The sequence below is a fragment of the Salvelinus alpinus genome, chromosome 22 (assembly GCF_045679555.1).
Source record: "Salvelinus alpinus chromosome 22, SLU_Salpinus.1, whole genome shotgun sequence".
Taxonomy (NCBI): Eukaryota; Metazoa; Chordata; class Actinopteri; order Salmoniformes; family Salmonidae; genus Salvelinus; species Salvelinus alpinus.
Genome location: NC_092107.1, coordinates 36,769,510 through 36,830,457, shown reverse-complemented (window position 1 = coordinate 36,830,457; position 60,948 = coordinate 36,769,510). Strand labels below are relative to the sequence as shown.

The following is a 60,948-nucleotide window of genomic DNA, read 5'->3' as shown; positions in this document are numbered from 1 at the left end:
CCCAGGTGTTTGTAGGAAGCCAAACCAATTGTTCTGTAAACACCAGCCCAGAGGTTCGTAGGAAGCCAAACCAAATGTTCTGTAAACACCGGCCCCAGAGGTTTGTAGGAAGCCAAACCAACATTTCTGTAAACACCATCCCCAGTGGTTTGTAGGAAGCCAAACCAAATGTACTGTAAACACCAGCCCCATAGGTTTGTAGGAAGCCAAACCAAATATTCTGTAAACACCAGCCCCAGAGGTTTGTAGGAAGCCAAACCAAATGTTCTGTAAACACCGGCCCCAGAGGTTTGGAGGAAGCCAAACCAAATGTTCTGTAAACAGTAGCCCCAGAGGTTTGTAGGAAGCCAAACCAAAAGTTCTGTAAACACCGGCCCCAGAGGTTTGTAGGAAGCCAAACCAAATGTTCTGTAAACACCAGCCCCAGTGGTTTGTAGGAAGCCAAACCAAAAGTGGCTCAGTTGGTAGAGCATGGCGCTTGCAACGCCAGGGTTGTGGGTTCAATTCCCACGGGGGGACCAGGATGAATATGTATGAACTTTCCAATTTGTAAGTCGCTCTGGATAAGAGCGTCTGCTAAATGTAAATGTACAATGTACAAAAAAGTTCTGTAAACACCAGCCCCAGTGGTTTGTAGGAAGCCAAACCAAATGTTCTGTAAACACCAGCCCCAGTGGTTTGTAGGAAGCCAAACCAAATGTTCTGTAAAAAACAGCCCCAGAGGTTTGTAGGAAGCCACACCAAATGTTCTGTAAACACCAGCACCAGAGGTTTGTAGGAAGCCAAACCAAATGTTCTGTAAACAGCAGCACCAGAGGTTTGTAGGAAGCCAAACCAAATGTTCTGTAAACACCAGCCCCAGAGGTTTGTTGGAAGCCAAACCACACGTTCTGTAAACACCAGCCCCAGAGGTTTGTAGAAGGCCAAACCAAATGTTCTGTAAACACCAGCCCCAGGTGTTTGTAGGAAGCCAAACCAATTGTTCTGTAAACACCAGCCCAGAGGTTTGTAGGAAGCCAAACCAAATGTTCTGTAAACACCAGCCCCAGGTGTTTGTAGGAAGCCAAACCAATTGTTCTGTAAACACCAGCCCAGAGGTTCGTAGGAAGCCAAACCAAATGTTCTGTAAACACCGGCCCCAGAGGTTTGTAGGAAGCCAAACCAAATGTTCTGTAAACACCAGCACCAGAGGTTTGTAGAAGGCCAAACCAAATGTTCTGTAAACACCAGCCCCAGGTGTTTGTAGGAAGCCAAACCAATTGTTCTGTAAACACCAGCCCAGAGGTTCGTAGGAAGCCAAACCAAATGTTCTGTAAACACCGGCCCCAGAGGTTTGTAGGAAGCCAAACCAAATGTTCTGTAAACACCGGCCCCAGAGGTTTGTAGGAAGCCAAACCAACATTTCTGTAAACACCATCCCCAGTGGTTTGTAGGAAGCCAAACCAAATGTACTGTAAACACCAGCCCCATAGGTTTGTAGGAAGCCAAACCAAATATTCTGTAAACACCAGCCCCAGAGGTTTGTAGGAAGCCAAACCAAATGTTCTGTAAACACCGGCCCCAGAGGTTTGTAGGAAGCCAAACCAAATGTTCTGTAAACACTAGCCCCAGAGGTTTGTAGGAAGCCAAACCAAAAGTTCTGTAAACACCGGCCCCAGAGGTTTGTAGGAAGCCAAACCAAATGTTCTGTAAACACCAGCCCCAGAGGTTTGTAGGAAGCCAAACCAAAAGTTCTGTAAACACCAGCCCCAGTGGTTTGTAGGAAGCCAAACCAAATGTTCTGTAAACACCAGCCCCAGTGGTTTGTAGGAAGCCAAACCAAATGTTCTGTAAAAAACAGCCCCAGAGGTTTGTAGGAAGCCACACCAAATGTTCTGTAAACACCAGCACCAGAGGTTTGTAGGAAGCCAAACCAAATGTTCTGTAAACAGCAGCACCAGAGGTTTGTAGGAAGCCAAACCAAATGTTCTGTAAACACCAGCCCCAGAGGTTTGTTGGAAGCCAAACCACACGTTCTGTAAACACCAGCCCCAGAGGTTTGTAGAAGGCCAAACCAAATGTTCTGTAAACACCAGCCCCAGGTGTTTGTAGGAAGCCAAACCAATTGTTCTGTAAACACCAGCCCAGAGGTTTGTAGGAAGCCAAACCAAATGTTCTGTAAACACCAGCCCCAGAGGTTTGTAGGAAGCCAAACCAAATGTTCTGTAAACACCAGCCCCAGAGGTTTGTAGGAAGCCAAAACAAATGTTCTGTAAACACCGGCCCCAGAGGTTTGTAGGAAGCCAAACCAAATGTTCTGTAAACACCAGCCCCAGAGGTTTGTAGGAAGCCAAACCAAAATTTCTGTAAACACCAGCCCCAGTGTTTTGTAGGAAGCCAAACCAAATGTTCTGTAAACAGCAGCCCCATAGGTTTGTAGGAAGCCAAACCAAATATTCTGTAAACACCAGCCCCAGAGGTTTGTAGGAAGCCAAACCAAATGTTCTGTAAACACCGGCCCCAGAGGTTTGTAGGAAGCCAAACCAAATGTTCTGTAAACACCAGCCCCAGAGGTTTGTAGGAAGCCAAACCAAAGGTTCTGTAAACACCAGCCCCAGTGGTTTGTAGGAAGCCAAACCAAATGTTCTGTAAACACCAGCCCCAGTGGTTTGTAGGAAGCCAAACCAAATGTTCTGTAAAAAACAGCCCCAGAGGTTTGTAGGAAGCCACACCAAATGTTCTGTAAACACCAGCACCAGAGGTTTGTAGGAAGCCGAACCAAATGTTCTGTAAACAGCAGCACCAGAGGTTTGTAGGAAGCCAAACCAAATGTTCTGTAAACACCAGCCCCAGAGGTTTGTTGGAAGCCAAACCACACGTTCTGTAAACACCAGCCCCAGAGGTTTGTAGAAGGCCAAACCAAATGTTCTGTAAACACCAGCCCCAGGTGTTTGTAGGAAGCCAAACCAATTGTTCTGTAAACACCAGCCCAGAGGTTTGTAGGAAGCCAAACCAAATGTTCTGTAAACACCGGCCCCAGAGGTTTGTAGGAAGCCAAACCAAATGTTCTGTAAACACCAGCCCCAGAGGTTTTTAGGAAGCCAAACCAAATGTTCTGTAAACACCAGCCCCAGAGGTTTGTAGGAAGCCAAACCAAAATTTCTGTAAACACCAGCCCCAGTGTTTTGTAGGAAGCCAAACCAAATGTTCTGTAAACAGCAGCACCAGAGGTTTGTCAGAAGCCAAACCAAATGTTCTGTAAACACCAGCCCCAGAGGTTTGTAGAAGGCCAAACCAAATGTTCTGTAAACACCAGCCCCAGGTGTTTGTAGAAGGCCAAACCAAATGTTCTGTAAACACCAGCCCCAGGTGTTTGTAGGAAGCCAAACCAATTGTTCTGTAAACACCAGCCCAGAGGTTTGTAGGAAGCCAAACCAAATGTTCTGTAAACACCGGCCCCAGAGGTTTGTAGGAAGCCAAACCAAATGTTCTGTAAACACCAGCCCCAGAGGTTTGTAGGAAGCCAAACCAACATTTCTGTAAACACCATCCCCAGTGGTTTGTAGGAAGCCAAACCAAATGTTCTGTAAACACCAGCCCCATAGGTTTGTAGGAAGCCAAACCAAATATTCTGTAAACACCAGCCCCAGAGGTTTGTAGGAAGCCAAACCAAATGTTCTGTAAACACCAGCCCCAGAGGTTTGTAGGAAGCCAAACCAAATGTTCTGTAAACACCAGCCCCAGGGGTTTGTAGGAAGCCAAACCAAATGTTCTGTAAACACCAGCCCCAGAGGTTTGTAGAAGGCCAAACCAAATGTTCTGTAAACACCAGCCCCAGGTGTTTGTAGGAAGCCAAACCAATTGTTCTGTAAACACCAGCCCAGAGGTTTGTAGGAAGCCAAACCAAATGTTCTGTAAACACCGGACCCAGAGGTTTGTAGGAAGCCAAACCAAATGTTCTGTAAACACCAGCTCCAGTGTTTTGTAGGAAGCCAAACCAAAATTTCTGTAAACACCAGCCCCAGTGTTTTGTAGGAAGCCAAACCAAATGTTCTGTAAACACCAGCACCAGGGGTTTGTAGGAAGCCAAACCAAATATTCTGTAAACACCAGCCCCAGAGGTTTGTAGGAAGCCAAACCAAATGTTCTGTAAACACCAGCACCAGAGGTTTGTAGGAAGCCAAACCAAATGTTCTGTAAACACCAGCACCATAGGTTTATAGGAAACCAAACAAAATGTTCTGTAAACACCAGCCCCAGCGGTTTGTAGGAAGCTAAACCAAATGTTCTGTAAACACCAGCCCCAGGGGTTTGTAGGAAGCCAAACCAAATATTATGTAAACACCAGCCCCAGAGGTTTGTAGGAAGCCACACCAAATGTTCTGTAAACACCAGCACCAGAGGTTTGTAGGAAGCCAAACCAAATGTTCTGTAAACACCAGCCCCAGGTGTTTGTAGGAAGCCAAACCAATTGTTCTGTAAACACCAGCCCAGAGGTTCGTAGGAAGCCAAACCAAATGTTCTGTAAACACCGGCCCCAGAGGTTTGTAGGAAGCCAAACCAAATGTTCTGTAAACACCAGCACCAGAGGTTTGTAGAAGGCCAAACCAAATGTTCTGTAAACACCAGCCCCAGGTGTTTGTAGGAAGCCAAACCAATTGTTCTGTAAACACCAGCCCAGAGGTTCGTAGGAAGCCAAACCAAATGTTCTGTAAACACCGGCCCCAGAGGTTTGTAGGAAGCCAAACCAAATGTTCTGTAAACACCGGCCCCAGAGGTTTGTAGGAAGCCAAACCAACATTTCTGTAAACACCATCCCCAGTGGTTTGTAGGAAGCCAAACCAAATGTACTGTAAACACCAGCCCCATAGGTTTGTAGGAAGCCAAACCAAATATTCTGTAAACACCAGCCCCAGAGGTTTGTAAGAAGCCAAACCAAATGTTCTGTAAACACCGGCCCCAGAGGTTTGTAGGAAGCCAAACCAAATGTTCTGTAAACAGTAGCCCCAGAGGTTTGTAGGAAGCCAAACCAAAAGTTCTGTAAACACCGGCCCCAGAGGTTTGTAGGAAGCCAAACCAAATGTTCTGTAAACACCAGCCCCAGAGGTTTGTAGGAAGCCAAACCAAAAGTTCTGTAAACACCAGCCCCAGTGGTTTGTAGAAAGCCAAACCAAATGTTCTGTAAACACCAGCCCCAGTGGTTTGTAGGAAGCCAAACCAAATGTTCTGTAAAAAACAGCCCCAGAGGTTTGTAGGAAGCCACACCAAATGTTCTGTAAACACCAGCACCAGAGGTTTGTAGGAAGCCAAACCAAATGTTCTGTAAACAGCAGCACCAGAGGTTTGTAGGAAGCCAAACCAAATGTTCTGTAAACACCAGCCCCAGAGGTTTGTTGGAAGCCAAACCACACGTTCTGTAAACACCAGCCCCAGAGGTTTGTAGAAGGCCAAACCAAATGTTCTGTAAACACCAGCCCCAGGTGTTTGTAGGAAGCCAAACCAATTGTTCTGTAAACACCAGCCCAGAGGTTTGTAGGAAGCCAAACCAAATGTTCTGTAAACACCAGCCCCAGGTGTTTGTAGGAAGCCAAACCAATTGTTCTGTAAACACCAGCCCAGAGGTTCGTAGGAAGCCAAACCAAATGTTCTGTAAACACCGGCCCCAGAGGTTTGTAGGAAGCCAAACCAAATGTTCTGTAAACACCAGCACCAGAGGTTTGTAGAAGGCCAAACCAAATGTTCTGTAAACACCAGCCCCAGGTGTTTGTAGGAAGCCAAACCAATTGTTCTGTAAACACCAGCCCAGAGGTTCGTAGGAAGCCAAACCAAATGTTCTGTAAACACCGGCCCCAGAGGTTTGTAGGAAGCCAAACCAAATGTTCTGTAAACACCGGCCCCAGAGGTTTGTAGGAAGCCAAACCAACATTTCTGTAAACACCATCCCCAGTGGTTTGTAGGAAGCCAAACCAAATGTACTGTAAACACCAGCCCCATAGGTTTGTAGGAAGCCAAACCAAATATTCTGTAAACACCAGCCCCAGAGGTTTGTAGGAAGCCAAACCAAATGTTCTGTAAACACCGGCCCCAGAGGTTTGTAGGAAGCCAAACCAAATGTTCTGTAAACACTAGCCACAGAGGTTTGTAGGAAGCCAAACCAAAAGTTCTGTAAACACCGGCCCCAGAGGTTTGTAGGAAGCCAAACCAAATGTTCTGTAAACACCAGCCCCAGAGGTTTGTAGGAAGCCAAACCAAAAGTTCTGTAAACACCAGCCCCAGTGGTTTGTAGGAAGCCAAACCAAATGTTCTGTAAACACCAGCCCCAGTGGTTTGTAGGAAGCCAAACCAAATGTTCTGTAAAAAACAGCCCCAGAGGTTTGTAGGAAGCCACACCAAATGTTCTGTAAACACCAGCACCAGAGGTTTGTAGGAAGCCAAACCAAATGTTCTGTAAACAGCAGCACCAGAGGTTTATAGGAAGCCAAACCAAATGTTCTGTAAACACCAGCCCCAGAGGTTTGTTGGAAGCCAAACCACAAGTTCTGTAAACACCAGCCCCAGAGGATTGTAGAAGGCCAAACCAAATGTTCTGTAAACACCAGCCCCAGGTGTTTGTAGGAAGCCAAACCAATTGTTCTGTAAACACCAGCCCAGAGGTTCGTAGGAAGCCAAACCAAATGTTCTGTAAACACCGGCCCCAGAGGTTTGTAGGAAGCCAAACCAAATGTTCTGTAAACACCGGCCCCAGAGGTTTGTAGGAAGCCAAACCAACATTTCTGTAAACACATTCCCCAGTGGTTTGTAGGAAGCCAAACCAAATGTACTGTAAACACCAGCCCCAGAGGTTTGTAGGAAGCCAAACCAAATGTTCTGTAAACACCAGCCCCAGAGGTTTGTAGGAAGCCAAAACAAATGTTCTGTAAACACCGGCCCCAGAGGTTTGTAGGAAGCCAAACCAAATGTTCTGTAAACACCAGCCCCAGAGGTTTGTAGGAAGCCAAACCAAGATTTCTGTAAACACCAGCCCCAGTGTTTTGTAGGAAGCCAAACCAAATGTTCTGTAAACAGCAGCCCCATAGGTTTGTAGGAAGCCAAACCAAATATTCTGTAAACACCAGCCCCAGAGGTTTGTAGGAAGCCAAACCAAATGTTTTGTAAACACCGGCCCCAGAGGTTTGTAGGAAGCCAAACCAAATGTTCTGTAAACACCAGCCCCAGAGGTTTGTAGGAAGCCAAACCAAAAGTTCTGTAAACACCAGCCCCAGTGGTTTGTAGGAAGCCAAACCAAATGTTCTGTAAACACCAGCCCCAGTGGTTTGTAGGAAGCCAAACCAAATGTTCTGTAAAAAACAGCCCCAGAGGTTTGTAGGAAGCCACACCAAATGTTCTGTAAACACCAGCACCAGAGGTTTGTAGGAAGCCAAACCAAATGTTCTGTAAACAGCAGCACCAGAGGTTTGTAGGAAGCCAAACCAAATGTTCTGTAAACACCAGCCCCAGAGGTTTGTTGGAAGCCAAACCACACGTTCTGTAAACACCAGCCCCAGAGGTTTGTAGAAGGCCAAACCAAATGTTCTGTAAACACCAGCCCCAGGTGTTTGTAGGAAGCCAAACCAATTGTTCTGTAAACACCAGCCCAGAGGTTTGTAGGAAGCCAAACCAAATGTTCTGTAAACACCGGCCCCAGAGGTTTGTAGGAAGCCAAACCAAATGTTCTGTAAACACCAGCCCCAGAGGTTTTTAGGAAGCCAAACCAAATGTTCTGTAAACACCAGCCCCAGAGGTTTGTAGGAAGCCAAACCAAAATTTCTGTAAACACCAGCCCCAGTGTTTTGTAGGAAGCCAAACCAAATGTTCTGTAAACAGCAGCACCAGAGGTTTGTCAGAAGCCAAACCAAATGTTCTGTAAACACCAGCCCCAGAGGTTTGTAGAAGGCCAAACCAAATGTTCTGTAAACACCAGCCCCAGGTGTTTGTAGAAGGCCAAACCAAATGTTCTGTAAACACCAGCCCCAGGTGTTTGTAGGAAGCCAAACCAATTGTTCTGTAAACACCAGCCCAGAGGTTTGTAGGAAGCCAAACCAAATGTTCTGTAAACACCGGCCCCAGAGGTTTGTAGGAAGCCAAACCAAATGTTCTGTAAACACCAGCCCCAGAGGTTTGTAGGAAGCCAAACCAACATTTCTGTAAACACCATCCCCAGTGGTTTGTAGGAAGCCAAACCAAATGTTCTGTAAACACCAGCCCCATAGGTTTGTAGGAAGCCAAACCAAATATTCTGTAAACACCAGCCCCAGAGGTTTGTAGGAAGCCAAACCAAATGTTCTGTAAACACCGGCCCCAGAGGTTTGTAGGAAGCCAAACCAAATGTTCTGTAAACACCAGCCCCAGAGGTTTGTAGGAAGCCAAACCAAAAGTTCTGTAAACACCAGCCCCAGTGGTTTGTAGGAAGCCAAACCAAATGTTCTGTAAACACCAGCCCCAGAGGTTTGTAGGAAGCCAAACCAAATGTTCTGTAAACACCAGCCCCAGGGGTTTGTAGGAAGCCAAACCAAATGTTCTGTAAACACCAGCCCCAGAGGTTTGTAGAAGGCCAAACCAAATGTTCTGTAAACACCAGCCCCAGGTGTTTGTAGGAAGCCAAACCAATTGTTCTGTAAACACCAGCCCAGAGGTTTGTAGGAAGCCAAACCAAATGTTCTGTAAACACCGGCCCCAGAGGTTTGTAGGAAGCCAAACCAAATGTTCTGTAAACACCAGCTCCAGTGTTTTGTAGGAAGCCAAACCAAAATTTCTGTAAACACCAGCCCCAGTGTTTTGTAGGAAGCCAAACCAAATGTTCTGTAAACACCAGCACCAGGGGTTTGTAGGAAGCCAAACCAAATATTCTGTAAACACTAGCCCCAGAGGTTTGTAGGAAGCCAAACCAAATGTTCTGTAAACACCAGCACCAGAGGTTTGTAGGAAGCCAAACCAAATGTTCTGTAAACACCAGCACCATGGGTTTATAGGAAACCAAACAAAATTTTCTGTAAACACCAGCCCCAGCGGTTTGTAGGAAGCTAAACCAAATGTTCTGTAAACACCAGTCCCAGAGGTTTGTAGGAAACCAAACCAAATGTTCTGTAAACACCAGCCCCAGAGGTTTGTTGGAAGCCAAACCAAATGTTCTGTAAACACCAGCCCCAGTGGTTTGTAGGAAGCCAAACCAAATGTTCTGTAAACACCAGCCCCAGTGGTTTGTAGGAAGCCAAACCAAATGTTCTGTAAACAGCAGCACCAGAGGTTTGTAGGAAGCCAAACCAAATGTTCTGGAAACACCAGCCCCAGAGGTTTGTTGGAAGCCAAACCACATGTTCTGTAAACACCAGCCCCAGAGGTTTGTAGGAAGCCAAACCAAATGTCAGCCAAACCCACAAATGTCAGCCAAACCCACGCACCGAATAAAATACATAGGGTACTGTGTTTCCGATGCATTTTCAACTCCACCAACGGTTTAGTCACAAAGACTGTTGCGATAAATAGCAGACTTACCCTATCTGGTTTACACCCGTGCTCTCTAGACAAGAGTTCGCTGATAAAGTGGACAGGGGGATGAGATATGGATAAGAGCAATAACCAATAATCCTGTCACCAGCTTTCAAATAATACTCTATCCTCAATATTTAGTCTATTGGAGACCTGCATGTGAAGTTTTTTATGTCATCTGCCTATAAACTTTTCATGTTATTCCACATCGTGTTGGTAACTGCCTACAACGTAACATATCATCATGTGACTACACGTTTACTTCGATATGATGGTTATTTTGTTTTATCTATATTTGCGCATAAAGGCAGTTTCCACCAACATTTCTCGCTGTAAGTACCGAAGCTGGAGTCTAGAAGCAGGTATGGGGAGTCAAACATTTAATGCTGAACAGACAAGGAACAAGACAGGAACAGCGTTAGCTGTCAGGGTAACAAAAACAACATACGACCGTTAATGTGGAAGCGGGGAACAGAGCTGGGCGACAGATAGATATAGGGAAGGAAATAACAGGTGATTGAGTATAGGTGAGTCCAAATGATCGCTGATGCGGGTGACGAGGGAAGCAGGTGTGAATAACGATGGTGGCAGGAGTGCGTAAAGCTGAGGAAATTGGTGCTCTTGAGCGCCAGGGGGGAAGAGCGGGAGCAGATGTGACAGTACCCTCCGGCGTCCCACCTGGGTGAGCCTGACGGGCCAGGTTGAGGCACAGGCGCTGGACAAGCTGACTGGGCGTAAAATCCCGACAAACTGGCAGAGGCGTCAGAGCCTGGCGAGCCGGCAGAGGCATAGGAGCCTGACGATCCGGCTGAGGCGTGAAAGCCTGCTGATCACGCCGGAACAATGGAGCCTGATGAGCCGGCTGAAGCGCAGATGCCTGGCGAGACGGCTGAGGCGTAAAACCCTGGCGATCCGGCTGAGGCCTGATGTAGGATGGGCGCCTGCCTAGCCAACCGGGGCAAGGAAACATCTCGAGCCAGCTAGGGCGTGGAATCCCAACGAACTGGCTTAGGCACCCCCGGTTCAATCTGCGGCGGCCCCCGGACCCGACTTCACCACCAACTGAAATGCCAGCAGTCCCCGATGCTTCATTTGATGGCTTCCGCAATCTGTAAGGACTGACGCTGGAGTCTAGAGTCTACGGGGAGTCAAACATTTAATAATGAACAATCAAGAAACAAGACAGGAACAGCGTCAGAACACAGGTAAAAAAAACAGCATACGAATGTTAATGCAGAAGCGGGGAACAGAGCTGGACGACAGACAGATATAGGGAAGGAAATAACAGGTGATTGAATCCAGGTGAGTCCACATGATCACTGATGCTCGTGATGAGGGAAGCAGGTGTGCGTAATGATAGTGGCAGGAGTGAGTAATGCTGGTGAGCCCGGCGCCCTCGAGCGTCAGGGGGGAAGAGCGGGAGCAGGCGTGACACTCGCATAATTCATTTTACCGACACAAAAACACCCCACCATGTCCAACGAAGAAATTGTCTGTTCAACATTCATGAAATTGTTCTGGGATTTCGTGTTTCCAGCAGCCATGTCATGTGTAAGTTATCTGCATGAAATGGTTGGATGGAAACCTGGTTAGATGGAAACCTTGTACCTCCAGTCTGGCATCAATCACTATCAACAGACATGAGAATAACCCATAACATTCAGCACTAGTGACAACAACTCAGACAATAACCCGCACCTTGAACGTCACAATCACTATCAATAGACATGAGAATAACCCATAACATTCAGCACTAGTGACAACAACTCAGACAACTGTCACGTTCCTGACCTTATTTCCTTTGTTTAGTCTTTGTTTAGTTGGTCAGGACGTGAGCTGGGTGGGCATTCTATGTTATGTGTTTCTATGTTGGGTTCATTGTCAATCTAGCCTGATATGGTTCTCAATCAGGGGCAGGTGTTTTACGTTTCCTCTGATTGAGAACCATATTAAGGTAGGCTGTTCTCACTGTTTGTTTGTGGGTGATTGTTCCTGTTTCAGTGTATCAGTGTTAAGTGTTCACGTTACGGGACTGTATCGTCTTCGTTCCTTTGTTTGTCGGTTTGTTGTTTTTTGTTCGTGTTAAAATAAGTATTCCAATAAATATGGAAACATACCACGCTGCGCTTTGGTCCTCCTCACTTTCACCTGAAGACGAGCGTGACAACAACATTCAGCACTAGTGACAACAACCCACACCTTGAGCATCACAATCACAATCAACAGACATGAGAATATCAAAAGTTTATTTGTCATGTGTGCCGAATACAACAGGTGTAGGTAGACATTACAGTGAAATGCTTACTTACAGGCTCTAACCAATAGTGCAAAAAAGGTGTTAGGTGAACAATAGGTAAGTAAAGAAATAAAACAACAGTAAAAAGACAGGCTATATACAGTAGCGAGGCTATAAAAGTAGCGAGGCTACATACAGACACCGGTTAGTTGGGCTGATTGAGTTAGTATGTACATGAATGTATAGTTAAAATGACTATGCATATTTGATAAACAGAGAGTAGCAGCAGTGTAAAAAGAGGGTTCGGGGGGGGTTGGGGGAGGGCACACAATGCAAATTGTCCGGGAAGCCATTTCAGGAGTCTTATGGCTTGGGGGTAAAAACTGTTGAGAATACTTTTTGTCCTAGACTTGGTACTCCGGTACCGCTTGCAGTGCGGTAGTAGAGAGAACAGTCTATGACTGGGGTGGCTGGGGTGTTTGACAATTTTTAGGGCCTTCCTCTGACACCGCCTGGTGTAGAGGTCCCATAACATGATAGCACTTCTTGCCCTGTGACAGAGATGGGGATCTGAGAGATACGAATCTAATATATGAAAGGTGAGAGAGAGAGAGAGAGAGAGAGAGAGAGAGAGAGAGAGAGAGAGAGAGAGAGAGAGAGAGAGGTGAATCATATGATAGTCATGTTCTTTGTGGATATGGGGTTCTTTCAGACTGTGTTGTAACACTGTACATTCACTTCAGTAAAATACACTGTACATATACAGCTGTATACTTTAGCTCTAGAGTACAGGTAGTCAAACAGGCCCCAACTTATTTTATGGACGAGCTATTATTCTTTTTAATGTTCAACCCCCCCCCTACTGTTTAATGAAAAGCATGTGGGTGTTTTCTCTCCCTGAGCTCCCATAGTTTCAGCTGAGGTGCCTCGAAGTGGAAAACATCACTAACTGTAGCAGACTGGCGAAGAAAAACAATTACACAGAGACTTCCCCGGAGAGAGACGGGGAGGGTTGTTGTGAACTTAGAGCACCGGAAAATCACCTGCGCAACGTCCCAGCCTTGCCTGGAGCTCTTTTTTAACGAGCCATCTTAGACCAGATGTAACGAAGCATGACAAAGACTCGCTGAACCGGTTTAACGTGGCGCTTAGGGATGGGCAACGGTGAGGAAACCTTGCCCCAGACCTGCCAATTTACGGTAAGCCCTGGGGACGCAGGAGGAACGGAGAGGCCGGGCGGGCAGGCGGGGGCAGGTAGGTCTTTCATACACAGGTGATGACATCAGGACCCGGGGGCGATGAGGCGAGAGTTCACCAGGTGTGGCGTGGAAACATAATTAGTCTCCAGGTCTGGCAGAGGGATAAGGGGACGTGATTAGGAGATGCATTAGGAGATGCAACAGGCTGGCAAGGTGCACTCAGAGGGGTAACTGTGGCTCTGTCCAATGATCAAAAAACACTTATTATCTATGGGCTGGGAAGGGCTGCGCACACCACAGACCACAGGAGTAGACCTATTTATACAATAAACAATGTTATATGTCCCGTAGAAATGGGGAGATAAAGTGAAACCTTTCTGAAGACATTGATATAAGCCTATCCTTACATGTTGAACGTTAATAGAACAATACTGTGAGGATGACAGTCACAGATGTGTAATGATCGATCACAATGACTGTGCTAGGCTGATGTACAGATGGGCCTGTGTAACAGATATGAAAAGGGTCTTTCCAGGATCCATGGGCTGACGTAGCCTGCTGTATAAGCACACATCTCAAAGTTTAAAACAAATCTACCATTGACATCAGTACATTATTTACTCACTCATTTATCTAGTTAGGAATTGGCCCACTCTATCTTAAAAGGTCCAATCCGCAGTTAAAGCAATAACAAAGCGGGAACCCCGCCTCTGTTTTGATTTAAAAGTTGAGGGATAGGCCTGGAGAAATGTAACCACTCTCAGATTCATAGACTGAGATATGGATGCAAGGACTGACCATCCATCATATAAAAACATTAGTTCAAACCATGTTTTAAGGCTATACAGTGTTTGTTTAACATTTACTTTGTTTACAAACATTGGAGTAAAACAAGTTGATATTTTGGGTTCTGATGGAGTGTGACAGTTGAACTGATCAATGAACTGAACAATCAATGGGTATATATTAGTGATGTTAGCGTCTCTCCTTTCATGAAAGATTCAACACGCATCTAGATGCATGGTCTCCGACACGATACAGGACCGATACGTTTTAGTTTGAAACGATTTGATGTGATCCGGTTTGATTAGGGAACGAATCGACGCGATTCGGTTCGATACGATTTCTTTGGCATGAACACATTCATGTTCCATTTCAAATACATTTCTGCCGCTGATGGGAGCTCAGGAGCTGGGCCTCTCTGAGCTGGGTCTGAGCTGGGCTCTCTGAGCTGTGTCTGTCTGAGCTGGGCCTCTCTGAGCTGTGTCTGTCTGAGCTGGGCCTCTCTGAGCTGTGTCTGTCTGAGCTGGGCCTCTCTGAGCAGTGTCTGTCTGAGCTGGGCCTCTCTGAGCTGTGTCTGTCTGAGCTGGGCCTCTCTGAGCTGTGTCTGTCTGAGCTGGGCCTCTCTGAGCTGTGTCTGTCTGAGCTGGGCCTCTCTGAGCTGTGTCTGTCTGAGCTGGGCCTCTCTGAGCTGTGTCTGTCTGAGCTGGGCCTCTCTGAGCTGTGTCTGTCTGAGCTGGGCCTCTCTGAGCTGTGTCTGTCTGAGCTGGGCCTCTCTGAGCTGTGTCTGTCTGAGCTGGGCCTCTCTGAGCTGTGTCTGTCTGAGCTGGGCCTCTGAGCTGTGTCTGTCTGAGCTGGGCCTCTCTGAGCTGTGTCTGTCTGAGCTGGGCCTCTCTGAGCTGTGTCTGTCTGAGCTGGGTCTCTCTGAGCTGTGTCTGTCTGAGCTGGGCCTCTCTGAGCTGTGTCTGTCTGAGCTGGGTCTCTCTGAGCTGTGTCTGTCTGAGCTGGGTCTCTCTGAGCTGTGTCTGTCTGAGCTGGGTCTCTCTGAGCTGGGTCTCTCTGAGCTGGGCCTCTCTGAGCTGTGTCTGTCTGAGCTGGGCCTCTCTGAGCTGTGTCTGTCTGAGCTGGGCCTCTCTGAGCTGTGTCTGTCTGAGATTACTTCTCTAAACTGAGTGGCCCTCTGTTAGTGTGTGTGTGTGTGTGTGTGTGTGTGTGTGTGTGTGTGTGTGTGTGTGTGTGTGTGTGTGTGTGTGTGTGTGTGTGTGTGTGTGTGTGTGTGTGTGTGTGTGTGTGTGTGTGTGTGTGTGTGTGTGTGTGTGTGTGTGTGTGTGTGTGTGTGTGTGCGTGTGCGTGTGCGCGTGCCCGTGTGTGCATTCGTGCGTGCGTGTCAATGTCAATGGTGTGTAGGCACCTGCGTTGAGACCAGCTACCTGAGAATCTACCACCCCACTATCAGACTAGGGTGGGGGGAAAATGTATGCTTTTTTTGCCCTCCCCCACTTTATATTATCTGAAATCCCCATCACCCACTGATTAACCTATCGTAGCAGGCGTAAAAGAAAGGCCTGAAACTAGATCCTCAACATACTGGTCTTGACGAGAATGAAAAAAAAATGATTGTTCAACCAATCCAGTAGATGTTGAGGAGGAGTTAAGATGGAATGTGGCCTCGTTAATGTCTCGTCACAAACTGTCTTTCCATTTCCCTTCATCGCTGGACCATCCAGTTGTTGGGGACTCGGCAGAGGTTACCCACTGATTAACTGGTCATTTTTGGACATTTGAAAATGTTTTGAGCTAGTACTCTGTAATTATTTATATTTAGAAATTAGCATTGGCATTTAGCCAATTAATATATAATGCCATGCTTAGAATTTTACCCCCCCCGTCTCGAAAGCAAGTGGTTTAGCCCATTTGGAATTTAAGAAGAGCTTCTCCACTTTGACAAATAAATACGAAATCATTGCTGTCCCTGTTACCCTGTTCATCAAAAAATTACCAAATACACTGACTGTTTAAAGCAAAACTAGCCAAACTTTTTATTACGGTGAACCTGTAAAATCTAAATAAAGTTTGCATGACTGAAAATGTGAGTTGCGTCCCCTCTGGTAGGCTACATAACTCCTGTAAAACACACTTTTCTACAGCGCATTTGGTAACAATGACCCAGCAAATACATTGGTTGTCACTCAACTAATTAAGCCTATGAATTGACATCGCAAAATCTATTTTGCAGCATCTGAATGCTGAAGGCGCCAGATTTACGACTAGCCTATTAGAAGAACAGTGATACCTGTCTTTGGCGCCAGCAGCTGTGTGTCCTGCACACCTGCTATCTGACAGTCATATGCAGTTCCAAGCATAAAAGTTCGATAGGCTACCGAACTGAAGGAGAGAACGCATCATTTCAACAGACAAGAGGTATAAAACAAATAAGTTAGAAAAAACAATAGTGAGCTATTTTAACATTTTAATCGGTTTTCTGACCGATTCATGCTTCATTTGGATTAGTTTTGGATCCCCACGACCCAATGCACTCATATCTTAACATTTGAACCAGGGACCAGTGTGTATAGGTGAATCATACATCCTTAGAATATTTACAATTATTATGATTTCAAAAATGGACGTTTCAAATGCAGATTTCCCCTTTAATAAACGAGATTTGGCAAATAATGTTGAGAATGCTGGTGCACACATGAGAGTCCATCTAGAGAAGCTACACCATTGGGAGAACATAATAATTTGTTCGAATAGTCAAGTTAGTAATAATCTCACACTATCAGGAAACTATACAACCCCTGTTGAATAACATGCCATATAATACAACCTGCAGTCAACATCGTGTTGACAGAGAGGATGCTTCTGCATGTTGTCATTCACTACTAGTGATCTAGCGAGGCTGCTCTCAGTCAACACAGTCAGTGGAGGGAGACAGAGTCCATGATATGGCCCTCTGTGCCATAGTAGTTAGTAGTCAACACTTGTGTCTGGGCAGAGAGACACATACTCTGAAAGCAACACCTAACCCCTAGCCCATGCCAGAATGGACATATGAAAGGATGGGTTAGGTATAAGTAATATCGATGGAAACTCCATCTGGCCTACTGAAGGGTATTTCATGTTGTTGATACCTCATCTATTTTCCTTTCATACAGTCCAGGGAGAGTAGTAGGAGTTTTTAATTTATTTGTATTTAACCTTTATTTTACAAGGGAGTCACACTGCGACCAAAATCGATATTAGAGATGAGCCCTGAATTATATAAATTACAGAAAACACACACATCAATTTGGTTGGTTGATTTTGGACTGGGCAATAGAGAAGTCATCTACAAAGGAGTCCTTTTCTTACAACAGTCCAAGACTATCTCATTGTTTTAGAGCAGTCCAAGACTGTCCCATTGTCTCAGAGCAGTCCAAGACTGTCCCATTGTCTCAGAGCAGTCCAAGACTGTCCCATTGTCTTACAGCAATCCAAGACTGTCCCATTGTCTCAGAGCAGTCCAAGACTGTCCCATTGTCTTACAGCATTCCACAGACTGTCCCATTGTCTCAGAGCAGTCCAAGACTGTCCCATTGTCTTACAGCAATCCAAGACTGTCCCATTGTCTCAGAGCAGTCCAAGACTGTCCCATTGTCTTAGAGCAGTCCAAGACTGTCCATTGTCTTACAGCAGTCCAAGACTGTCCCATTGTCTCACAGCAATCCAAGACTGTCCCATTGTCTCACAGCAGTCCATGACTGTCCCGTTGTCTTAGAGCAGTCCAAGACTGTCTCATTGTCTCAGAGCAGTCCAAGACTGTCTCATTGTCTCAAAGCAGTCCAAGACTGTCCCATTGTCTCACAGCAGTCCAAGACTGTCCCATTGTCTTAGAGCAGTCCAAGACTGTCTCATTGTCTCAGAGCAGTCCAAGACTGTCTCATTGTCTCAGAGCAGTCCAAGACTGTCCCATTGTCTCACAGCAGTCCAAGACTGTCCCATTGTCTCACAGCACTCCAAGACTGTCCCATTGTCTTAGAGCAGTCCAAGACTGTCTCATTGTCTCAGAGCAGTCCAAGACTGTCTCATTGTCTCAGAGCAGTCCAAGACTGTCCCATTGTCTTACAGCATTCCAAGACTGTCCCATTGTCTCAGAGCAGTCCAAGACTGTCCCATTGTCTTACAGCAATCCAAGACTGTCCCATTGTCTCAGAGCAGTCCAAGACTGTCCCATTGTCTTAGAGCAGTCCAAGACTGTCCATTGTCTTACAGCAGTCCAAGACTGTCCCATTGTCTCACAGCAATCCAAGACTGTCCCATTGTCTCACAGCAGTCCATGACTGTCCCATTGTCTTAGAGCAGTCCAAGACTGTCTCATTGTCTCAGAGCAGTCCAAGACTGTCTCATTGTCTCAAAGCAGTCCAAGACTGTCCCATTGTCTCACAGCAGTCCAAGACTGTCCCATTGTCTTAGAGCAGTCCAAGACTGTCTCATTGTCTCAGAGCAGTCCAAGACTGTCTCATTGTCTCAGAGCAGTCCAAGACTGTCCCATTGTCTCACAGCAGTCCAAGACTGTCCCATTGTCTCACAGCAATCCAAGACTGTCCCATTGTCTTAGAGCAGTCCAAGACTGTCTCATTGTCTCAGAGCAGTCCAAGACTGTCTCATTGTCTCAGAGCAGTCCAAGACTGTCCCATTGTCTTACAGCAGTCCAAGACTGTCCCATTGTCTTACAGCAGTCCAAGACTGTCCCATTGTCTTACAGCAGTCCAATACTGTCCCATTGTCTTACAGCAGTCCAAGACTGTACCATTGTCTTACAGCAGTCCAAGACTGTCCCAATAGGATATCTGCTCACTATCCCAAATTAACCATAATTTAATCAATGACAAAGCCACAGTACGTGCTTGTGGAAGTATTCTGGAAACATACTTTTTTTGATAGGTATCACTACTCTATGTATTGCAACTCTATGTATTGCCACTCTATGTATTGAAACTCTATGTGTTCAAATCAAATCAAATCAAATGTTATTAGTCACATTCGCCGAATACAACAGCTGTAGACCTTACAGTGAAATGTTTACTTACGAGCCCATAACCAACAAAGCAGTTTATAAAAAAAGAAGAACAAATATGAATAAGAATAAGAAATAAAAGTATCAAGTAATTAAAGAGCAGCAGTAAAATAACAATAGCGAGACTATATACAGGGGGGTACCGGCACAGAGTTAATGTGCGGGGGCACCGGTTAGTCGACGTAATTGAGGTAATATGTACATGTAGGTAGAGTTATTAAAGTGACTATGCATAGATAATAAACAGAGAGTAGCAGCGGTGTAAAGGGGGGGTAATGCAAATAATCTGAGTAGCCATTTGTTTAGATGCAACTCTATGTAATGAAACTCTATGAATTGAAACTCTATGTATTACAGCTCTATGTATTACAACTCTATGTATTACAACTCTATGTGAGCCTTACAGTGGACTCAGTGTTATTTAGCAGGGAGGCTGAAAGCTCAGTGTTATTTAGCAGGGAGGCTGAACGTTTGAAAGTTAACATTGCATTTGTGATTAGAAAGTGCTGTTCCTCTGTTCGTTCTTTATTGGCCAGGTTGTGTTGACCACTTTCAATGCCACGGGAGTCCAGGGGGCAGGCCATGCTTTCATCAGCTCAGAGCCAGAAGGTTAGCCCGGTGCAAGACACAAAGGGAAACCAGGAAGAACCACGGGAGTCCAGGGGGCAGGCCTCAGGCTCCTCCAGCTCAACACGTGTTCCTGAGCTCAGATCTAACTCCCCTATGGACGGCCCTCAGAAGATCACTCGCCTGGAAAACGATCTGACAGGCGTCTGCACAAACACACAACACAAACAACCCAGGTTTTAATTAAATATCAGAAGATCATTAAACATCTGCAGGGAAACATAATAACAACACATTGAACACAGCGACAACGTCTCGCTAAATCAGGCACACTGAATGAATTGTTTACATAGTGTGACTGTCAAAAGTCTGATTTTAATACCCACATCTAGATGATTATGATGGGCCTAAATTGCAGAAGAATGAGGTGATGTAAAGATAGATGATGGAAGTGAATACATCAAATTAAAATTACAGCAATCTGCCAAAATCACACAAACATAAACAAATAAGCTGTCTGCCAAACATGTGCACACACAAGTACTCACGCACGGACTCACGCACGGACTCACACACAGTGGCTCTGTTCAAGAGCATTTTAAACCGTGATGTATCATGGGTCAATTGTGACTGCCTGACTGTTCTACACATACTATTCAATAGTCATTTATGATGCAAGGTGATTTGTAGATCAGTCAGTCTAGACTCACCTTTAACACTTGTGCTTTACTGAAAAATGACGTCCATTGTGATATGGGTCAGATTGACCCACACAGTTTAGAACACGATTCAAGACAGTCAAAGAATCAAGTAAAAACAGACCAAACTTGATTTTGTCTGTGTACTTCTCCCTTCACAGAACAGCGCAAACTGGCTCGAACCAGAATAGAAAGAGGAGTGGGAGGCCCCGGTGCACAACTGAGCAAGAGGACAAGTACATTAGATTGTTAGTTTGAGAACCAGATGCCTTACAAGTCCTCAACTGGCAGCTTCATTAAAGAGTACCCGCAAAACACAAGTCTCAACGTCAACAGTGAGGAGGCGACTCCGGAATGCTGGACTTCTAGGCAGAGTTGCAAAGCCATGTTTCAGACTGGCCAATAAAATTTAAAGATTAAGATGGAGAAAATAACACAGACACTGTGGGCGGCAGGTAGGCGGCAGGTAGCCTTGTGGTTAGGGCGTTGGACTAGTAACTGGAAGGTAGCCTTGTGGTTAGGGCGTTGGACTAGTAACCAGCAGGTAGCCTTGTGGTTAGGGCGTTGGACTAGTAACCAGCAGGTAGCCTTGTGGTTAGGGCGTTGGACTAGTAACCAGCAGGTAGCCTTGTGGTTAGGGCGTTGGACTAGTAACCAGCAGGTAGCCTTGTGGTTAGGGTGTTGGACTAGTAACCAGCAGGTAGCCTTGTGGTTAGGGTGTTGGACTAGTAACCAGCAGGTAGCCTTGTGGTTAGGGCGTTGGACTAGTAACCAGCAGGTAGCCTTGTGGTTAGAGTGTTGGACTAGTAACCAGCAGGTAGCCTTGTGGTTAGAGTGTTGGACTAGTAACCAGCAGGTAGCCTTGTGGTTAGAGTGTTGGACTAGTAACCAGCAGGTAGCCTTGTGGTTAGGGCGTTGGACTAGTAACCAGCAGGTAGCCTTGTGGTTAGAGTGTTGGACTAGTAACCAGCAGGTAGCCTTGTGGTTAGGGCGTTGGACTAGTAACCAGCAGGTAGCCTTGTGGTTAGGGCGTTGGACTAGTAACTGGAAGGTTGCAAGATTGAATCCCCGAGCTGACAAGGTACAAATCTGTCGTTCTGCGCCTTAACAAGGCAGTTAACCCACTGTTCCTAGAGTGTCATTGAAAATAAGAATTTGTTCTTAACTGACTTGCCTAGTTAAATAAAGGTAACATTTTTTAAAAAAAACTCTACTGAGGAAGATTGGAAAAAAGTGTCATGGACAGACAAATCTAATTTTGAGGTGTTCGGATCACAAAGAAGAACATTCGTGAGACGCAGAAAAAATGAAAAGATCCTGGAGGAGTGTTTGACGCCATCTGTTAAGCATGGTGGAGGCAATATGATGGTCTGGGGGTGCTTTGGTGGAGGTAAAGTGGGAGATTTACACAGGGTAAAAAGCATCTTGAAGAAGGAAGGCTATCACTCCATTTGTCAACGACATGCCATACCCTGTGGACGGCGCATAATTGGAGCCAATTTCCTCCTACAACAGGACAATGACCCAAAGCACAGCTCCAAACTATGCAATAACTATTTAGGGAAAATGCAGTCAGCTGGTATTCTGTCTATAATAAAGTGGCCAGCACAGTCATCGGATCACAACCCTATTGAGCTGTTGTGGGAGCAGCTTGACCCTATGATACGTAAGAAGTGCCCATCAAGCCAATCCAACATTTGGGAGGTGCTTCAGGAAGCATGGGGTGAAATCTCTTCAGATTACCTCAACAAACTGACAACTAGAATGTAAAGGTCTGCAAGGCTGTAATTGCTGCAAATGGAGGATTCTTTGACAAAAGCGAAGTTTGAAGGACACAATTATTATTTTAATAAAAGATCTTTGTTTATAACCTTGTCAACATCTTGACCATATTTCCTATTCATTTTGCAACTCATTTCATGTATGTTTTCATGGAAAACAAGGACCCCAAACTTTTTAATGGTAGTGCAGGTTCATGACCCTAAATGAGGAAAAGTAATTTATTTTCATGGAGAAAAAGAGGTTCACTAGTATTTTAGACAAATCAAAAGTGGAAATGGGTCAAATTGACCAACAACGTAACAGGAGGGTTAACCTCCTAAGGCCGAAGTCGAACTTCCCAACAGTTTGGGCTAACACTATGACCCCTCCGTGGAAAGGTGAGACTCTCACAAACACGTACATTGTTTTGCTCTAGGACGTCCGGAGGCCTCATAAGACTTGTCTGAAGGTCCCCTGGTACCAGTTGAACAAAATTATGGAAGTACTGAATATATGGAGACTGTTAAGAGACACAAATAAGGGGTTAAATACATGTACAAAAAAATTACAAATGTTTCCTGATCTTTCTATTATCAATCAAATTCAATCAAATGAATTTATAAAACCATTTTTACATAGCCGATGTCACAAAGTGCTACACAGAAACCCAGCCTAAAACCCCAAACAGCAAGCAATGCAGATGCATTGTCTGTTCCCATACAATTGAAGTCAGAAGTTTACATACACTTAGGTTGGAGTCATTAAAACTCGTTTTTCAACCACTCCACACATTTCTTATTGACAAACTATAGTTTTGGCAAGTTGGTTAGGACATCTACATTGTGCATGACACAAGTAATTTTTCCAACAATTGTTTACAGACAGATTATTTCACTTATAATTCACTGTATCACAATTCCAGTAGGTCAGAAGTTTACATTAACTAAGTTGACTGTGCTTTTAAACGGCTTGGAAAATTCCGAAAAAATATGTAATGGCTTTAGAAGCTTCTGACAGGCTAATTGACATCATTTGAATCAATTGGAGGTGTACCTGTGGATGTATTTCAAATCCTACCTTCAAACTCAGTGCTGTCTTGCTTGACATCATGGGAAAATCAAAAGAAATCAGCCAAGACCTCAGAAAAATTATTGTAGACCTCCACAAGTCTGGTTCATCTTTGGAGCAATTTCCAAACACCTGAAGGTAACACGTGCATCTGTACAAACAATAGTACGCAAGTATAAACAACATGGGACCACGCAGCCGTCATACCGCTCAGTAAGGAGACGTGTTCTGTCTCCTAGAGGTGAACGTTCTTTGGTGCGAAAAGTGCAAATCAATATCAGAACAACAGCAAAGGACCTTGTGAAGATGCTGAAGGAAACAGGTACAAAAGTATCTACATCCACAGTAAAACGAGTCCTATATCTTCATAACCTGAAAGGCCGCTCCGCAAGGAAGAAGCCACTGATCAAAAAGCAACATGAAAAAGCCAGACTACGGTGTGCAACTGCACATGGGGACAAAGATTGTACTTTTTGGAGAATTGTCATCTGGTCTGATGAAACAAAAATAGAACTGTTTGGTCATAATGACCATCGTTATGTTTGGAGGAAAAAGGTGGAGGCTTGCAAGCCGAAGAACACCATCCCAACCGTGAAGCACGGGGGTGGCAGCATCATGTTGTGGGAGTGCTTTGCTGCAGGAGGGACTGGTGCACTTCACAAAATAGATGGCATTATGAGGGAGGAAAATTATGTGGATATATTGTAGCAACATCTCAAAACATCAGTCAGGAAGTTTAAGCTTGGTCGCAAATGGGTCTTCCAAATGGACAATGACCCCAAGCAGACTTCCAAAGTTGTGGCAAAATGGCTTAAGGGCAAAAAATTCAAGGTATTCGAGTGGCCATCACAAAGCCCTGACCTCAATCCTATAGAAAATGTGTGGGCAGCACTGAAAAAGCGTGTGCAAGCAAGGAGGCCTACAGGGCAAAAAATTCAAGGTATTCGAGTGGCCATCACAAAGCCCTGACCTCAATCCTATAGAAAATGTGTGGGCAGCACTGAAAAAGCGTGTGCAAGCAAGGAGGCCTACAAACCTGACTCAGTTACACCAGCTCATTGTTGCTCTTATTGTAGGAAGCTTGTGGAAGGCTACCCGAAATGTTTGACCCAAGTTAAACGATATACAGGCAATGCTACCAAACACTAATGTAGTGTATGTAAACTTCTGACCCACTGGGAATGTGATGAAGGAAATAAAAGCTGAAATAAATCACTCTACTATTATTCTGACATTTCACGATCTTAAAATAAAGTGGTGATCCTAACGGACGTAAAACAGGGAATTTTTACTTGGATTAAATGTCAGGAATTGTGAAAAACTGAGATTAAATGTATTTGGCTAAGGTGTATGTCAACTTCCGACTTCAACAGTATACAGGATAGACATTTCAGAACAAACTTCATTTTATTTTTTTACGCCACTTGTAGAATCTATTTGCATACACTTCAAACAAACTGTCATCATGGAATGATCTGCTACCAGAGGTTACTCAGTTATGTATAGAGTCATGTCATCATGGAATGATCTGTTACCAGAGGTTACTCAGTTATGTATAGAGTCATGTCATCATGGAATGCTCTGTTACCAGAGGTTACTCAGTTATGTATAGAGTCATGTCATCATGGAATGTTCTGTTACCAGAGGTTACTCAGTTATGTACAGAGTCATGTCATCATGGAATGCTCTGCTACCAGAGGTTACTCAGTTATGTATAGAGCCATGTCATCATGGAATGATCTGTTACCAGAGGTTACTCAGTTATGTATAGAGCCATGTCATCATGGAATGATCTGTTACCAGAGGTTACTCAGTTATGTATAGAGTCATGTCATCATGGAATGCTCTGCTACCAGAGGTTACTCAGTTATGTATAGAGCCATGTCATCATGGAATGCTCTGTTACCAGAGGTTATTCAGTTATGTATAGAGCCATGTCATCATGGAATGATCTGTTACCAGAGGTTACTCAGTTATGTATAGAGTCATGTCATCATGGAATGCTCTGCTACCAGAGGTTACTCAGTTATGTATAGAGCCATGTCATCATGGAATGATCTGTTACCAGAGGTTACTCAGTTATGTATAGAGTCATGTCATCATGGAATGTTCTGTTACCAGAGGTTACTCAGTTATGTATAGAGTCATGTCATCATGGAATGATCTGTTACCAGAGGTTACTCAGTTATGTATAGAGTCATGTCATCATGGAATGTTCTGTTACCAGAGGTTACTCAGTTATGTATAGAGTCATGTCATCATGGAATGATCTGTTACCAGAGGTTACTCAGTTATGTATAGAGTCATGTCATCATGGAATGATCTGTTACCAGAGGTTACTCAGTTATGTATAGAGTCATGTCATCATGGAATGATCTGTTACCAGAGGTTACTCAGTTATGTATAGAGTCATGTCATCATGGAATGATCTGTTACCAGAGGTTACTCAGTTATGTATAGAGTCATGTCATCATGGAATGATCTGTTACCAGAGGTTACTCAGTTATGTATAGAGTCATGTCATCATGGAATGTTCTGTTACCAGAGGTTACTCAGTTATGTATAGAGTCATGTCATCATGGAATGATCTGTTACCAGAGGTTACTCAGTTATGTATAGAGTCATGTCATCATGGAATGCTCTGCTACCAGAGGTTACTCAGTTATGTACAGAGTCATGTCATCATGGAATGATCTGTTACCAGAGGTTACTCAGTTATGTATAGAGTCATGTCATCATGGAATGCTCTGTTACCAGAGGTTACTCAGTTATGTATAGAGGCATGTCATCATGGAATGATCTGTTACCAGAGGTTACTCAGTTATGTATAGAGTCATGTCATCATGGAATGCTCTGTTACCAGAGGTTACTCAGTTATGTATAGAGTCATGTCATCATGGAATGTTCTGTTACCAGAGGTTACTCAGTTATGTATAGAGTCATGTCATCATGGAATGCTCTGTTACCAGAGGTTACTCAGTTATGTATAGAGGCATGTCATCATGGAATGATCTGTTACCAGAGGTTACTCAGTTATGTATAGAGTCATGTCATCATGGAATGTTCTGTTACCAGAGGTTACTCAGTTATGTATAGAGTCATGTCATCATGGAATGATCTGTTACCAGAGGTTACTCAGTTATGTATAGAGTCATGTCATCATGGAATGTTCTGTTACCAGAGGTTACTCAGTTATGTATAGAGGCATGTCATCATGGAATGATCTGTTACCAGAGGTTACTCAGTTATGTATAGAGTCATGTCATCATGGAATGATCTGTTACCAGAGGTTACTCAGTTATGTATAGAGTCATGTCATCATGGAATGCTCTGCCACCAGAGGTTACTCAGTTATGTATAGAGTCATGTCATCATGGAATGATCTGTTACCAGAGGTTACTCAGTTATGTATAGAGTCATGTCATCATGGAATGATCTGTTACCAGAGGTTACTCAGTTATGTACAGAGTCATGTCATCATGGAATGATCTGTTACCAGAGGTTACTCAGTTATGTATAGAGTCATGTCATCATGGAATGATCTGTTACCAGAGGTTACTCAGTTATGTATAGAGTCATGTCATCATGGAATGATCTGTTACCAGAGGTTACTCAGTTATGTACAGAGTCATGTCATCATGGAATGATCTGTTACCAGAGGTTACTCAGTTATGTACAGAGTCATGTCATCATGGAATGCTCTGCCACTAGAGGTTACTCAGTTATGTACAGAGTCATGTCATCATGGAATGATCTGCCACTAGAGGTTACTCAGTTATGTACAGAGTCATGTCATCATGGAATGCTCTGCCACTAGAGGTTACTCAGTTATGTACAGAGTCATGTCATCATGGAATGATCTGCCACCAGAGGTTACTCAGTTATGTATAGAGTCATGTCATCATGGAATGATCTGTTACCAGAGGTTACTCAGTTATGTATAGAGCCATGTCATCATGGAATGCTCTGTTACCAGAGGTTACTCAGTTATGTACAGAGGCATGTCATCATGGAATGATCTGCCACCAGAGGTTATTCAGTTATGTATAGAGTCATGTCATCATGGAATGATCTGCCACCAGAGGTTACTCAGTTATGTATAGAGTCATGTCATCATGGAATGATCTGTTACCAGAGGTTACTCAGTTATGTATAGAGCCATGTCATCATGGAATGCTCTGTTACCAGAGGTTACTCAGTTATGTACAGAGGCATGTCATCATGGAATGCTCTGTTACCAGAGGTTACTCAGTTATGTATAGAGTCATGTCATCATGGAATGCTCTGTTACCAGAGGTTACTCAGTTATGTACAGAGTCATGTCATCATGGAATGCTCTGTTACCAGAGGTTACTCAGTTATGTATAGAGTCATGTCATCATGGAATGCTCTGCTACCAGAGGTTACTCAGTTATGTATAGAGTCATGTCATCATGGAATGTTCTGTTACCAGAGGTTACTCAGTTATGTATAGAGCCATGTCATCATGGAATGATCTGTTACCAGAGGTTACTCAGTTATGTATAGAGCCATGTCATCATGGAATGTTCTGTTACCAGAGGTTACTCAGTTATGTATAGAGCCATGTCATCATGGAATGATCTGTTACCAGAGGTTACTCAGTTATGTATAGAGCCATGTCATCATGGAATGATCTGTTACCAGAGGTTACTCAGTTATGTACAGAGTCATGTCATCATGGAATGATCTGTTACCAGAGGTTACTCAGTTATGTATAGAGCCATGTCATCATGGAATGATCTGTTACCAGAGGTTACTCAGTTATGTATAGAGCCATGTCATCATGGAATGATCTGTTACCAGAGGTTACTCAGTTATGTATAGAGCCATGTCATCATGGAATGTTCTGTTACCAGAGGTTACTCAGTTATGTATAGAGCCATGTCATCATGGAATGATCTGTTACCAGAGGTTACTCAGTTATGTATAGAGCCATGTCATCATGGAATGATCTGTTACCAGAGGTTACTCAGTTATGTACAGAGTCATGTCATCATGGAATGATCTGTTACCAGAGGTTACTCAGTTATGTATAGAGTCATGTCATCATGGAATGTTCTGTTACCAGAGGTTACTCAGTTATGTATAGAGCCATGTCATCATGGAATGATCTGTTACCAGAGGTTACTCAGTTATGTATAGAGCCATGTCATCATGGAATGTTCTGTTACCAGAGGTTACTCAGTTATGTATAGAGCCATGTCATCATGGAATGATCTGTTACCAGAGGTTACTCAGTTATGTATAGAGCCATGTCATCATGGAATGATCTGTTACCAGAGGTTACTCAGTTATGTACAGAGTCATGTCATCATGGAATGATCTGTTACCAGAGGTTACTCAGTTATGTATAGAGCCATGTCATCATGGAATGATCTGTTACCAGAGGTTACTCAGTTATGTATAGAGCCATGTCATCATGGAATGATCTGTTACCAGAGGTTACTCAGTTATGTATAGAGCCATGTCATCATGGAATGTTCTGTTACCAGAGGTTACTCAGTTATGTATAGAGCCATGTCATCATGGAATGATCTGTTACCAGAGGTTACTCAGTTATGTATAGAGCCATGTCATCATGGAATGATCTGTTACCAGAGGTTACTCAGTTATGTATAGAGTCATGTCATCATGGAATGATCTGTTACCAGAGGTTACTCAGTTATGTATAGAGCCATGTCATCATGGAATGATCTGTTACCAGAGGTTACTCAGTTATGTATAGAGTCATGTCATCATGGAATGATCTGTTACCAGAGGTTACTCAGTTATGTATAGAGTCATGTCATCATGGAATGATCTGTTACCAGAGGTTACTCAGTTATGTATAGAGTCATGTCATCATGGAATGATCTGTTACCAGAGGTTACTCAGTTATGTATAGAGCCATGTCATCATGGAATGTTCTGTTACCAGAGGTTACTCAGTTATGTATAGAGCCATGTCATCATGGAATGATCTGTTACCAGAGGTTACTCAGTTATGTATAGAGCCATGTCATCATGGAATGATCTGTTACCAGAGGTTACTCAGTTATGTACAGAGTCATGTCATCATGGAATGATCTGTTACCAGAGGTTACTCAGTTATGTATAGAGTCATGTCATCATGGAATGTTCTGTTACCAGAGGTTACTCAGTTATGTATAGAGCCATGTCATCATGGAATGATCTGTTACCAGAGGTTACTCAGTTATGTATAGAGCCATGTCATCATGGAATGTTCTGTTACCAGAGGTTACTCAGTTATGTATAGAGCCATGTCATCATGGAATGATCTGTTACCAGAGGTTACTCAGTTATGTATAGAGCCATGTCATCATGGAATGATCTGTTACCAGAGGTTACTCAGTTATGTACAGAGTCATGTCATCATGGAATGATCTGTTACCAGAGGTTACTCAGTTATGTATAGAGTCATGTCATCATGGAATGATCTGTTACCAGAGGTTACTCAGTTATGTATAGAGCCATGTCATCATGGAATGATCTGTTACCAGAGGTTACTCAGTTATGTATAGAGTCATGTCATCATGGAATGTTCTGTTACCAGAGGTTACTCAGTTATGTATAGAGTCATGTCATCATGGAATGATCTGTTACCAGAGGTTACTCAGTTATGTATAGAGTCATGTCATCATGGAATGATCTGTTACCAGAGGTTACTCAGTTATGTACAGAGTCATGTCATCATGGAATGATCTGTTACCAGAGGTTACTCAGTTATGTATAGAGCCATGTCATCATGGAATGATCTGTTACCAGAGGTTACTCAGTTATGTATAGAGTCATGTCATCATGGAATGATCTGTTACCAGAGGTTACTCAGTTATGTATAGAGTCATGTCATCATGGAATGATCTGTTACCAGAGGTTACTCAGTTATGTATAGAGCCATGTCATCATGGAATGTTCTGTTACCAGAGGTTACTCAGTTATGTATATAGTCATGTCATCATGGAATGATCTGTTACCAGAGGTTACTCAGTTATGTATAGAGTCATGTCATCATGGAATGATCTGTTACCAGAGGTTACTCAGTTATGTATAGAGTCATGTCATCATGGAATGCTCTGTTACCAGAGGTTACTCAGTTATGTATAGAGTCATGTCATCATGGAATGATCTGTTACCAGAGGTTACTCAGTTATGTATAGAGTCATGTCATCATGGAATGCTCTGTTACCAGAGGTTACTCAGTTATGTATAGAGTCATGTCATCATGGAATGATCTGTTACCAGAGGTTACTCAGTTATGTATAGAGTCATGTCATCATGGAATGCTCTGTTACCAGAGGTTACTCAGTTATGTATAGAGTCATGTCATCATGGAATGTTCTGTTACCAGAGGTTACTCAGTTATGTATAGAGTCATGTCATCATGGAATGCTCTGTTACCAGAGGTTACTCAGTTATGTATAGAGTCATGTCATCATGGAATGCTCTGTTACCAGAGGTTACTCAGTTATGTATAGAGTCATGTCATCATGGAATGATCTGTTACCAGAGGTTACTCAGTTATGTATAGAGTCATGTCATCATGGAATGTTCTGCCACCAGAGGTTACTCAGTTATGTATAGAGTCATGTCATCATGGAATGTTCTGCTACCAGAGGTTACTCAGTTATGTATAGAGTCATGTCATCATGGAATGTTCTGCTACCAGAGGTTACTCAGTTATGTATAGAGTCATGTCATCATGGAATGTTCTGCTACCAGAGGTTACTCAGTTATGTATAGAGTCATGTCATCATGGAATGTTCTGTTACCAGAGGTTACTCAGTTATGTATAGAGTCATGTCATCATGGAATGTTCTGCCACCAGAGGTTACTCAGTTATGTACAGAGTCATGTCATCATGGAATGTTCTGCCACCAGAGGTTACTCAGTTATGTATAGAGTCATGTCATCATGGAATGTTCTGCCACCAGAGGTTACTCAGTTATGTACAGAGTCATGTCATCATGGAATGTTCTGCCACCAGAGGTTACTCAGTTATGTATAGAGTCATGTCATCATGGAATGCTCTGCCACCAGAGGTTACTCAGTTATGTATATAGTCATGTCATCATGGAATGATCTGCTACCAGAGGTTACTCAGTTATGTACAGAGTCATGTCATCATGGAATGCTCTGTTACCAGAGGTTACTCAGTTATGTATAGAGTCATGTCATCATGGAATGATCTGTTACCAGAGGTTACTCAGTTATGTATAGAGTCATGTCATCATGGAATGCTCTGTTACCAGAGGTTACTCAGTTATGTATAGAGTCATGTCATCATGGAATGTTCTGTTACCAGAGGTTACTCAGTTATGTATAGAGTCATGTCATCATGGAATGATCTGTTACCAGAGGTTACTCAGTTATGTATAGAGTCATGTCATCATGGAATGATCTGTTACCAGAGGTTACTCAGTTATGTATAGAGTCATGTCATCATGGAATGTTCTGCCACCAGAGGTTACTCAGTTATGTACAGAGTCATGTCATCATGGAATGATCTGTTACCAGAGGTTACTCAGTTATGTATAGAGTCATGTCATCATGGAATGCTCTGCTACCAGAGGTTACTCAGTTTTGTATAGAGTCATGTCATCATGGAATGATCTGTTACCAGAGGTTACTCAGTTATGAATAGAGGCATGTCATCATGGAATGATCTGTTACCAGAGGTTACTCAGTTATGTATAGAGTCATGTCATCATGGAATGTTCTGTTACCAGAGGTTACTCAGTTATGTATATAGTCATGTTATCATGGAATGCTCTGCCACCAGAGGTTACTCAGTTATGTATAGAGTCATGTCATCATGGAATGCTCTGTTACCAGAGGTTACTCAGTTATGTACAGAGTCATGTCATCATGGAATGTTCTGTTTACCAGAGGTTACTCAGTTATGTACAGAGTCATGTCATCATGGAATGCTCTGCCACCAGAGGTTACTCAGTTATGTACAGAGTCATGTCATCATGGAATGTTCTGTTTACCAGAGGTTACTCAGTTATGTATAGAGTCATGTCATCATGGAATGCTCTGCTGTCAGAGGTTACTCAGTTATGTACAGAGACATGTCATCATGGAATGCTCTGTTACCAGAGGTTACTCAGTTATGTATAGAGTCATTTCATCATGGAATGTTCTGTTACCAGAGGTTACTCAGTTATGTACAGAGTCATGTCATCATGGAATGCTCTGTTACCAGAGGTTACTCAGTTATGTATAGAGTCATGTCATCATGGAATGTTCTGCCACCAGAGGTTACTCAGTTATGTATAGAGTCATGTCATCGTGGAATGTTCTGTTACCAGAGGTTACTCAGTTATGTATAGAGTCATGTCATCATGGAATGTTCTGTTACCAGAGGTTACTCAGTTATGTACAGAGTCATGTCATCATGGAATGTTCTGTTACCAGAGGTTACTCAGTTATGTACAGAGTCATGTCATCATGGAATGCTCTGTTACCAGAGGTTACTCAGTTATGTATAGAGTCATGTCATCATGGAATGTTCTGTTACCAGAGGTTACTCAGTTATGTATAGAGTCATGTCATCGTGGAATGTTCTGTTACCAGAGGTTACTCAGTTATGTACAGAGTCATTTCATCATGGAATGTTCTGCCACCAGAGGTTACTCAGTTATGTATAGAGCTATACTACACATCTGATGTCTTGGAGCTCTACCACTCAGCTGAAGTCCTGGAGATCTACCACTCAGCTGAAGTCCTGGAGCTCTACCACTCAGCTGAAGTCCTGGAGATCTACCACTCAGCTGAAGTCCTGGAGCTCTACCACTCAGCTGAAGTCCTGGAGATCTACCACACATCTGAAGTCCTGGAGATCTACCACTCAGCTGAAGTCCTGGAGATCTACCACTCAGCTGAAGTCCTGGAGCTCTACCACTCAACTGAAGTCCTGGAGCTCTACCACTCAGCTGAAGTCCTGGAGATCTACCACTCAGCTGAAGTCCTGGAGCTCTACCACTCAGCTGAATCCCTGTTATCCTGTCCTTAAAGCAGCGCAGTGAAATGTCATCATGAAATGTCATCCTGCTATCCTGTCTTTAAAGCAGTGCAGTGAAATGTCATTCTGCTATCCTGTCTTTAAAGCAGCGCAGTGAAATGTCATCCTGCTATCCTGTCTTTAAAGCAGCGCAGTGAAATGTCATCCTGTTATCCTGTCTTTAAAGCAGCGCAGTGAAATGTCATCCTGCTATCCTGTCTTTAAAGCAGCGCAGTGAAATGTCATCCTGCTATCCTGTCTTTAAAGCAACACAGTGAAATGTCATCCTGCTAACCTGTCTTTAAAGCAGCACAGTGAAATGTCATCCTGCTATCCTGTCTTTAAAGCAGCGCAGTGAAATGTCATCCTGCTATCCTGTCTTTAAAGCAGCGCAGTGAAATGTCATCCTGCTATCCTGTCTTTAAAGCAGCACAGTGAAATGTCATCCTGCTAACCTGTCTTTAAAGCAGCGCAGTGATGATACGTTATTACAATAGAGGCAATAATATCCACAGTGGCCCGTAGAGACCGTCCCATTACGCCTGTCTCTGATTGGATAACTCTAGTCCACCATGCCCTGCAGCTGTCTTTGTGAGTATAAAACTCAGTGTAGGTGTCTGCTCAGGTCTCAGGTCAGGGAGTGAAACCCCTTCAGAGTGTGTGTGAGAGAGTGTGATGCAGCTGCTGTGGGTGGTAGTGGTGGGGTTGTTAGGAGTCTTTGGGGCAGAGGGAACGGAGGCTGTCTGTCGGATGCTGGGGAGCCCAGAGTTCCCTCTGCTGTCCAAGGAAGGAGACGTGACTATAGGAGGAGCCTTTTCCATCCACAGCAAAACCACACAGCCCCCGCTCTCCTTCACAGAAACACCACCCCCTCTCACCTGCTCCAGGTAAGCTCCTTCACAGACACCACCTCTCAAATTCTCCAAGTAAGCTCCTCCTTGGTTACAGTTTATTGAATATTTGGCTATATAAATATTATACGTTTTTATTTTTTTATTATCAAATTAAACACAACATTTGTGGTTGTATGCTCATGATTGGTAAAACTTCAACTGATCTCTTTCTTGACCTTTCCTCTAGTGTAAACCTCAGAGAGTTCCGGTTTGCTCAGACCATGATCTTCGCCATCGAGGAGATCAACAGCAGTGACACTCTGCTTCCGAATGTCTCTATTGGATATCGTATTTATGACAACTGCGGCTCGACTCTGTACTCTATACGTGCGGCCATGGCCCTGATGAACGGTCAGGAGAGGACGGTGGGAAAGACCTGCTTCGGCCAAACAGCAGTTCACGCCATCATCGGAGAGTCAGAGTCCTCCTCCACTATAGTGATGTCACGCACCACCGGTCCATTCCAAATACCTGTGGTAGGAGGCCCTATAGGACAAGCAATTATACGAGAATTTAAGTCTATCTTGTTTTAGTGTATTCAGTTCCGTCTCTTTCTCTCTCCCTCTGTCTCTCCCTTTCTCTTTCTCTCCCAATCCCTGTCTCTCTCCCTTTCTCTCTCTCTCTCCATGTCTCTCTCGTCCTCTCTCTCTTCTGTAGATCAGCCACTCTGCCACATGTGAGTGCCTTAGCAGCAGGAAGGAGTACCCTTCTTTCTTCCGAACCATCGCCAGTGACTTCTATCAGAGCAGAGCCCTGGCCCAGCTGGTCAAGTACTTCGGCTGGAGCTGGGTGGGAGCGGTCAACAGTGATAGTGACTATGGCAACAGCGGTATGGCTATCTTCCTGGCTTCAGCCCAGGAGGAGGGTGTCTGTGTGGAATACTCAGAGAAGTTCAGCCGGACGGAGCCAGAGAAGCTGTTAAACGTTGTTAATGTGATCCGAGGTGGGAAGGCCAAGGTGATCGTAGGCTTTCTGGCCCACGTGGAGATGAACAACCTGCTGGAGGAGCTCAGTCTGCAGAACATCACTGGCCTACAGTTTATTGGTGTGGAGGCCTGGATCACTGCAGACAGCCTGGTCACCCCTACTAGCTACAGTGTGCTGGGGGGTTCACTGGGGTTCGCTGTCCAGAAGGCCAACATCAGCGGCTTCTCTGACTTTGTGATAAAGCAGTTCTGGGACACGGCATTTCAATGCACAGAGACAAGCCACCAGGAGAATGCAACAGTGAGTAGTCCTTGTAGTGAGTATCAGGATCTGATAGAGCTGAGAGATTATAATGCAGACGTGGAAGAGCTCAGATACTCTAGTAATATCTATAAAGCCATATATGCAGTGGCCCACTCCATGCACAGCTTGCTGAAGTGCAAAGAGGGACGCGGATGTGATCAAAATGTGAGAACTGAACCTTGGCAGGTAACAGCAACTAAAAACCATCCATTCTCTATTCCTCACTGCCAGTATATCTCAAAATAAAAAAGCTCATACTTGTTCCTTTTTTCCCCAGGTAGTGGAGTCTCTGAAGCAGGTGAATTTCACCATAAAGACAGGGGACCAGGTGTGGTTTGACAGTACAGGTGCTGCAGCAGCCAAGTACGAGGTGGTGAACTGGCAGCGTGGGCCAGACGGAGGGGTCCAGTTTAAACCAGTGGGCTACTATGATGCCTCCCTACCCCCTGGACAACAGTTTGTCCTCAGGACAGAGGACATCATTTGGCCTGGGGGGCTCCAACAGGTACAGTAAATAGGTGCCAACAGAGTAAAACGAACTAATTTACAAACACAACTTTGCACAACTAACAGAAGCTTAGCGGTTAGAGCGTTGGGCCAGTAACTGATAGGTTGCTGGTTCAGAAATCCAAGCGTACAAGGTTAAATATCTGTCGATATGCCCATGAGCAAGGCATTTCACCCTAATTAGCTCCAGGTTCTCGGTACTACTATGACTGACCCTGTAAAACAACACATTTCACTCCACCTATCCGGTGTACGTGAATATAAAACATCCTTTCCTTCCTTATTGCGTGGCTCATTATTACAATTGAAAACATTTATGTAACAAACCCTGCTGGAGTAAAACATGTAACATTTACAGTAAACCGTGTATGCTCTCTGTACCCCTAAAGATGCCCTTGTCAGTGTGCAGTGAGAGCTGTCCCCCAGGCACTCGTAAGGCTGTACAGAAAGGAAAGCCCGTATGCTGTTATGACTGTGTCCCATGTTCAGAGGGAGAGATCAGCAACGCTACAGGTACCACAAGCCCAACATTCATTCTACACAGAACTTACACAAATTGCGCGATGTGTGTCCTAATCCAGTTTTTCAGAGTTCAGTCCTTGGTCAATGTAATGTCTAGATTATGACATCATGTGTTCTACTTTACTACTCATCATAACTAATCATGATTTCCTTTCAGATTCTAATGGCTGCATACACTGCCCTGATGTGTACTGGTCCAATCTTGGCAGAGACAAATGTATATTTAAAGCTATTGAGTTCCTGACCTTTACTGAGGTCATGGGGATTGTACTTCTGCTTTTCTCCTTGTTGGGAGTGTTTCTAACTGGGCTTGTGGCTATTCTCTACTTGATAAAGAAAGACACTCCCATCGTCAGGGCCAACAACTCTGAGCTGAGCTTCCTGCTGCTCTTCTCCTTGACTCTGTGTTTTCTGTGCTCTCTTACTTTCATTGGCCGGCCCTCTGAGTGGTCCTGTATGCTGCGTCACACAGCGTTTGGGATCACCTTCGTCCTCTGCATCTCTTGTGTTCTGGGGAAAACAATAGTGGTGTTGATGGCCTTCAGGGCTACGCTTCCAGCCAGTAATTTCATGAAATGGTTTGGTCCTCAACAGCAGAGACTCAGTGTTCTGGCTTTCACTCTCATACAGGTCCTGATCTGTGCTCTTTGGTTAACAGTCTCCCCTCCTTTCCCATACAATAATATGAAAACCTACAAGGAAAAGATCATTCTAGAGTGTGATGTGGGGTCAGCTATTGGTTTCTGGGCTGTGTTGGGGTATATAGGACTCCTGTCTCTCTTGTGCTTTGTGCTGGCTTTTCTGGCTCGGAAGCTGCCTGATAACTTCAATGAGGCCAAATTCATCACCTTCAGCATGCTCATATTCTGTGCAGTCTGGATCACCTTTATCCCAGCTTATGTCAGCTCTCCTGGGAAGTTCACTGTAGCTGTGGAGATCTTTGCTATTCTGGCCTCTAGTTATGGAATGCTCTTCTGTATATTTGCACCTAAATGTTATATAATCCTGTTTAAACCTGAGCTAAATACCAAGAAACACATGATGGGGAATATGAAATGAAATTAAAACTTACAATAAAAACATGTAATGATGCTTTTCCTAAAATCTTTCCTTGTGCTGCTCTGCTGGAACACGTAAAACTTGTCATTGGAAATGTGTTAAGCTTCAATGCTATTCTGTCAACATACAGTACATGCACCCCACTGTTCGTGAAAGACACACAAGCAAATGGCATGTCCTTATTCTGGCAAATAAGCCACTGGGTCTTTCCACGAAATGAGTACCTTTCGGCTATTGTAACTTGGTGGGGGGAAAAAAAGTTGATTTCACCTGATTTTAATATTCTTTCATGAAGAGAACATGTTCAACTGAATAAAAAACATGTTTTCCCATCTCAAGAGGTTAATTGAAACAATACTAAAGCCAACACCCTGCCTCAGTTTTGGTAAAAAATCTGTTTAAAAAACTTCCTCAGGATCGGTGTCCCTTCCACGGGACGGTTGAGCTAATGTAGGCTAATGCGATTAGCATGAGGTTGTAAGTAACAAGAATATTTCCCAGGACATAGACATATCTGATAGCTTAAATTCTTGTTCATCTAACTGCACTGTCCAATTTACAGTAGCTATTACTATGAAAGAATACCATGCTGTTGTCTGAGGAGAGTGCACAATTTTTAACATAGAAAGTTATTAATAAACAAATTAGGCATATTTGGGCAGTCTTGATACAAAGTCGGGAACAGAAATGCAATAGTTAATTTGATCATTCTAAAACTTTGCACATACACTGCCGCCATCTAGTGGCCAAAATGTATGTTGCATCTGGGCTGGAATCATACATTATGGCCTTTCTCTTGCATTTCAAAGATGATGGTACAAAGAAAATACAAAAGAGCGGTTGGTTTTTTCTTTGTATTATCTTTTAACCAGATCTATTGTGTGATATTCTCCTACATTCCTTTCACATTTCCACAAACTTCAAAGTGTTTCCTTTCAAATGGTACCAAGAATATGCATATCCTTGCTTCAGGTCTTGAGCTACAGGCAGTTACATTTGAGTATGTCATTTCAGGCGAGAAATGAGAAAAAGGGACGGATGCTTAAGAGTTTTTTAAGCATTTCTAGCCTGTCTATTTATAGGTAACAGGGTTGACGTGTTATGTTCGACCCGCTCAGCTTTCCACCACAGAACAAGAAAATGACCAAGAATAGACCCGCCTCGGCTGCTTTTACACTGTGATTTCACTAACTATTTATAACTATTTATATTTTCTTTAATCAGTAACCCGTTTACTTACATGTCCGAGCTGAGCTTCTCTAATAATGTGTATAAAACAGTGTGTGCTGTAGCCCACTCCATACATGACCTGTTGACCTGCAGGCACAGTAAAGGCCAAGGTGTTAATAGGAACTGTGCACACAGAGACAGCATCGAGCCAGGACAGGTGAGACAGCATCGAGCCAGCACAGGTGAGACAGCATCGAGCCAGGACAAGTGAGCGGCTACCTTTATGGCCCACAGATAGTTCATTTTGTTCAACTGATTTGATAATTGACTGACTGATTTTATGAAAATGACAAATATTTACAATCACACCATTTTACTTCTAAAGTACATTAATTATACACTCTTAAAAAAAAGGTGCAATCTAGAACCTAAAAGGGTTCTTCGGCTGTCGCCTTAATAAGACAACCCTTTGAAGAGCCCTTTTTGGTTCCAGGTAGAATCTTTTTGGATTCCGTGTAAAACCCTTTCCACAGAGGGTTCTACATGGGACCCAAACATGGTTTTATTAGGAACCAAACAGTGTTATCCTACTGGGACAGTGTACATCAGTACATGGTGATTATTTTAAGTCATGCAGGTGTTGAGATACCTGCGAGACGTAAACTTCACCATGAAGTCTGAGGAGAGTGTTTAAAAAACATTTGAACAGAGAGCCCACTGCCACGTATGAGGTGGTGAACTGGCAGAGACACCAGGCAGCAGAGACAATGTTTGTCACTGTGAGGAATTTTGATGTCTCTCTCGCAAATGGAGAGCAGTTTGCCATAAATGGGATAAAGAGAGAATGGGCGTGCAATCCCTTAAAGGTACACATTTACACAGAAAACACATGGTAGCAGTTACAGATACTTTCATAAAACATAGATAAATAGATTAAAGATATATTCATTTGTCGGAGATGACACATACAATGTGTAGGCGGGAATGAATTGAATGATTGTGTGACCAAAGGGGGATTTATAATATGAGTGAAGGAGTAAAGAGAGACAGACAGGTTAGAGGGAGTGTGCAGGTGTTGTGTTTCAGAGGTCTCGGTCTGTCTGTAGTGACAGCTGCTTACCAGTGTTCCTCCAGACAGCCATCCAAAACAATACCAGTCTGCTGTTTATCCTGTATCCCCCCTGTGCTGCTGGGGAGATCAGCAACCTAACAGGTGAGAAAACTGATACCACAGCCGGCCCTTGGCCTTTGGGAGGCCTTAAGCTAAATGTATTTATTTTTGGTCCGGGGGACCCCTAGAGGCCCCGCATGTCTCTTAGTGGATAGGGCTGGGCTCTGACTGATACAAACCAAATCCACTGACCAAAGAGATACATTAACTGTAGAATATGTGTTCACTTTTAGAATATGTGACTCACTACCTGGATTCGGTCTTATGTAGCAAAATTTGAAATTGTGTTTTTTACATTGGATGAAAGTAGAGACTCAGAGCTACAAAAGTGTATATCATAAACTGCATTTGAGGAACAATGGGAAAGTAATTTCAAATCAAATCAAATGTATTTATATAGCGCTTCTTACATCAGCTGATATATCAAAGTGCTTTACAGAAACCCAGCCTAAAACCCCAAACAGCAAGCAATGCAGGTGTAGAAGCACGGTGGCTAGGAAAAACTCCCTAGAAAGGCCAAAACCTAGGAAGAAACCTAGAGAGGAACCAGGCTATAAGGAGTGGCCAGTCCTCTTCTGGCTGTGCCAGGTGGAGATAACAGAACATGGCCAAGATGTTCAAATGTTCATAAATGACCAGCATGGTCAAATAATAGTAATCACAGTGAACAGGTCAGGGTTCCATAGCTGCAGGCAGAACAGTTGAAACTGAAGCAGCAGCACGGCCAGGTGGACTGGGGACAACAAGGAGTCATCATGCCAGGTAGTCCTGAGGCATGGTCCTAGGCCTCAGGTCCTCCGAGAGAGAGAAAGAAAGAAAGAAAGAGAGAATTAGAGAGAGAGCGTACTTAAATTCACACAGGACACCGGATAAGACAGGAGAAATACTCCAGATATAACTGACTGACCCTAGCCCCCGACACATAAACTACTGCAGCATAAATACTGGAGGCTAATTCTGCTTTGAAAGTTGATCAACTTGTAAACTCTCTTTTGAGAAAAATTGCCTTTGAATGTTTTGGTATCGAGTGAAGAACTCGTCTTTGTCTACACCCTTTTCAGCATCGTTCACACCCTCTTCAGCTTTAGCCCCACCCATCTCGTTTCGCTCTCGGAGCGCACATCTGACGCTCTGGCCGATGATTTGTTTACCTCTGGATAACATGAAAACAGCCTAACCAGTCTAGCTGAAAAAAAAAAAAACGCTTTTTTCTAGACGCTTACTGACACCGGCCATATTCAACGTGTGTTGTACACACGTCACGTAACGTCAGCTAACAAGCCAGCCAGCTAACGTTAGCTAGTTAAACAAAAATAAACAAAGTGCAAATAATGCCACAGTGCTGGAGCTAACCAACCAGGGTCAATGTTAGTTAGCTAGCTAACATTAGGATCTAACTAGAAAAGCAAACAGCTCTGGGAAGTGACAGCTGCCTATTATAATACATTACTTGATTATATCATTTTCCTTGTACATTCCTTGTACGTTCCCTGGAATACTGGTCAAACGGAGACAAGAGTCGCTGTGTCCCAAAGGGGGTGGCATTTCTCTCATTTGACGAGACCATGGGAATACTCCTGGCTGCAATCTCATTGGTCGGAGCGTGTTTGACCACAGTGGTGCCATTGGTCTTCGTTCACTTCAAAAAGACTCCCATTGACAGGGCCAACAACTCTGAGCTGAGCTTCCTGGGGAAAACAATAGTGGTGTTGATGGCCTTCAGGGCTACACTTACAGCCAGTAATGTCATGAAATGGTTTGGTCCTCCACAGCAGAGACTCAGTGTTCTGGCTTTCACTCTCATACAGGTCCTGATCTGTGCTCTTTGGTTAACAGTCTCCCCTCCTTTCCCATACAACAATATGAAAACATATAAGGAAAAGATCATTCTAGAGTGTGATGTGGGTTCAGCTATTGGTTTCTGGGCTGTGTTGGTGTCAGAGACGTGTGTATAGGTGGCAGGGAAGTCAGGCGCAGGAGAGTCAAACGGAGTGTAAAATGGAGTCTTTTAATAAATGTCCAAGAAACATGATCCATAACACTAATAAGAAAATGAATAATAAACAAATATGGGTACGAAGACCCGACGCGCACCTATACAAAAATAAAGACTACACTGACAACAAACAATCTCTGACAAAGACATGAGGGGAAACAGAGGGTTAAATACACAACAGGTAATGGATGGGATTGAAAACAGGTGTGTGGGAAGACAAGACAAAACCCATGGAAAATGAAAAATGGATCGATGATGGTTAGAAGACCGTTGACGTCGACCGCCGAGCACCGCCCGAACAAGGAGATTCAACGACTACGGCAGAAGTCGTGACAGTTGGGCTATATAGGACTCCTGTCTCTCTTGTGCTTTGTGCTGGCTTTTCTGGCTCGGAAGCTGCCTGACAACTTCAATGAGGCCAAATTCATCACCTTCAGCATGCTCATATTCTGTGCAGTCTGGATCACCTTTATCCCAGCTTATGTCAGCTCTCCTGGGAAGTTCACTGTAGCTGTGGAGATCTTTGCTATTCTGGCCTCTAGTTATGGTTTACTTTTCTATATATTTGCTCCAAAGTATTATATCATATTACTTAAACTTTATACACACTTTAGTATTGAGAGGGGTTGGGGAGGATGTGGGCGTTAGACAGGTCCCCCCCCCCCCCCCCAAAATGGTCAGTATTGTGAAATAATTCTACAGTTAAGGAAATGTTTGAATGGAGAAAGCTGATCCGAGAGCAGCGCTGTCTTTCTTTCGATCCCGTCAATATCGACACAGTCTCCAACGACGACGCACTTAGTGACCGTTCTCTCTGCGTAATGTTTTGGGAAACGCATGTTAAATCTTCGGCTGTTTTAGGAAAGACGCATCGTTAAAACAGTTGTAAACCTAGGTTTCATCGCTATCGGGAAACGGGCCCTGGATTGAAGTGAGGATAAATGGTAGGCATGTTTTCTGCTATCCTTTTTATGATTTAGTTATTATTTTGGGTATAAGGGAGGGTCACTTGTTTGTTTGTTTTTTTATCTTTCATGGAGAGTTTAGTTAAAATATATATTTCCTGAAGGGAGGGCATTCGATTTTGATTGAAGATAGGTCAGATTTTCTCCAGGTACTGCTTATTATAAATAACCTACAGTACATGTTGACTCATTGAAATAAGTTATTTCCTAGGGACAAATTATGACTAGAAAAACAATAATGATAAACTATTCACTAATACTCCAAAAACAACTCTCTTGTATTTCTGCCTGAATTACAGTTTCACCGGAAACGTTCTGATTTCCCCAAAAAACTCGCCATGTAAAAAAAATAAAGGTTTCTTCAGAGAACTCATATTTTAGAATCTATATTCAGAAGTGACTGAGCCATTGGTTCTGGGAAAGACACACGGGACTGCACCACTCTTACTTAAAACCTCTTAGGGATCCCTTTTAACACCTAATAGGCCAACTGTTTTGTCAATCACTCAGTGAGTGTCATCATTGGTTGAAACTAAGACATTGAAACAGTTGTAAGCTCCTATAGCATCATACCCTTCATTAATGGTAACATATAAAGGAGCCCAGATGGAGCATTGTCGGGACGGTGAGAGGTGAGAGACTCGGTGAAAAGCTATGCTGCAGCTAGCAGACCTTCTGGTGATCCCTCTGCTGATAGTGACAGCTAAGGCTGGGCAGCCTGTGTGCAGATCTTATGGAACAAAAGAACTGTCACAGTTCTCAAAGGAGGGAGACATCAACTTAGGAGGTATTTTCTCCTTTCACCAAAACCCAGTCAGTGTGAATCCAACTCTGCAGGTCAACCCAGGAAGCATCCAGTGTGAAGGGTAAGAACATGTTGAATAGTTTGCTGTGAATCATAATGCTTATGTCTCTGTTCACATGGACAAACATGTATGTTCACAGGTGTGTAAAAGAAATTATGTTTCTAAAAGTGTTGAAAACTGTCTGTCCCTGGCTGGGGTTTACACTGACTAAATGCTTTATTGGTCTGTCTCTGGCTGGGGCTTTCACATACTAAATGCCTTATAGTTCTCTGGCTGGGTTTTCACTGACAATGCTTTACAGGTCTCTGGCTGGGGTTTTCACTGACAATGCTTTACAGGTTTCTGGCTGGGGTTTTCACTGACAATGCTTTACAGGTTTCTGGCTGGGGTTTTCACTGACAATGCTTTACAGGTCTCTGGCTGGGGTTTTCACTGAAAATGCTTTACAGGTCTCTGGCTGGGGTTTTCACTGACAATGCTTTACAGGTCTCTGGCTGGGGTTTTCACTGACAATGCTTTACAGGTCTCTGGCTGGGGTTTTCACTGACAATGCTTTACAGGTCTCTGGCTGGGGTTTTCACTGACAATGCTTTACAGGTCTCTGGCTGGGGTTTTCACTGACAATGCTTTACAGGTCTCTGGCTGGGGTTTTCACTGACAATGCTTTACAGGTCTCTGGCTGGGGTTTTCACTGACAATGCTTTACAGGTCTCTGGCTGGGGTTTTCATTGACTAAATGCTTTATACGTGTCTGACTGTGATTTCACTGACTAAATGCTTTATACGTCTGTCTCTGGCTGGGGTTTTCATTGACTAAATGCTTTATACGTGTCTGACTGTGATTTCACTGACTAAATGCTTTATACGTCTGTCTCTGGCTGGGGTTTTCACTGATTAAATGCTTTATACGTCTGTCTCTGGCTGGAATTTCTCTGACTAAAACTGAAGTGACAGTACTAGAAGTCGTCTCTGCAGGCTGGACCCAGGTGAGCTCCAGTATGCCCAAACTATGATCTTTGCCATAGAGGAGATCAATAACAGCTCTGAGCTGCTGCCAGGGCTGTCTCTGGGCTACAGGATCTTTGACTCGTGTCCCAGCATCCCCCTGTCTGTGCGGGCGTCCCTGGCTCTGATGAATGGATATGAGGAGGAGCCACAGAGCTGCACCAAGCCCTCCACTGTGCATGCTGTCATAGGGGAGACCACCTCCACCTCCACTATAGCCATGGCACGCACCATGGGGCCCTTCCACATACCAGTGGTGAGTCAGGGAGTGTATGTGTGTATGTATTGAGAGAGTGAAAGGCAGAGATGATACTATGTGAAAATACTGCCGTGCCCATGTGCTACTTTTACAGAACGGCAACGTTGGAGCAGTGTGTTAGAAACGTCTGTCTTTGTTGTCTTTCCAGCTCAGTCATTCAGCCACCTGTGCTTGTCTGAGTAACAGAAGGCAATACCCTTCATTCTTCAGAACCATCCCCAGTGACCACTACCAGAGCAGAGCCCTGGCCCAGCTGGTCAAACACTTTGGCTGGACCTGGGTGGGGGCCATCAGAACCAACAGTGACTATGGTAACAATGGCATGGCCACCTTCCTGAAAGCAGCGTCCAGTGAAGGGGTGTGTGTAGACTACTCAGTGGCAATCTACAGGACCGACCCCAGAGAGTGGTTCCTGAAGGTGGTGGACATCATTAAACAGTCCACCTCCAAGGTGATCGTGGCGTTTGCAGACGGCACAGACCTGGAAATCCTGATAAAAGAGCTGTACCTGCAGAATGTGACGGGGTTGCAGTGGGTGGGTAGCGAGGGATGGATCACCTACCGTTACATCGCCTCCCACGTCAACTACGCTGTGGTCCAGGGGGCGGTGGGCTTCGCCGTGCCCAACGCGGTCATCCCCGGCCTGGGGGAGTTCTTGGCCAACAGGCGGCCCTCCACCCAGCTGGGGGACAGGGGTCTGGTGGAGTTGTGGGAGAGCGTGTTCAGCTGCAGCATGACTCCTGGCTCTCCGGTCAGAGCCTGCACAGGGAGGGAGTCCCTGAGAGACACGGGCTCCCGCTACACAGATGTGTCAGACGCTAGTCTGCTCAACAACATCTATAAGGCTGTGTACGCTGTGGCTCACGCTCTACACCTGCTCACTACCTGTCAGAGTGGACAGGGGCCATTTCAAGATAACACATGTGCAGCCAGGGATAAAATAGAGCCGTGGCAGGTAAAGTAACTCTGTGGCTTTACTAAGCCAACAAATAACACCTGTAGCCTGTAACTATGTGACTTTACTAAGCCAACAAATAACACCTGTAGCCTGTAACTATGTGGCGTTACTAAGCCAACAAATAACACCTGTAGCCTGTAACTATGTGGTGTTACTAAGCCAACAAATAACACCTGTAGCCTGTAACTATGTGGCGTTACTAAGCCAACAAATAACACCTGTAGCCTGTAACTATGTGGCGTTACTATGTTAACAAATAACACCTGTAGCTTGTAACTATGTGGCGTTACTAAGATAACAAATAACAACTGTAGCCTGTAACGATGTGGCATTACTAAGATAACAAATAACACCTGTAGCCTGTAACTATGTGGCATTACTAAGATAACAAATAACACCTGTAGCTTGTAACTATGTGGCGTTACTAAGATAACAAATAACACCTGTAGCCTGTAACTATGTGGCGTTACTAAGATAACAAATAACACCTGTAGCCTGTAACTATGTGGCATTACTAAGATAACAAATAACACCTGTATCTTGTAACTATGTGGCGTTACTAAGATAACAAATAACATCTGTAGCCTGTAACTATGTGGCGTTACTAAGATAACAAATAACACCATTTGCCTATGACACGAGGTCGGGTGGAGAACGTAAGATTGTGTTAAAAAAAATACCACTGGGCCTCCCGAGTAGCGCAGTGGTCTAAGGCACTGCATCGTTGTTGCTAGATGTGCCTATAGAAATTCTGGGTTTGAGTCCAGGCTCTGTCGCAGCCGCCCGGGACTCGGAAACCCATGGGGCGGCGCACAATTGGCCCAGAGTCGTCCGGGTTAGGGGAGGGTTTTGCTGGCAGGGATGTCCTTGTCCCATCGCGCTCTAGCGACTCCTATGGCAGGCCGGGCGCATGCACGCTGACACGGTCGCCAAGTGTACTGTGTTTCCTCCGACACATTGGTGTGGCTGGCTTCTGGGTTAAGCGAGCAGTGTGGCTTGGTTAGGGGCGTGTTTCGGAGGGCGCATGACTCTCGACCTTCGCCTCTCCCGAGTGCATACGGGAATTGCAGCGATGAGACAGGGACTGTAACTACCAATTAGATACAACGAAATTGGGGGAAAAAAGGGGTAAAAAGTTCAAAAATCAACACCACTTATTTTCTTTTCTTCCTCCAGGTGTTACATTACCTGACCCAGGTGAATTTCACCACTAGGCATGGTGAGAGGGTGTTCTTTGATGATCAGGGGGACCCATCGGCACGCTACGCCCTGGTCAACTGGCAGATGGATAACACAGGGTACATCTCGTTTGAGACCATCGGCTACTATGACGCCTCACAACCAGAGGGCCAGAAGTTTGAGATGAAGGAAGGTGTGAGTGCTGTCTGGGCAGACAATCAGTCTGAGGTGAAGACTTGTTAGGGAGAAGCGTCTATTAATCATTCATCACAACTGTGTTCCTTTAAGAGTTTTGCATTAATGTATACTGTATACTTGTGTGTGTTTTAAATATGAGTGATCCCTTGGCGTAAAGGGTGTCTGTGTGTTCCAGGTACCCAGGTCTATCTGCAGTGAGAGCTGTCTGCCAGGGACACGCAGGGCCTTCGTTAAGGGGAAACCTTTCTGTTGCTTTGACTGCATCGCCTGTGCAGACGAGGAGTTCAGCAACACCACAAGTGAGACCTCAGGACTCGTAGCTTTTACGCTAGCCTTCATCCTGTTCATGTTGGGAAAAATCTCAGCCAGCACTTTACTGGTCTATCTGAAGATGTACTCGCTGTACATAATCAAACTATTTATGCTTTCAGATGCAGTGACATGTACAACATGCCCCCCCGAGTACAAGTCAAATGAAGAGAGGAATAACTGTCATTTGAAAGGCATTGAATACCTCACCTTCAAGGAACTCATGGGTGTACTGTTGGTAGCATTTTCTGTGTTTGGTGGGTGTCTGACAATGACAATAGCACTGATATTCTTCAACTACAGAAAGACTCCCATCGTCAGGGCCAACAACTCTGAGCTGAGCTTCCTGCTGCTCTTCTCCTTGACTCTGTGTTTTCTGTGCTCTCTTACTTTCATTGGCCGGCCCTCTGATTGGTCCTGTATGCTGCGTCACACAGCGTTTGGGATCACCTTCGTCCTCTGCATCTCTTGTGTTCTGGGGAAAACAATAGTGGTGTTGATGGCCTTCAGGGCTACACTTCCAGCCAGTAATGTCATGAAATGGTTTGGGCTTCCACAGCAGAGACTCAGTGTTCTGGCTTTCACTCTCATACAGGTCCTGATCTGTGCTCTTTGGTTAACAGTCTCCCCTCCTTTCCCCTACAAGAACATGAAGACCTACAAGGAAAAGATCATTCTAGAGTGTGATGTGGGTTCAGCTATTGGTTTCTGGGCTGTGTTGGGCTATATAGGACTCCTGTCTCTCTTGTGCTTTGTGCTGGCTTTTCTGGCTCGGAAGCTGCCTGATAACTTCAATGAGGCCAAATTCATCACCTTCAGCATGCTCATATTCTGTGCAGTGTGGATCACCTTTATCCCAGCTTATGTCAGCACTCCTGGGAAGTTCACTGTAGCTGTGGAGATATTTGCTATTCTGGCCTCTAGTTATGGAATGCTCTTCTGTATATTTCTCCCTAAATGCTACATCATTTTATGTAAACCAGAGAAAAACACCAAGAAACATATGATGTGTAAAACGTCATCAAAAGCACTTTGACTTTGTTACAACACCTTTTGAATATATTTTTACTTTAAAATGTGTTGATGTTAGATGATATTGTTTATAAAGTCTTTTGTTTAATTTAATGTTTTTAGATAATATTACAGCTCATAAGTTACATCTCATATCTTTATATCCTTATCTGTGTATTATGCAAGAAACTATTTGTTGATAATGGTTCCTCTGCTAATTTCTCAGAGATCTCTTCTCAACTGTGATAATAACCATTGAAACTCAGTGACACTAATGAAATGTTCAAATCACATCTGACAGTTTATTTTAAAAGGTAAAATCACTTCACCAAAACAACGAACTCATCATGCTGCTTCTTTTTGTGCAACACTTAATTTTAAGGGGTCTTTATGTGTAATTACGCTGTAACAAGTCATGTGTTTAATTGTATAGTTACTCTGAAATAACAATATTTAACTGGTGGCAACTGCAGTTTGTAATTACAGAGGTGTAACAACAAATGCTTGTTACCATGCATATTACAAATGTGCAAGTGTCCATTTAATTTACCAATGTAGTGTTCAGTTTCTACTCAGCTGCATCCTATTCAGTAATAATTGTCACAAGGTTGTAATATCTTGTGGACAAATGCGCTGGGTGTCCCAGATTACAGACGTTGAAGGTTCAATAGGCTCTCTTTAACTACCTGTGAAAGCGAACTCTTCAAAATATCTACTCAATGTTGTTGACAGCAATTCCCCCCCCCCAAGAAAAGTGTACCATCTGGGTTTACTAAAACAGATCGGATATAGATCCACCTTACTGACTACCGTCTACCGTATGGATGTCATCCCAGATTATATTATTTTTTACTTTTAATTAATCTTACCCATTATGACAAGCTGAACCTCCTTGCCAACCAAATGAGAGGATAAACCCACGACTACACCACATAATACATGTAATATCTGCATAAGTACAATGTAATTACTAGGTGTTACACAGGCTTTCTTTCTCGAGTTAAAATGAAATGTTTTTCTATGTACTTATTACTCATTACCAAGTGAAAATACCTACAAAAGATGAGCTTCTACTTCAGTCAACTTTATTCAAACATGTAAAAAAGACCTTACATTTCTTACAAAATTATAAGGATGTTTAATTTGATTTTAAACATAGATACAGTTGAAGTCGGAAGTTTACATAAACCTTAGCCAAATACATTTAAACTCCTGATATTTATTCCTAGTAAAAATTCCCTGTTAGGTCAGTCAGGATCACCACTTTATTTTAAGAACGTGACTGTCAGTCTAATAGTAGAGATAATGATTTATTTCAGGTTTAATTTCTTTCATCACATTCCCAGTGGGTCAGAAGTTTACATACACTCAATTAGTAGTTGGTAGCATTGCCTTTAAATTGTTTAACTTGGGTTAAACATTTCAGGTAGCCTTCCACAAGCTTCCCACAATAATTTGGGGGAATTTTGGCCCATTCCTCCTGACAGACCTGGTGTAACGGAGTCAGGTTTGTAGGCCTCTTTGCTAGCACATGGTTTTTCAGTGCTGCCCACAAATGTTCTATTGGATGAGGGTCAGGGCTTTGTGACGGCCACTCCAATACCATGACTTTGTTGTCCTTAAAAGCCATTTTACCACAACTTTGGAAGTATGCTTGGGGTCATTTTCCATTTGGATGACCCATTTGCGACCAAGCTTTAACTTCCTGACTGATGTCTTGAGATGTTGCTACAATATATCCACACAATTATCCTGCCTCATAATGCCATCTATTTTGTGAAGTGCATCAATCCCTCCTGCAGCAAACCACCCGCACAACATGATGCTGCCACCCCCCGTGCTTCATGTTTGGGATGGTGTTCTTCGGCTTGCAAGTCTCCCCCTTTTTCCTCCAAACATAACGATGGTCAGTATGACCAAACAGTTCTATTTTTCTTTCATCAGACCAGAGGACATTTCTCCAAAAAGTATGATCTGTGTCCCCATGTGCAGTTGCAAACCGTAGTCTGACTTTTTTATGGCAGTTTTGGAGCAGTGTCTTCTTCCTTGCTGAGCGGCCTTTCAGGTTATGTCGACATAGGACTCGTTTTACTGTGGATATAGATACTTTTGTACCTGTTTCCTCTAGCATCTTCAAAGGGTCCTTTGCTGAGGTTCTGGGATTGATTTGCACTTTTCGCACCAAAGTACGTTCATCTCTAGGAGACAGTACGCGTCTCCTTCCTGAGCCATATGATGGCTACGTGGTCCCATGGTGTTTATACTTGCGTACTATTGTTTGTACAGATGAACGTGGTACCTACATGCATTTGGAAATTGCTCCCAGGATGAACCAGACTTGTGGAGGTCTACACTTTTTTTTCTGAGGTCTTGGCTGATTTCTTTTGATTTTATCATGATGTCAAGCAAAGAGCCACTGAGTTTGAATATAGGCCTTGAAATAAATCCACAGGTACACCTCCAATTGACTCAAATTATGTCAATTAGCCTATCAAAAGCTTCTAAAGCCATAACATAATTTTATGCAATTTTCCAAGCTGTTTAAAGGCACAGTCAACTTCTGACCCACTGGAATTGTGATACAGTGAATTATAAGTGAAATAATCTGTCTGTAAACAATTGTTGGAAGAATTACTTGTCTCACACACAAAGTAGATGTCCTAACCAAATTGCGAAAACTATAGTTTGTTAACAAGACAGTTGCGGAGTGGTTGAAAAACATATATTTTTTTGACTACAACCGAAGTGTATGTAAACTTCCGACTTCAACTGTATAAGCCTACTCAATCACATAAATCTGTAACCTAAAGTATGGAGAGTAGCCTAGATTAGTGGATCCCAAACTGTTGGCAATTTCTCGCATGGAATATCCTTCATTTCTCAGAACAAGAATAGACTGACGAGTTTCAGAGCAAAGTTCTTTGTTTCTGGCCATTTTTTGCCTGTAATCGAACCCACAAATACTGATGCTCAGTTTTATTGCTTCTTTATCAGTACAACAGTTTTCAGCTGTGCTAACATAACTGCAAAAGGGATTTCTAATGATCAATTAGCCTTTTAAAATGATAAACTTGGATTAGCTAAAACATCCTGCCATTGGAACACAGGAATGATGGTTGCTGATAATGGGCATTTGTACGCCTATCCATTAAAACTCTGCCGTTTCCAGCTACAATAGTAATTTACAACATTAACAATGTCTACACTGTATTTCTGATCAATTTGATGTTATTTTAATGGACACAAAATGTGTCTTTCAAAAACAAGAACATTTATAAGTGACCCCAAACTTTTGAACGGTAGTGTATATATTTTTCAAAATCTTTGAAATGCAAGAGAAACGCAATACAATCAGATAGGAGTTTAGGTGTAAGTCAGATTTTGGCCACCAGATGGAAGCAGTGTGTGCAGTTACAGACTGAGCCAGTGAAGCATTACATTACCACACTATATTTTGCCTCAAGTCTGCCAGGAGTTTGCCCAAATGTGCCAAATTGGTCAATTGATACATTTTCAAGTACATAACTATAGAGAACATACAAAAATCCTATGATAATAAAAAATGTAAGTTTACACACTCCCAGGAATGTCATACATCATGGATAATTAGCTTCCCTGCAGAAAAGACACGAACCTTCACACATCTAGATGGCCGGGCGGGGTGGGTGTGAGGCCAGAGACAGCAGGGGTTCAAACTGTAGAGCCCAGTTCCTACATTTGAATATAAAAATAGATTTTATCAAACAAAACCATGCTACATTTTATCTCTGGGACCCTCAGGATGACAAATCAGAGCAAGATTACTGAATGTAAGTACATTATTTAACTTCAGAGGTGAATGTATCAAACATGTTGCAGTGATAAAAGTGTTTTGTAGTTGTGCATTGTCCTCAAACAACAACATGGTATTTTTTCACTGTAATAGCTACTGTAAATTGGACACTGCAGTAAGATTAACAAGCATTTTAAGCTTTCTGCCCATGTAAGACATGTCTATATCCTGGAAAGTTGGCTGTTGTTTACAACGTCATTCTAGTCAAATTAGTGCACATTAGCAACAACCATCCCGGTTTAGGGACACCTATCCCGTAGAGGTTTTAAAAAGTTCCCCCTCAACCCGAGAAAAGCCCTGTCACTTGGGTAATATTTTGGGGTTTTACATGTGTGTTCCATCACATGTCGGGGTGACAGGTAGCCTAGTGGTTAGAGTGTTGGACTAGTAACCGAAAGTTTGCCAGATCAAATCACCGAGCTGACAAGGTAAAACATCTGTTGTTTTGCCCCTGAACAAGGTGATTAACCCACTGTTCCTAGGCTGTCATTGAAAATAAGAATTTGTTCTTAACTGACTTGCCTAGTTAAATAAAGGTGAAATAGGAAGTTGGGACCCTTCAGTTGAAAAGAGCTCAAAGTGTCACTAACAAAACAAAATCGGGTTAGAGCAGGAAGCATTTCCACCCTTTCACCTCAGTTGTACTATATAACTTTGGTGTAATCTTTCCCCCAAAGGCATTAATTCCTTTCAAATTAGTCAGATTACATGTAACACTGTAGGTACTTCCTACAAAATATAATTTCCTTTAACAAGAAGCATGCGGTCGAAATCTTACATTCAAGGGAGGGACTATGAAAATTTGTCAGCCGGTTATTGTCATCCAAAAGACTGCTGGTCTCACGGTAATTGACTGTTAATTAACACGTTTAGCATCTCCACATACAAGACGCTGCTGCCGGCTTTAGATGATCTACATTTAAAAAGTATAATAAATCAATTGAATATACACCATTATAATAAATCCTATATTTATTTTAGGCAGGTCTAAAGAAACACGAAGAAATCGCATTTCAGAAGTACAGAATATGAGTTGGCCAACTGTAAGCCTATGTTATCTGGTTATGCTCCATGCCATAGGCTGTAGGCTTGTTCATTTAGCTGACAAGATATGCTTGGGAGTCATGTGCCATTAATTTATTTTATCTGATTGTAAAATAAGAGGAATATATTGTAATTGAACTTTGTTTTTAGCTATTTGGCAACTTTAGTTGTGAATGATACACAACTTAGAATGTCTTAGAAATCAGAACATAATCATTGCATTAGGAAACTTTATAGACCACTTGACACTTCCCACATTTTGTTACATTACAGCCACATTCCAATTTAATTAAATTGTTTTTTTCCCCCTCATCAATCTACACGAAATACCCTATAATGACAAAGCGAAAACAGGTTTTAAGAATTTTTTGTAAATTTATAAACAATAAAAAACAGAATTACCTCATTTACATAAGTATTCAGACCCTTTGCTATTAGACTCGAAATTGATCATCCTTGAGATGTTTCTACAACTTGATTGGAGTCCACCTGTGGTAAATGCAATTGATTGGACATGATTTGGAAAGGCACACACCTGTCTACATAAGATCCAACAGTTGACGGTGCATGTCAGAGCAAAAACCAAACCATGAGGTTAAAGAAATTGTCCGTAGAGCGCCGAGACAGGATTGTGTTAAGGCACAGATCTGGGGAAGGGCACCAAAACATTTCTGCAGCATTGAAGATCCCCCAAGAACAGAGTGACCTCCATCATTCTTAAATGGAAGAAGTTTTGTACCACCAAGTCTCTTCCTAGAGGTGGCTTCCTGGCCAAACTGAGCAATCGGGGGAGAAGGGCCTTGGTCAGAGAGGTGACTACGAACCCGATGGTCACTGACAGAGCTCCAGAGTTCCTCTTTTGGAGATGGGAGAACCTTCCAGAGGGACAACCATCTCTGCATCACCAATCAGGCCTTTATGGTAGAGTTGCCAGACGGAAGCCACTCTTCAGTAAAAGGCACATCACAGCCCGCTTGGAGTTTGCCAATAGGCACCTAAAGGACTTTCACACCATGAGAAACAAGATTTTCTGGTCTGATGAAACCAAGATTGAACTATTTGATCTGAAAGCCAAGCGTCAGACTCACATCTAGAGGAAACCTGGCACCATCCTTACGGTGAAGCATGGTGGTGGCAGCATCATGCTGTGGGGATGTTTTCAGCGCAGGGGCTGGGAGACTAGTCAGGATTGAGGGAAAGATGAATGGAGCAAAGTACAGAAAGATCCTTGATGTAAACCTGGCCAGAGCGTTCAGGACATCAGACGGGGGTGAAGGTTCACCTTCCAACAGGACAACAACCCTAAGCACACAGCCAATACAACTCAGCAGTGGCTTCGGGACAAGCCTCTGAATGTCCTTGCGAGGCCCAACCAGAGCTCGGACTTGAACCCAATCGAACATCTCTGGAGAGACCTGAAAATACCTGTGCAGCAATGCTCCCCATCCAACCTGACAGAGCTTGAGAAGATATGCAGAGAAGAATGGGATAAACTCCCCAAATACAGGTGTGCCAAGTGTGTAGCCTCATACCCAAGAGGACTTAAGGCTGTAATCACTGCCAATGGTGCTTCAACAAAGTACTGAGTAAAGGGTTTGAATACTTATGTAAATGTGAAAATATTATAATGTTTTGTAAGAAATTTTAACAACAAAAAAAGTACCTGTTTTTGCTTTGTCAATATGGGGTATTGTGTGTAGATTGATGAGGGGGAAAAAAACTTTTGATCAATTTTAGAATTAGGCTGTAACGTAACAGAATTTGGAAAAATTCAAGGGGTTAGAATACTTTCCAAATGCAGTGCATTCGGAAAGTATTCAGACCCCTTGACTTTTTCCACATTTTGTTAGGTTACATGGAGACAAATTAGTGCGACAAATAAATTGTAAAATTTCCTGATCTTTTTCATATCTTTCAGATATAATACAGAGACTTCAAAACAAACTTCCTTTAGATTTTGTGGGGGGACTATCTAAAGTGACTATGTTATTCAACGCATTTGTATGGGCTATTAGCAGTAAGGCCAAATTCAATGTTTCATCAAATATTTTGGGGTGGATATTTTTTTTATACTTCAAGGGGTCTTAAAATTCAAAATCAAATAGCTACATGATCCTTGGTATGACCTTCTTAAAACAATTCCACACTAATCATACCAGTAATTTTCTACTAATCAATACAGTGTCATAATCCTCCTTGGTATGACCTTCTTAAAACAATTCCACACTAATCATACCAGTAATTTTCTACTAATCAATACAGTGTCATAATCCTCCTTGGAATGACCTTCTTAAAACAACTCCACACTAAACATGCCAGTAATTGTAACAACAGTGTTGTTATCATGACACAATGCAGCACCTCCCTCACTGATGCCCAATGGTGCTCGTTCCCTGGTGGAGTATGATTGTGTCACACTGTGCCGCAACGTATAAATATCAGTTTCAGCAATGCCATCCCTTTGTTGGGCACCTGTAATGCCAGCCTAGCACGCTACAGAAGCCTAGCAGTGTCAGGTATGCTGTCCACACATAGGTGGCCAGAGCAGGGCTGGGCGATGCTACAGCTGGTTCTGGTGGTTGCTCTATCCAGGGCAGAGCCAGATGACTTGGTGGTGTGCAGGCGGAGAGGAGGACCAGAGTACCCACAGCTGGCCAAGGACGGAGACATCATTCTGGGAGGCATCTTCTCATTCCACAGCAGCTGGCAGAACAGAGAGCTGAACTACACACAGAGCCCACCACCTCTGCAGTGCACCAGGTAAACTACTGGCAGGAATGAGGTTGGCATAATATTGAAATTCAGGGAAAATACTATGGGTAAGTTTTAAGAATAACATACATATTAAGAAAATAGCAAATTCCTTCTTTTTCTACTATGGTTGTCAACAATTATTGGTTTCAATAATGTATCTCTAGAATAATTTCATACAAAATATTTTTTGCAATATTTATTAATTAAGGAGAAAATATTGTTCATTTTAGTCAGGGAACATTTGAACCCCAAACCCTGACATTAACAACTGTCATGTTGGAACCAGTCTGAATTTCAGAGCGTTCCAGTTTACCCAGGCTATGCTGTTTGCCATAGAGGAGATCAACAACAGCACATCCCTGTTGCCCGGTGTCTCTCTAGGCTATAAGATCTATGACTCATGTGGCTCCATAGCCAGAGGGGTGAGGGTGGCCCTGGCGCTGGCTAACGGGAACCAGGAGACAGCCACAGAGGGTTCAGGTTGCTCCAGACCAGCCCAGGTTCAGGCCATCATGGGGGAGGACTCCTCCTCACCCAGCATGGCCACTGCTACCGTCCTCGGTCCCTTCCATATCCCGATGGTAGGTAGTGGGCAGGGTTAGGAGTCAAGAGGGTATCAGTGTATTAAGATGTTCTATACATTAATTCAAAACATGCTCATTGGTAGTCATTAAAAACTTTTTGAAAAATGCTTTCTCCCCTAAATAGTAGTATTTGGATGTGTTGTCTATTCTTATACTGTCGATAGATAGTTGTGTGTCCTAATTGGTTGTCTATTGTTACTCCTGTACTATTTTTATCCTCAGATCAGCCACTTTGCCACATGTGGGTGTCTGAGTAATAAAGTCAAGTACCCCTCCTTCTTCAGAACCATCCCCAGTGACCACTACCAGAGCAGAGCCCTGGCCCAGCTGGTCAAGCACTTTGGCTGGACTTGGGTGGGCGCCATCCGAACCAACGACGACTATGGAAACAACGGCATGGCCACGTTCATTGAGACGGCAGAGCAGCTGGGGATCTGTCTGGAGTACTCTGTGGCCTTCTTCAGGACAGACCCTGAGGAGAAGCTGCAGAGGGTCATAGAGAGCATCAAGACGTCCAAATCCAAGGTCATTGTCGCCTTCCTCTCCTTCCTGGACCTAGACTTGCTGGTGAAGCAATTTGCCCGCCACAATCTGACAGGCTACCAGTGGGTGGGCTCCGAGGGATGGATCATTGACTCCTACATCGCCAGGGTGGAGGCCCACCACGTCCTGAACGGAGCCATAGGCCTGTCCATCGCCAAAGCCCATGTCACAGGGCTGGGAGAGTTCATCCTGGACGTGAGACCGCTTATCTCGGCCGGCATTGACAGCAGCATGTTCACTGAGTTCTGGGAGGCTCTGTTTGACTGTCGCTTCAGGCAGGGTGAGAGCTCAGAGTCCGAGACGGGTCAGTCTCAGCGAGAGTGTACAGGCAGGGAGAATCTGTCTGGGTTACAGAACATCTTCACTGATCTGTCTCTAATGGCTATCTTTAATAATGTCTATAAAGGGGTTCTGGCTGTGGCCCATGCCCTCCATAATGTTTGGGGCTGTGGGGAGACGTGTGGCAACAAGACACAGCCTGATCCACAGACAGTGAGTTGATGAGCACAAATTTTGAAGTGTAACTCAGATTTTCATATGTCGGACATTTCTGTTCAAACTGCACAAAAAAAGCTGGTTTGTGAACATTCCTGCTATGTTATTATTATTACTGTTATTGTTATGTCTCCTTAGCTTCTCCAGCACATAAAAAATGTGCGTTTCAAGACAAAGGAGGGGGAGGAGGTGTATTTCAACGAGAAAGGGGACGTTACTGCCAAGTATGACATCATCAACTGGCAGCCGAAGGAGGACGGCAACGTGGAGTTTGTTACCGTGGGTCTCTACGATGCCTCCCTACCTGCAGACAGCCAACTCACCATCAACAACAGCTCCTTAGTGTGGACACAGAATGCAAAGCTGGTGGGACTAATTGAATGTCAAATACACGCTATGTGTTGCAGGCTATCATTGGTAACAGTACACAGAGTAGTGGATTGTGTCACCATGTTCTCTAATGTATACCACCAATGCTTTTTTTTTTTTTTTTTTTACAGGTGCCTGTGTCAGTGTGCAGTGAGAGCTGTCCCCCAGGCACTCGTAAGGCTGTACAGAAAGGAAAGCCTGTATGCTGTTATGACTGTATCCAATGTGCAGAGGGAGAAATAAGTAATTACACAGGTAGGAACTAATCAGTCAAACAGTGATAAGAGAAAGAAAAACGACCTACACTGTTGTCCTGGAATGAAAAATAGTTTGTGTGTAGTCTTTATTAAACTTATTACATTCCTTTTGCTTTTTATAGATTCTGTCACCTGTGATCAATGTCATCCTGAGTTTTGGACCAACAAGAAGAGGGATATGTGTGAAAAGAAGGAAATAGAATTTCTCTCCTATGAAGAAATCATGGGAGTGTTGCTGACTGCTGTCTCCCTGCTAGGAACATGTATGACTAGTATTGTGGCATTTATTTTCTTCAGATACAAGAAAACCCCCATCGTCAGGGCCAACAACTCTGAGCTGAGCTTCCTGCTGCTCTTCTCCTTGGCTATGTGTTTTCTGTGTTCTCTTACTTTCATTGGCCGGCCCTCTGAGTGGTCCTGTATGCTGCGTCACACAGCGTTTGGGATCACCTTCGTCCTCTGCATCTCTTGTGTTCTGGGGAAAACAATAGTGGTGTTGATGGCCTTCAGGGCTACACTTCCAGGCAGTAATGTCATGAAATGGTTTGGTCCTCCACAGCAGAGATTGACTGTAGTGTCCTTCACGTTTGTCCAGGCTTTGATATGCACTCTGTGGTTGGTCCTGTCCCCTCCCTTCCCCATTAAAAACTTCACTACCTACAAGGAAAAGATCATTCTAGAGTGTGATGTGGGGTCAGCTATTGGTTTCTGGGCTGTGTTGGGCTATATAGGACTGCTCTCTCTCTTGTGCTTTGTGCTGGCTTTTCTGGCTCGGAAGCTGCCTGATAACTTCAATGAGGCCAAATTCATCACCTTCAGCATGCTCATATTCTGTGCAGTCTGGATCACCTTTATCCCAGCTTATGTCAGCTCTCCTGGGAAGTTCACTGTAGCTGTGGAGATCTTTGCCATTCTGTCCTCAAGCTTTGGGTTGCTTTTCTGTATATTTGCACCTAAATGTTATATCATTTTAATGAAACCAGAGAAAAACACTAAAAAGATGATGATGGGAAAATGTTCAACAACATCAGCATGAATGCGTAATTGTTTAGTCATATTTCTCATGATAATGTACTTTATTTTGACATTTTAAGTATTTCAGGTATGAACGTTTAATTGTTGAAAATAAACAATATATAACTAGAAAATGAATCGGTTGTTTTTTTTAAATTATGAACTAAGTCAAATTTAACATATATTTTTTTATTGTCAGAGTATGGCTAAACTGTAGTGAATGAGGTATATAACCTGAATACCATGCCAACCTTCCCAACAACCAGAGAAAGTACCATGCAACCTTCCCAACAACCAGAGAGAGTACCATGTCAACCTTCCCAACAACGAGAGAGAGTACCATGCCAACCTTCCCAACAACCAGAGTACCATGCAACCTTCCCAATAACCAGAGAGAGTACCATGCCAACCTTCCCAACAACCAGAGAGAGTACCATGTCAACCTTCCCAACAACCAGAGAGAGTACCATGTCAACCTTCCCAACAACCAGAGAGAGTACCATGCCAACCTTCCCAACAACCAGAGTACCATGCCAACCAACCCAACAACCAGAGAGAGTACCATGCCAACCTTCCCAACAACCAGAGAGAGTACCATGTCAACCTTCCCAACAACCAGAGAGAGTACCATGTCAACCTTCCCAACAACCAGAGTACCATGTCAACCTTCCCAACAACCAGAGAGAGTACCATGTCAACCTTCCCAACAACCAGAGTACCATGCAACCTTCCCAACAACCAGAGAGAGTACCATGTCAACCTTCCCAACAACCAGAGAGAGTACCATGTCAACCTTCCCAATAACCAGAGAGAGTACCATGTCAACCTTCCCAACAACCAGAGTACCATGCAACCTTCCCAACAACCAGAGAGAGTACCATGTCAACCTTCCCAACAACCAGAGTACCATGTCAACCTTCCCAACAACCAGAGAGAGAACCATGTCAACCTTCCCAACAACCAGAGAGAGTACCATGTCAACCTTCCCAACAACCAGAGAGAGTACCATGGCAACCTTCCCAAAAACCAGAGAGAGAACCATGTCAACCTTCCCAACAACCCGAGAGAGTACCATGTCAACCTTCCCAACAACCAGAGAGAGTACCATGGCAACCTTCCCAACAACCAGAGAGAGTACCATGTCAACCTTCCCAACAACCAGAGAGAGTACCATGCCAACCTTCCCAACAACCAGAGAGAGTACCATGGCAACCTTCCCAACAACCAGAGAGAGTACCATGCCACCTTCCCAACAACCAGAGAGATTACCATGGCAACCTTCCCAACAACCAGAGAAAGTACCATGCCACCTTCCCAACAACCAGAGAGAGAACAAAACATCCGGATCACAATGAGACAGAATCTCAACGTGTCTTTGATTTCTTGTTTGGTTGAGTGTCCCCTGGTCTCCTGAGACCTTCCTCCTCCAGGAGCCACACCAGGGCTGGAGCCATAGCAGCTACCCCTGCTGCAGGGGCGGGGGGCCAGGGGCTATATAAGGGCTAAGGCCGGGAGCTGTAGAGTCTAAGAGCCCTGACTGCACTACAGAGCCAGGAGCCATGCCACTGCTGGAGCTGGTCCTGTTGGTGCTGCTGGTGGTGATGGGGGAGGGAGAGCCAGTGTGCAGGCTGCAGAGCAGGGGAGAGCTGCCAGACCTGGCCAAGGACGGGAACCTTGTCATCGGAGGCATCTTCTCGTTCCGCACCGAACAAGATGGGGTCATAGACACATTTCAGACCATCCCCAAAATTCGTAGATGCATAAAGTAGGTATATTCATCATGTTTATTTGTTTCAAACAGTGTTGTTTTTTTGTTATTTGAAGTTTAAAGTGTACTAAATAATTTCTAACTACAATTTTTTTTTAGTTATAATTTCAGAGAATTCCAGTTTGCTCAAACAATGATCTTTGCAATTGAGGAGA

At 43.7% G+C, this 60,948-nt stretch overlaps 3 protein-coding genes across 4 annotated transcripts in view; all 3 read left to right on the top strand.

The window, feature by feature from the left end:
* Window positions 1-23,150: 23,150 nt before the first annotated feature.
* LOC139549486 (extracellular calcium-sensing receptor-like) lies at window positions 23,151-37,122 on the top strand. Of its 2 annotated transcripts, XM_071360042.1 has the most exons (7): window positions 23,151-23,259; window positions 33,682-33,782; window positions 33,976-34,264; window positions 34,446-35,204; window positions 35,296-35,523; window positions 35,915-36,038; window positions 36,205-37,122. In XM_071360042.1, exons 1-7 carry the CDS (start codon window positions 23,179-23,181, stop codon window positions 37,104-37,106), a joined length of 2,484 nt encoding a protein of 827 aa, XP_071216143.1. In that variant the 5' UTR covers window positions 23,151-23,178; the 3' UTR covers window positions 37,107-37,122. The 2 variants fall into 2 exon arrangements, with proteins under 2 accessions (XP_071216143.1, XP_071216142.1); XM_071360041.1 differs by lacking the exon at window positions 23,151-23,259 and having other exon boundaries at window positions 32,869-33,782.
* Window positions 37,123-42,176: 5,054 nt separating this feature from the next.
* On the top strand, window positions 42,177-59,047 carry LOC139549660 (uncharacterized). The gene is given in 14 exon segments (XM_071360327.1): window positions 42,177-43,274; window positions 44,190-44,475; window positions 44,627-45,433; window positions 46,613-46,843; window positions 46,971-47,112; window positions 47,245-48,155; window positions 54,134-54,166; window positions 54,168-54,279; window positions 55,676-55,769; window positions 56,050-56,344; window positions 56,570-57,328; window positions 57,464-57,751; window positions 57,886-58,009; window positions 58,134-59,047. Coding segments are annotated over 14 exon segments (5,208 nt in total). The 5' UTR covers window positions 42,177-43,062.
* Window positions 59,048-60,911: 1,864 nt separating this feature from the next.
* Window positions 60,912-60,948, top strand: part of LOC139549807 (extracellular calcium-sensing receptor-like) — a 3,609-nt gene continuing 3,572 nt past the window's right edge. Inside the window, exon 1 of the mRNA XM_071360557.1 lies at window positions 60,912-60,948. This exon is cut by the window's right edge and continues 233 nt beyond it. Within this exon, the coding sequence (XP_071216658.1) occupies window positions 60,927-60,948 (22 nt within the window). The 5' untranslated portion in view covers window positions 60,912-60,926.

Coding starts and splice junctions, on each gene's coding strand:
- LOC139549486 (XM_071360041.1), top strand. CDS start 33,571: ATGCAGCTGCTGTGGGTGGTAGTGGTGGGGTTGTTAGGAGTCTTTGGG. Junction 35,524..35,914: donor GGCCTGGGGGGCTCCAACAG/GTACAGTAAATA, acceptor GTACCCCTAAAG/ATGCCCTTGTCAGTGTGCAG. Junction 36,039..36,204: donor AGAGATCAGCAACGCTACAG/GTACCACAAGCC, acceptor ATTTCCTTTCAG/ATTCTAATGGCTGCATACAC.